At 38.6% G+C, this 72,089-nt stretch overlaps 2 protein-coding genes, 6 non-coding genes and 1 pseudogene across 8 annotated transcripts; 3 read left to right on the forward strand and 6 right to left on the reverse strand.

Annotated features, from left to right (window-relative positions):
- Positions 1-8,585: 8,585 nt before the first annotated feature.
- Positions 8,586-8,886, reverse strand: LOC149012296 (signal recognition particle RNA). The gene has a single exon (XR_016174262.1).
- A 2,473-nt stretch (positions 8,887-11,359) lies between these two features.
- On the reverse strand, positions 11,360-11,662 carry LOC149012297 (signal recognition particle RNA). Its single transcript, XR_016174265.1, has one exon.
- Positions 11,663-23,498: 11,836 nt separating this feature from the next.
- On the reverse strand, positions 23,499-23,800 carry LOC149012298 (signal recognition particle RNA). The gene has a single exon (XR_016174261.1).
- A 3,590-nt stretch (positions 23,801-27,390) lies between these two features.
- Positions 27,391-27,693, reverse strand: LOC149012299 (signal recognition particle RNA). The gene has a single exon (XR_016174268.1).
- Positions 27,694-33,184: 5,491 nt separating this feature from the next.
- Positions 33,185-33,486, reverse strand: LOC149012300 (signal recognition particle RNA). The gene has a single exon (XR_016174259.1).
- A 3,329-nt stretch (positions 33,487-36,815) lies between these two features.
- Positions 36,816-41,069, forward strand: LOC149012301 (uncharacterized). Its single transcript, XM_089157568.1, has 4 exons — positions 36,816-37,692; positions 37,889-38,271; positions 38,390-38,936; positions 39,394-41,069. The coding sequence occupies exons 1-4, from the start codon at positions 36,816-36,818 to the stop codon at positions 41,067-41,069; spliced, it is 3,483 nt and encodes a 1,160-aa protein (XP_089013694.1).
- Positions 41,070-48,360: 7,291 nt separating this feature from the next.
- LOC149012302 (17.1 kDa class II heat shock protein-like) lies at positions 48,361-49,201 on the forward strand. Its single transcript, XM_089160287.1, has 2 exons — positions 48,361-48,642; positions 48,754-49,201. The coding sequence occupies exons 1-2, from the start codon at positions 48,448-48,450 to the stop codon at positions 49,021-49,023; spliced, it is 465 nt and encodes a 154-aa protein (XP_089016413.1). The 5' UTR covers positions 48,361-48,447; the 3' UTR covers positions 49,024-49,201.
- Positions 49,202-56,816: 7,615 nt separating this feature from the next.
- LOC149012303 (small nucleolar RNA R71) lies at positions 56,817-56,923 on the forward strand. The gene has a single exon (XR_016174215.1). It is a non-coding gene; the product is annotated as a small nucleolar RNA R71 (small nucleolar RNA).
- A 12,043-nt stretch (positions 56,924-68,966) lies between these two features.
- LOC149012304 (transcription factor MYC2 pseudogene) lies at positions 68,967-72,021 on the reverse strand (annotated as a pseudogene).
- Between the last annotated feature and the right edge of the window lie 68 nt (positions 72,022-72,089).

Genomic DNA, 72,089 nt, shown 5'->3' on the forward strand with positions numbered 1-72,089 from the left:
GGTATACTGTGATTGGAGAACAGTCTTCTTGAAATCAGTGGATGCTACTGGTCATATGAAAGACCACAGATATATCATGGGTCTTCTGCAGGATGTGATCGAGGAGGTTGGTAGGAAAAATGTGGTGCAGATTGTCACTGACAATGGCTCCAACTATAAGAAGGCCGGTGAAGTGTTGATGGTTTCACCTGATTATAACCTTTTGTGGACACCTTGTGCTGCACATTCAATTGACCTAATGCTGAAGAACATTGGAAAAATCAGCATTGTCCACAACACTGTTGAGAGTGCAAGATAGGTAACCAACTTCATCTACAATCATAATGTTGCTTTGGCAATGATGAGGAGATCATGTGGAGGTGAGTTAGTGCGACCTGGTCAGACACGATTTGCGACGAATTTCGTCGCCTTGAGCAGCATGCAAGATAAGAAGTTGGGCCTCAGGTCCATGTTTGCATCGCACGAGTGGTTTGATTTGGCTGGATCCAAGTAAGATAACTATCTACTATTTCATCTTATAAATTATTATATTTATATTATGAGTTTATGATTATCTTGTATGATATCTATTGTCTATTGACTTAATGAGTTTGTGATAATTCAGCACGACCAATGGGCGCGCCACACAATACACAATATCATCTGATGATTTCTAGAGATGTGTTACTATGGCGTTGCAGACCATAGATCCTATAGTAAAGGTCTTGCGTATGGTGGACTCTTCCTTGAGGAGACCCACTATGCCCCACTTGTATGCATCCCTTGAGCATATGAAGGATGCTATAAAGGCAGCAAATCCTAGAGGACATCGAGCTTTCTTAGATATTGTCGATGCACGTTGGACAGCTCATCTGATGCATCCTCTGCATAGGGCCGGTAAGTAAATATTTTGGGTTGTTGATTTGTAATTGTAGACTTGTGGGCTTGTAGCATTGTAGGTATTGGTAGTTGGTACTAATTTTAAGCTTTTTTAATTATACAGCATATTTTCTAAACCCTAAGTATCAATATAGTCAACATTTAGGGTTGGACACAAACCTATTGGATGCCCTGCTACAGGTGATAACGAAGTTGGAGCCAGATGAGATGCTCCAATCATTTTGCCATAATGAGGTGAGACATTGGGAATTTCAAATGATTAGTGAGTTGTATTTATTGTTTAAATAATTTAGATAACCAATCAATACTAATGATTGTATTATTGCAGATCAAATTGTTTAGGGATGCATTTGGGTCTTTTAGTGGAGCTGCTGATGTACGGGGCAGAGAAACCAGTGATTCAGGTTAGATACTTATATAGTTAGATCCTTAGATGCATAACTGTTTTGAGTCTTTTGACTTTTGAGTTTCTAACTTAATGTTTTTGTGATAATGCAACTGAATGGTGGTATCTCTATGGTAACAGTACATCAAACTTGCGAAGGTTGGCAATCAGAATCTTGTCTCAGACTTGCTCTGCCTCTAGATGTGAGAGGAATTGGAGTACATTCAACATGATCCACTCCAAGAGGAGGAACTGGTTGGGAAGCCAACGTCTAAATGACCTCGTATTTATTCACTATAATATGAGGTTGAAGCTGCACTATGCCAGGGAGCAGGCTCTGAATGATATGCATTATATCAATCTCGATGATATATTTGATGTGGCCGAAGATGAGCAAGATCCCCTCACTCAGTGGATGTTGGACAGGGGTGAGCCGGTATTGGACCAACCTGGAGGGAGGCCTGACCCAGAACTAGCTCAAGCTGCAAGGGTTAATGTGGATAAGTATATGGCCACTCAAGAGGGTCAGGCACATGCAGAGGCAGCTGCAACTGCTGATGAGGATTGGATGATGGCACTAGGCACGGAGGAGCGGCAGGACGACGATCCCGATGACACACTCCCGCCTAGTCAGACTGGTCGAGATGATGATGATGATGATGGTGGTGGTGGTGGTAGTGGTAGTGGTAGTGGTGGTGGAGGCATTGGAGAGCATCTACATGTTCCATTACCAGAGACACAGCAGCCCCCACCCAGATACACTGGGGAGAGTCATTTCGATCATGCCACCCAGGATTATGATCATGGTGGTGATTATCAGCGTGGTCGTCAATATCCTGATACGAGGCCGAGCCACCATCAGAGGGGGGCTGGCCATGACGGCCAGCAACAGCACGGAGGTGGTGATGATTATGGTAATCCTTGGGATGCGGCGATTGCGTCAATGGGGTCCATGAGCTTGGATGAGTCCGTAGGCTCCACAACAAGTTATTGGCCTACGGGTAATTATGGTGTCCCTCTCCCTCCTTCACATGGACAGTATGATATGGGAATTAGTAACCCCTCTAGTTCTTCGTATCATGGGAGCTATGGTGTCCCTCTCCCTCCTTCACAATCAGAGTCATTCGTACCAACAAGGGCATCTGATGGCATGCGGAACGTTCCTTGGCCCTATTCTCACTTCCCTCAAATTGGAGTTCTCATGGCGGCGGAAGATGACCGCTATAGAACTGCAGTTAATGATTACTTAGACAATTTTCAATATCGTATAAGATGGGATGAGTATGTGAATTTGTTGGGGGGGGGCATCATTGGATACAGTCTGAGTCACAGGAGTTCGATCCACCTAGGCACAGTACTTGGTATTGAGAGTTCCAGATTATATATGGTTGGATGACTCTATGTATTTCAGTATTTGTACAATGAATTGTAGACTTTATATGATTTGGTTTTTATGAGTTTTTAGGTTTTTAGTTTCGGGGCTTTTGTCCATGTACAGTAGGACATGGGTAAATTAAGAACATTAGTTTAGGTAATGTTTTAGGTCAAAATAACACTCCCAATATGTTTATTGGCCTCAAATTAGGCTACACATCAAATTTCAGGTCAAAATGACCTAAAATACCCATCGAAATAGGGGTTCGATTTTTCATCGAACCCCTACCAAAAGTCGGTCGACTTTCGGCGATATGTCGCCCATGTCGCCGTGTCGCCAAGGTCCGACACGGCGACATGGGTTGACATATTGAACCTTGCTTCTATCAAAGTAAACTAAAATAAAAATTTCTTATTAAAAAGAAAAAACTGAAATAAAACTAAGCCTACAACTTTTAAGACATTGATAATGGGCTACTTAAGGAAAGAACATTACAAGCAAGATATAGTTTCTTGATTTATATAAATAGTCCAGCTTGTGTGAACAAGTTCAATAACAAATGAGATTAATTAGAAATTTCATTTGAAAAATTATCTCAATATATGTTGCTTCTAATGTTTAATTCTTGAAGTTCCCCATTATCAGTATCTTGAGAGTGGTAAGTATAAATCGATTTTGGCTTCTTTTTTTTTTTTTAATTTTTAATTTTATTTTTCAAGAAGTTGATTTTATTATTAAGAAGATGATGATAGTTTGGCGGCACAAGTAGTAAATATGAACTAGATAATATGAACCGATTGAAGTTGAAAAAAAAAAAAAAAAAAAAAAAAACTAGCTGGATTAGGAAAATATAGGGTTAACTTGGATAGTTAAACATATCAAGGGAGAAGGAGAGGTGAGAGTTTAGTTTATTGGGGGAAATAGATGTGAAAGTTTTTGTAAGGGAATTTTAGTCAATAGAGTTGAAGTAGAGAGGAATGGCATAAATTTGCTCTAAATTTTAAAATCCTTATTCTCTTTTTTCATTTTTTACCAGGAAATTGTTAGTCCTATATTAAGGGGTGGGGACTATTACATCCTACCTGGAGCATCAAACCTGTGACTTCAACTTCTTCATTAAGAGGTACCGGTCATTATCGACTTAGCAATCCTGCAAATAAAATCCTTCTTTTTCTTATGACTCTGCCAAGTCAAAAACACTTCAACTCTAAATTAAAAATAGAAGGTTGTGGCACTAAAAACTGGTACGTGGAGTCAACTTCCAATGAATGGTTTGGATCCGTGCCGCATGTCCAAATTCCTCATACACGCCCTCCTAGAATTCACATGATTCATTCTCTTCTCTAACATGGGCCCAGTGATGAGTAAACAAAGGTGATTGTTTAATTGGGATCATCTCTTGGGTACTATGGGTTGAAGATACAGTGGTTTGTTATCCTTCCACCGTCAAGAGCGGGAGGTTCTCACTTCTCTGTGAAACCAGCCTAACGCATTACCCTCCATCCCACATGTCCAACTCCTCATACAAGTATCTAGGGAAACCCTTCTGGAGTTTCACATGATTCATCCTCTTCTATAACATGGGCCCATTCATGAAAAAGGTGATTGTTCAATTGGGATCATCTCTTGGGGTACTACAGATTGAAGGTGCATTAGCTTGTTATCCTTCCACTGTCAAGAGCGGGAGGTTCTCGCCACTTTGTGAAACCAGCCTGACCCATTATCCTCCATCCTACATGTCCAAACTCCTCATACACGTATCTAGGGAAACCCTTCTGGAATTTCACATGATTCATCCTCTTCTATAACATGGGCCCATTGATGAGTTTAAAAAGGTGATCGTTCAATTGGGATCATCTCTTGGGGTACTACGGATTGAAGGTGCATTGGCTTGTTATCCTTCCTCCGTCAAGAGTGGGAGGTTCTCGCTGCTCTATGAAACCAGCCTGATGCATTGTCCTCCATCCCCCATGTCCAAATTCCTAATACACATATCTAGCAAAACCTTCCTTGGATTTCACATGATTCAGCCTCTTCTATAACATGGGTTCATTGATGAGTATAAAAAGGTGATCGTTTAGTTGGGATCATCTCTTGGGGTACTGCGTGTTGAAGGTACATTCATGTTATCCTTCCACTGTCAAGAGCAGGAGGCTCTCACTGCTTTATGAAACCAACCTGAGCAACCCCTTGAGCAAAGCACATGTTGTACAGGGTTAGGTTTGAGTTGGGGTCAACCCCTTGAGCAAAGCACCCACGTCCTGAAAAGTACTAGTGGGCGGTTACTTAAGGTGGTTGATTGACCAATCAACCGCCCCAAGCAACCGCTAGGTCTACTTGCAGGATTTTTACCCTAATCTGCCCCCAGTCCCATATATATAGCAAACCCTGACATTTTTACGCATTATTCTATTCGGGATTGTTGCTGTGGATAGTTAGGAGGTAGAGAACACGTGCTGGAAGGTGAGAGAAGCGTAGTTTGTGAAGAAGATCCAATCCTTTGTCAGATTTGCAAGTCAAGCGGAGGTAAGTGATCCCACACTCTCTATATTCTTTTCTCATCCCTTTGAATGGTGTGGATCTACTTCCCCTTAGCTTGGTGGTTAGTTAATTGTGTTTATTCTATTCCCCATCAGTGATTTTGATTAGATCCCATTCCATAATGGATCCTTGCATTCGAATTAAGGATAGATTTAAATGAAGGGGATGATTTGAATATTGAATCATTAGAATTTTAGGGTCTTGTTTCGTGGTTGTGTTGTAGGCTCCTTAAGGACAAAATTCAAATTTAAATCTTTCCGAAATCGGATTAAAATTAAAAGATCAAAAGTCGAAATTTCGGACTTAGAAGTAGTTTGGAACAGGGGCAGTTGCTTGACCGAGCCAACCGCCCCGAGCGACAGGCTGGGTCATAGTAGCTCTGTGAAGTTAGTCTTTGCTCTGATTTGACTCACGTCTTCTATATATTTTTGCAACTTTATATTTAGGTGATCTCTAAGGTTCTTTGGAATTGTTGTGGGTGAGGTCTACTTGCATTTTAGTAAGATTTTACATATTTATAGGTAATGACACATTCTTATATATATATATATATATATATATATATATATATATATATATATATATATATATATATATATATATATATATATATATATATGCGATGATATGCTTTATGATGAATTGTTTAATTCTTACATGTATCATTGCTCTCATAACTTGTTGTAGTTGTATATTTCATTAATTAGTAGTTAAATGTATGCTGCAGATGATGTTTATGTGTACTTTATTACTTTGTGATATATAATGAACGGTTATGCTATAATGGTTGAAGTGATGTAATTATGATGGAAGGGTATCCATTTGGGTATACATGGCTTGGGATATCAGAGGGTTGTGGTATGGGACACATGCTTACTGATGCCCAGCACTATTATGATTGTTGGATGACATATCTAGAGAGTCTAGATTGCTTGGCTTGATACCCATACATGCTGCTACCATTTTTGGTAGGGGAATTGTAGCCGAATGACCCGTGATAATAGTAACGTGACTTTATTTCATCCTACAACGGTAACCAGTCCATGTGGAGATTCAGTAGTCCATTGTTGATCATACATTGGTAGGGTTGCATATGTTAGGATTTAGGCTTATGGATATCCAAGGAGTGGCCGGGAGTTGTGAGGGGTCATGAGAGCATCCGCCCCAACAATATGTGGATGACCATAGGGTTAGAGAATGGAGTCCAATAGCGGTAGCCAGTCTGTGAGGGTTCTCATTCCTAGGTAGGGAAAGATACTGAACCGAGTTGGTTGGTGCCATAGGGAAAGTATCTGGACTACATGTAGTATGTAACCGTATGACCTTGCATTGGATTAGAACCCCGATATGCGCCAATACTTATGCCAATGGTCGTGGTAAGAGAGTGTTGACTTAAACCCCAGCCATGGTTGATTTACGAGGACTGAACCCCTTTACCCGGGATCCTAAAAGAGGTAACTAGTCTGTGAAGGATTAGAGTGACTAGACCTACCAGATGAGGGTTGGTGTTATATTTTAAAGCATGTCAACCATGTAGAGACTTGCATAGTTAGATTCTAGATGCATTCATATATTTGCATAACATTCATTACATATATGCTAACTTTGATATGTTGTCGATATTTATGTGAGAAGTGCTTTCCATACTAAGTTCGTCAGAACTCATTCCTTTTTTTTGTATGTTACATTATATTATACAAATGGGTTTATCGAATCAGGAGAGGTTCTGTATGACTGGAGCAACTCCTGTGAAGAGAATGCAGTACCATCAGTGGGAGACAGAGATGTATGTCATGAAACCTCTTGCGGATGGACGGAGTCCGCTTATAGCACCCATTGACGACAGAAGGAGACAGATCGCTCAGCATTTTGAGAAGTCTTTGGAGCAAAGCTGGAGAGCTCCCTATATTGTTAAAACTGAAGCAAAGGCTATAGCCCAGGAGCGAGTTACTAGAATAAAACTAATTTAGTTTATTTATTGCTTCCGCTGAACTTGATAAATTTTGGAACTTGATTTATTTCATTCTTCTTTTTGATTCATTCCTTTGGACTATTTTGGACTCCTGTAATCCTTTTAAATTAATTATTCGAACTTGTTCTTGCTTATGATTATTATTACTTGCATTTATTATTGACGATAAAACCATGGATCCTGTGATGGATCCCACCCACGGGTTGTCGTGCGGAACCGATACCGGAGGTGGGGTGTGACAACAAAAGCCTCCAAGGATGTCCTTGTTGCACAATGGGGAGAGGTCCATATTACTTAAAGATAAGTTGCCCACAATCAGAGGAGACAGGTGGATGAGACATGATAGGGTTATCTAGGCTCTTAAGAAAATTTGGTGATCCCTAGTTTGAAGGGTCAAAAACAGTAGATGAAGGGGAAGAAGAGAATGGATGAGGGAGGGGGAAGGTAGGAACGAGTAGGGTGGGCCAGATGTCTAGGGAGAAATATGGGCTTGGGTAGGAGGGATTAGAAAGGGCTTAGGTGAAGTGGGAAAAGGGAGTGAGGACTTAGTCCCACTTAAGAGGGAATCATACCTATGATAGTCGGGGTTTGGTTTAGGTTGAGACAAAGTTTGGCATTGGGTTAGAGGCTGGGAGTGGGCTAAGGTGATACGGAAGGAGGGGGATTAAGAGAGGGTGGGTAGTTAGTGATAAGGCCTAAGAAAGTGGTTGTGAGGTTAAGGGATGGGCTCAAACGGGGTGAAGGTGGGGGCCCCATTAGGGAGAGAAGGTTGGATAATTCTTGAGTTAGAGGGGGGCGTTGGTGGCAGGGACCTATTGAGGAGATCGAGTGGTGAAGTAAGTGGTTTGGAGGGATAGAGGTAGGATCTGAATGAAGAAGGAGGTAGGGGATAGAGGAGGTTAGTAAATTATTTATCGCAAGAGAGGTACGCAAGCTAGGGAGGGTTGAGCATATAGGATTGGGACATAGGATGGAAGGCAGGGAAGGATTACAAGAGCTAGTCGTATGTGTTAACTTAGGCAAGAGGGTTTCCATATTAGGCATGGAGGAAGGGACGGGTGGATGAGACATCATGGGGTTATCTAGGCTCTTCAGAAAATTTGGTGATCCCTAGTTTGAATGGTCAAAGACAGTGATTGGCGTTGATGCAGTGGCAACAACATTATCGAGGAAAAATGTGACAACAAAGAGCGTTCAAGCCTAATATTGGGAATATCAGTTGTAAAGGAGGGGTTTGATATCTTACCAATGACAATTGCAATGTTTGATGGTGCAAGCGTCGATTTGAAGCTTTTAGAAGATGTATGGAATTAGCCATGGTTATAGGGCTAGTGAGGGTGTGGAATTAATCATTGCAACATCTGTAGCTAAAAAGTAGGTATCAGGTCAAATGGGCCTTTTTCTACATGTCATGAATTAAGAAGAGATGCAAAAAAGGTGATTGTTTGATTGAGACCATCTATTGGGCACATGGGCTGAGGGAACCTAGATTTGTTATCCTTCCACCATCAAGAGCGAGAGGTTCTCGCTGCTCCGTTAAGCCAGCCTGGCGCATTAGCCTCCACTCTAGGAACCTTGAAGCCTAGGCCTCCACCCAAACTACAAAGTTCAACTCCTAACTTGGAGCAGGCAAACCGGTTGTTACACCTATCAACCCAACCCAACAAGAGTTGAACCAACATTCAATCACCTTAATGTCCCACTTGGTTAAGAGCTCACGCTACTGAGCTCGGCAATTGATTATTGTAGAGCTTAGATTTGTAAAGAGGCAAACATTTTGTGAGTTTTTCGATGTGGGACTAAAAAGCAAAGCATGTGAATTAGAAATCACCTTCTAAATGTTGACCTTGGAAATTGAAACATGAATATTTTACTTTTTTTATAATGACTCACTCGGGACATGAATATTTTATTCTTAACTCGATTGGACTTGAAAGTTATTTCTAAACAATAGCCATTTTTCTGTTAACGATTCTCTAGATTTTTTTTTATACTTTTACTTTAGACTTCCCCATGAACTTATCTAAAAGGTTTCTGATCTTCCTTTTCTTATCCAGTTTTATCTTCTTCCTGGTCTTTTGAGTATTTTATTCTTTTCTCTATTGGATTTAGTAGTTACTATTATTCCAATTCATGATTGTTAAATTTTTTTTTTCCTTTTTGACTTCGCCATGAACTCTTAGGAAGGTTTTTTTTTTTTTTTTTTTTTTTTTTTTTTTTTCAATAAAAATATTTTTTTGTGTTTTAGATGTAATGTAGCTTATAATTTTTTCTCACATACCTCTCCACAACACATTTAAGAGGAATTCACTTATGAGTTTTTTTTGTTCACTTTGGAGAGAGAGAGAGAGAGAGAGAGAGAGAGAGAGAGAGAGAGAGAGAGCTGAATAGAATGGGAAACTGAGATTTTCTTTTTTCTTTTTTCTCTTTTTCTTTTTTATTTGTTTTTTTCTTCCTCTCTAAACCGGTCACGAGAGAGAGGGAGAGAGGGAGGTGAGGCAGCAAAACAGGGGTGGGGGTGGAGATGGAGAAGGCAAACAGAGAGGCGGCCAAGTATTTACAGCTTCTAAAATGCTGAAATCAACTTCCATTAAAGTAAAATAAAATAAATTTTCTGATAAAAAGAAAAAACTGAAATAAAAATCTAAGCCTACAACTATTAAGACGTTGATAACGGGCTACTTAAGGAAAGAACATTATAAGCAAGATATAGTTTCTTGATTTATAAAAAGTGTCCAGCTTGCATGAACAAGTTCAATAACAACATCAGATTAATTAGAAATTTCAAGCGAAAAATTATCTCAATATATGCTGCCTCTAATGTTTAATTCTTGAAGTTCCCCATTATCAATATCTTGAGAGTAGTAAGTATAAATTGATTTCAGCTCTTTTTTTTTTTTTTTTTTTTTTCTTTTCTTCCTTTTTCTTGTTCCTCTTTTTAAGAAGTTGAAAGTAAAAAAAACAGTTGGATTAGGAAAATATAGGGTTAACTTGGATAGTTAAACATATCAAGGGAGAAGGAGAGGTGAGAGTTTAGTTTATTGGGGGGACCAGATGTGAAAGTTTGAGTAAGGGAATTTTAGTCAATAGAGTTGAAGTAGAGAGGAAAGGCATAAGTTTGCTCTTAATTTTAAAATCCTTCTTCTCCCTTTCTTTTCTTTATTTTGTTTGGAAATTATTAGTTCTATATTAAGGGGTGCGGACTATTACATATACTACTAGGAGCATCAAACCTGTGACTTCAACCTCTTCATTAAAAGGTGCCGGTCATTATCGACCTAGCAATCCTTCAAATAAAATCCTTCTTTTTCTTATGACTTTGCCAAGTCAAAAACACTTCAACTCTCAATTAAAAATAGAAGGTTGTGGCACTAAAAACTGGTACATGGAGCCAACATCCAATGAATGGTTTGGATCCGTGCCACATGTCCAAATTCGTCATACACGCCCTCTTGGAATTTCACATGATTCATTCTCTTCTCTAACATTGGCCCATTGATGAGTATAAAAAGGTGATCGTTTAATTGGGATCATCTCTTGGGAACTATGGGTTGAAGATACAGTGGTTTGTTATCCTTCCACCGTCAAGAGCGGGAGGTTCTCACTACTCTATGAAACCAGCCTAATGCATTACCCTCCATCCCACATGTCCAAACTCCTCATACAAGTATCTAGGGAAACCCTTCTAGAATTTCATATGATTCATCCTCTTCTATAACATGGGCCCATTAATGAGTTTAAAAAGGTGATTGTTCAATTGGGTCATCTTTTGGGGTACTACGGATTGAAGGTGCATTAGCTTGTTATCATTCCACATCAAGAGCAGGAGGTTCTCACTACTCTGTGAAACCAGCCTGACCCATTACCCTCCATCCTACATGTCCAAAACCCTCATACATGTATCGAGGGAAACCCTTCTGGAATTTCAAATGATTCATCCTCTTCTATAACATGGGCCCATTCATGACTTTAAAAAGGTGATCGTTCAATTGAGATCATCTCCTGGGGTACTACGGATTGAAGGTGCATTGGCTTGTTATCCTTCCTCCATCAAGAGTGGGAGGTTCTCACTGCTCTGTGAAACTAGCCTGACGCATTGCCCTCCATCCCACATGACCAAACTCCTAATACACGTATCTGGCAAAACCTTCCTTGGATTTCACATGATTCATCCTCTTCTATAACATGGGTTCATGGATGAGTATAAAAAGGTGATCGTTTAATTGGGATCATCTCTTGGGGTACTGTGGGTTGAAGGTATATTGTCCTGTTATCCTTCCACCGTCAAGAGCTGGAGGTTCTCGCTGCTTTATGAAACCAACTTGACACCTTACCCTCCACTTTAGGAACCACAAAACTTATGCTTTCACTCCAGCCACATAGCTCAACTCCCGATTTGGACCAAACAAACCAATTTTAGCACCTTCAAACTCGACTTAACAAGGGTTGAGCCAACGTTCAATCACTTTGAAGCCCCGCTTTGTTACAAGCTCATGTTACAAAGCTTTGCAATTGATGGTTGTAAAGCATAGATCTATGAAGAGGCAAACATTTTGAAAGTTTTTCGATGTAGGACTAAAGATAAAGGCATAGGAATTAGAAATTACTTTTTAAACATTGACTGAAGAGTAAAGCATGGAAGATGATTATTTTATCTTTAAAATTAATTACCTTCTAAATCATGACTCTCAGACATAAATATTTTATTCTCTCTTGATGAATAAATTAATTCATTGACCAAAAAAGGGAAAAAGAGGGGGGGGGGGGGGGGAGAAGGGAAGCCCGCTAAAACAAAGAAAATACATGCTCAACCAAAGGCAATAAGTTTCTCTTGCAACCATCATAGAGAGTGTATACTTTGAACTAAAGGAAAATTGTAAAACTTGGTAAAATAATCTTAGTTTTCCTCTCCCTTCTTTTTCTTTTTCTTTGTTAGAGATTTAAAATCATCAAGAAAATCTCCATAGCTTAAAAACGCCACTTGGTAATACAATTAATTCTCCTGTAACCATCTTGGGCCAAGACATACGAAATGGTAGGGGTTTCAATCACAGATGTAACAACCCCGTAATTCTAACCTGGGATCCATATTGCAGGTCCGATAATGTGAAACCCAGCCCTAACCTTAACCCGGATACTCTTTGATTGTAGGTCTAAAGACCCGAAGTAGAAGTGAAAGTCAACTATGGGCCATATTGGTAGAAGATATAGTGTTCGACTCCGAACCTATGGAGATTGAAGATGATGCCCCATACTTGAAGACAGTGTTAGATATAGAGAAGAGACTGCACCTTGATGAAGAGAAGATTAGTTGATGACCTTAGAGCTTGGTGGGATATGATTTAAAGCCATTTTTTCCATGCTAGGTATGTTATAGAATATGTGTTTAAAGTTTCGTTTGATTCCAAGTAGTGGAAGACCCTCAAATCCATGTCTTTGGCTTTGCTGTCAGCCTGGGTCAAGTGTTTGGGTCGACTGGGCCATGCTACCCAGCCAATCGACCCAGAGATGCTGAACTCGAACAGAATCTTCTGTTCTGAGTATCTTGCTATATATACCCCATGACTTCGTGATTTTAGTATCCCTAGCCTCCATAACACTTAGAGAACGAAGGGAAACCATCTCCAAGCCTCCAAGAGTGAAGAAGAAGACCTAATCTTGCAATCTTGCAAACTCTCTCTCTTGTTCTTCAATTAAAGGTTAGTAATCTATCTTTTATGTTAATGATTTATTCTTTCCATGATCACTCTCATCTCTGAACTGAGATTATGATGAAGATGCTGCAACCTTGTAGTCATATCTTTACAATCTCTTTTCATTCTCTTGTACTATGATCATCTCATTCATTCTTGACATGATTATTATGATTTCTTCTTAAACTATGATAATATTCCTATTTTGATTCATTCTAGCATTATAGATGCTTCTCTATGATTATTCATACCTTTGATCTACTGTGTTCTTGTACTAGAATGAGATCTAATCATCTCTAGTTCATCTCTTTAATTCATAGCATGTTTCCAATGAAAACTATGATTTTTACCAAAATAGAAACTATGATTCTAATTTAGTAAGTAATGTTTTAATGGTGGTTTGATGTCTAAATTATGCTTTTTAGTCTTAGATTACTGTGTTAGACAATCCCTCCAAGTTTCATCGCATTCCGGTTTGTGTAGCATAGGTTTCGGATCAAGATTCTCTTTTTATTTTCGGATTTGCTCTTGGGCAGATTGCCTGGGTCGACTGGAGCATTCAACCTAGCCAATCAACCCGCAAGAACAGAATCTGTTTTCTTCGTCCGATTCGATTCGATTCATGCTTATTCTTTTAGGACTACTTCCTAATGATTGTGTGATGCTATTCTAGGGTTTATTTGCTAACTTTGGATTCATCCTCTTGTTCGTCTAGAATACCTTCGAATCTATTTAAGGTAAGGAAAGTTGTTACCATATTAACATAGATTTGCATAGATTTAGTTTCTAAATTGGGAACTACTTAGATTTGCTACTGTTATGTTAGTTTCTATTATGATATGAATGCTGCAAGTAAATTACGATTTTATTTCCTTATGTACTTGATTATGTATGAATACTTACTCATGTATGTTTCTTATTTATTTAAGCTTGTCTTATTATACTCTTTCATATGATGAGATATTTGTCGTGGATGATATGACTGAATTATGATGTTGATTGCTTAGGTATGATTCGGGATTGGGGAATGTCCTTTTGACATTTCTGTCCTTGGACCTCATTGGGAGTGGTATGAGATATTTCCAATGTTGCCCTTTGACACTTTCCTGAATTATTGGTTTTCATACCTAGGACTTGTCTAGCAGTGTTTGGCTAGGTTATACCCTTGTTATATCAGACCCGATTCGAAAGGGTATTGAGACCGAACGACCCGTGGTAGCAATGGGGATTCATGGGTGCTCAAGACCGGTGAGTTATATCCGTGAGGGGACATGAATCACATTGTGGGGACAATTTATGGGTAGAGTTGCATATGGATAGACTTGGGCTCATGGGCATTCAAGACCGGTAACCAACCCGTGAGAAGACATGAGAGCTTCCCGTTTACTGTGTGGATGACCTATAGGGTTGATGAGTCTGTAGTCCGAGTTGGTTGTAGCCATAGGATACGCTGACTCTAGTGTGAAGGATACCGAAAAGGATCGCCAGGGGCGAGGAATGGACGTATCTGGATCTGAGTTGATATGACTAAGTAGAAGACTTGCATTGGGCTAGGCTTTACCTTGACATGCGCCAATACTTAGACCAAACGGTGATGTGAGAGAGAGGTGACTTAACCCCTAACCATGGATTGTCCAAGATGGATGAAGGACCCTTTGCCAACCGGCATTGTGTGATGAGACCTACCCAAAGAAGTATGGTGCTATGACTTAAAGCATGTCTGCCTATAGAGACCAGCATACATAGAGTTAGACTCATACATGCATTGTTGTCTCATATCATATCACTTATTGCTTTGTTGTGATACTATGTTATTTATGCTATTATGGAATAACTTGCCTTGCTGAGTTTCTTTTGAAACTCACTCCTTTTTGTACAATATCTTTTGTTAGACTATTCTACAGGTTTTGATGGCTATGAAGCGCAATATGAGGAAGCGCAAGATGAAGAAGCGTACCATACGCAAAGTGTTGGCGATTACGAAGATTACTGTGAGGATCCCTCGAGTGGTCTCTCTTGTTACCAGGATTAGCCCTACTGTGGAGTGGGAGCGTCTGAGCATAATCGATGAAGTTTATGTTTATGAGGACATCCTTTATAAAGTAGAAAAGACTCTAGTTTAGTTAGATTATATCTTTCTTTCTTGTCTTTAGAATCAGTTGTAATCACATTTGATTTTCGAACTACATTCCGCTGTACTCATGGAGTGAGATTCCTCCTCACTCTACTTTTGATTTATATATCTATTGGTATCTTTTCCACACTCTGATGATTATCTCGTTACTTATCTATGATTCATTTGAATAATATTGTTAACATTGATTTAATCTTGTTCTTGATTATATTGTTGTGAATGTGGGAGGATGATTTCACTAACTACTGGATCTTGTGGACTGTGGATCACACACTCTGGTATGCCAGATAGGGTACTGACTGGGTGGATGTGACAAATTGGTATCAGAGCCCACAGTTCCAAGTGAAATCCTAACGACAGAAACAATGATAGAACATTCCCGAGTCATAAATCCAAAAGTGACTCAAGTATTCTTAGAAGTGAATAATAGAACACTTGAATTAGAAACTTAAAAGTGAAGAATAATATACTCTGAATAATACACAATAATTTTGATTGAACAAACATCACTTAACACAACAAACGGAAATGCATAATGTACAATAAGATGGTGAAACAAAAGCGAACTTCATTAATTCTAGGAAAGTTCTACAACAAGTTACATTTGAGAAACATAAAAGGAAATCCTAGTACAATCTATCTAAGACTACTGTCTCTACTCTCTCAGTACTCTAACATCCTCTACAACCTGAGTCAACTGTGACTCCATCCTCTCCTGTCTCGCCTCAATCCTCCCTAACATGGAAGTCATAGAGCGCATCTGTGCACATAGCTCCGCAGTCTCTGGAACTGTTAGTAAAGGGCCTCTGGTCTCAAAGTGTGATGATGTGGAAATATCCTGATGACCTTGATCTGTCTCACGCATCTCAAAGTCATCTCTGCCCTGGTCATCTGTATTTGGACCCGCATCATGATCACCATCATCTGGCTCATCATCATCCTCATCAGTCTCGGGACCATCCTCATCATCTGACCTCTCGGTCTGAGTAATCTGCATCTGCCGAATAGTCCTGGTCCCGATGGCATAGCCAAGCAATCGTCTCTGCATCGGTGTATCCTCCAGTCTCACGCCGAAATGCCGGAACATAAGTGTGAGTAGACGACCGAAACAAAGGTTCCGTACGCCCGGTGACGTCACGACCTCTAACATGACGTTCTGGATGATGAAGGAAAGATCAATCTCGAAACCCTGATATATGCGGTAAATCAGTAGAGCATCCATCACTGATACTCTCTCGTGATGCCCCACCTTTGGGATGATGTTGCGACCCACAATGCGACCAATGATTCTAGCCGAATCTGTCATCTGTGCACTAGTCCGTGGTGTATAGCATCTGTCATCTCTCCAAAGTGTGATGCAAACCTCAAGCAGCTCATGTGGTAATAGGAAAGCATCTATCTCTGCCCCAGTCGGTATCCATACACACTCATGAGGATAGTGTGGTACTCTGAAGATCTCTGCCAGTGTGCTAGTAGAAAATCGAATCCGTGTCTCTCGAACTCGACTCTCTAGGATCAACTCGAATGGACCTCGTCTCCGACCCTCCTCGACTGATGTAAGGTTGCTGTAGAACAACCTCACTAAATCCGGGTAGACTGGAAGATCCTCAGTGAAAAGATGCGTCCACTCCATCGAATCGAATCTCTGACGGATCTGAAATGTGGTAAGTTGTCATAGCCTGAGTAATCTGCCATACTCAATGCGGCACCGTTCAAAGAAGGCCTCATATAAGTACTCCGCTCGGGGTGTACTGAATAAGTCTCTGCGGTTGACTACATCTCTCGGCTCCAAAAGTGGAACCTGACCTCTAGCTCTACCTCTGCCTCTCCTCCCACCCATCTGTCATCCGCGAGGAGGCATGATGTCTGAATAGTTGTAAAGAAGACAAGAAGAGATTTGACATTAGTAGAATTTCAAAAATTCAGCATGAAGGGTATTTTTGTAATTTTTTAAAAATTTTCAATTTTGGCAAAATTTCAGTTTGAGCATACTAGCATGTACACGGTACTTAGAATAGTGTGTTAGCATGTTTTATTGGAGAAAAACATATCAACTTGATGGATTAAAGGACAAAATTCAGCAAGCATAGAAAGGGGGAAAAATTCTCAAATTAGGTCAAAATGCGATTTTTGAAGTTTGGAATTGGCTTAATCGATTTAGATACGCATGTTCTTCATATCATTGCAAGTATGTAGGAATTGATTTGAAGGCGAAACTCTTTGTGGTTTGAAAATGAGAGAAGATTTTCAAAAGAAGGTTTTTGGTTGAGAAATCGTTAGCAAGAAACCATGAAATCGATAGCAAGCGTTGTAAAGACATGGCATTGTAGTAAGATCACCTAGAACACATTCCTATATGTTCCTAGACATGTTTCCTAGCAATCCTAACGAGTAAATCATGATATTTGGAAGATTACATTTCAGTTTTGAAGTTGTAAAGCAAGGAAAAGAGGAATTTTACCTTAGATGATGTTGCAAGAATGTTGGAGACTTGTTCTTGAAGTTAAATGGACTAGAATGACTCTTGAAGACCTTAGAGAACCTTGCCCTAGAGCTCTCCCACGAAGCCTTGTGTTTTGAAGTAAGTATGAAATGAAAAAATGTGATTTTTAAGGTGTTTTTCGCGCACTGTTTGCGTGGGTCGAGTGGAAGACTCGACCCAGCCACTCGACCCAAGGAGAAAAATTCGAAGTTTTGGGATAATTTTGGGATTTTGATATATAATTCTTGGGTGACTTTTTGATGATTAAAATGATGATTTTTAGTCTTATTTGGATATGCTAAGACTAAGGTTAAGTGGTTATTGATGGTATATTGGAAATTTTCGGTGTTTTTGACTTACTTTAATTTTTGCAGAATGGTTGTGCTAAGGAATCGCAATATTGGTTCTAATAGTACTGAAAATGAGGAAAAAGTGTTTCATGAAGATACTACTAATGGTAGCATTGGTCAACGTACTAATGTGAATGGTGATAATACGACCGGTATACCTAATGCTCTGGAAGTGAATAGTTTTCGTGATATTGCCAACATCATGGGCAACATCATGCAGCAGCAGTCGAATCAGTTCAACCAGATGATGACGGGTTTCATGACTCTTCATACTGAGACTCGTACTGGTGTGAATGGAACTCCTCTTACCGCAGTCCCTAATGCGGAAAGGTTAGCTGGAACTCCTCATACTCGTCTGATGGAAAGTTTTCTGAAGATGCAAGTGCCTTCTTTCACTGGTGTTACTAAGGACACTTTGTTTCCTAACAAGTGGCTGAGGGAATTAAAGAAAGCATTCCGTCACTTGCAGTGTTCTGAAGCACAGAAGATCTTGTTTGCCAAACAGAAGCTTCAGCAAGAAGCAGATGCTAGGTGGACCTCCACTAGTCCTATTTTGGAAACCTTGCATGTTGGTGGATTAACCTGGGAAATTTTCAAGTATGCATTTTGTAAGAACTATTTCTTTGAAGCAGTGATTGACGCTAAGGAAGCTGAGTTCATGGCCCTTACTCAAGAACCTTTGTCTGTGTTGGAATATCAACAGAAGTTTGAGGAATTATTTTACTTTGCCCCTGATTCTGTAAGACCTGATTGTGCCAAGGCAAAGAAGTTTTTCAAGGGATTGCATCCTGCAATCAAGGCTTATCTGACTGTGATTTCGATTGAGAACTACGCTTAGGTAGTTCAAGTTTCGAAGAAGATTGAAGAAACTGAGAAGGAAAGTGCACGTGTGCAAAGGACGTGGCAGCCAAGGAACAATGGTTTGGTTGACCGTTCGGAAAGAAGATTCATTAGGCCTACACCGTATCCTACTCCTAGTTTTCAGCCTAGAAGTGTGAGCCAAAATTCTAGTTTTGCACTAGCTGGACAGCAGCGTCAATTCAGTGGGAACATGCCAATTGCGAATGTTCCAAGTGCTAAGCCAGTGAGTGTGAACCCTCGACCTATGGGTCTGAAGCCTCCAGTAGTAGTACCTCCAGTTGGACCGCCGGTTTGTTTCTTTTGTAAGCAGCCCGGTCATTTTGCTCGTACTTGTCCCAAGAAGCCTAATCAGCCCTATGCTCCTGTAGCGAAGAGTGTATCTGCCCTTGTTCCTGGAAAAGTGTTTAGTATATCTGGTACTGAACACGATGCAAGTCATGAAGTTGTGACAGGTACTTTGTTAATCGCTTATATTCATGCATTTGTATTGTTTGATACGGGTGCATCTCATTCGTTCATTTCGTCTGCATTCATTAGGAAGACTGACTTGTTACCTAAGAGTTTGTCTAGTTGTGTAATGATTAGTACTCCTACTAGATCAGTTGTGAAACTAGATAAAGTGATAGAAGATTGTCCCATTATGATTTGCGAGAAGAAATTGAAAGTTGATTTAGTGATTCTTGACATGAAAGATTTTGATGTTATTCTTGCAATTGATTGGTTGACAGCCCATAAGGCTGTAATTGTTTGTTCTTCGAGGAAAATTCAATTTCAGATTAGTAGTAATTCAGCCTTTGAGTTTCAAGGTGATAAAGGAAGAGTTAGTAAGAAGACTTTGTCTGCTTTGATGCAAGTTTGTGCATTAGTGGAAAGTGCTATAGCTGAAAGTGAAGTTAAGGAAGTGAAGAAGTTGAAGTTGTTTGTGATTTCAAGGATGTCTTTCTGGATGATTTATCAGGATTACCTCCGGATAGAGAGTTGGAATTTCCGATTGAATTAATTCCAGGAGCCGCTCCGGTATCTAAAGCTCCATATAGAATGGCGCCTACCGAGTTGAAAGAACTACAAGACCAGCTGAATGAACTCTCAGATAAAGGTTATATACAGCCTAGTGTATCGCCTTGGGGAGCCCTAGTTTTGTTTGTTAAGAAGAAGGATGGTAGTATGCGTATGTGCATTGATTACCGTGAGTTGAACAAATTGACCATTAAGAATAGGTATCCGCTGCCTCGGATTGATGATCTTTTTGACCAATTAAGAGGTGCAGCAGTGTTCTCGAAGATTGATTTGAGATCCGGATATCATCAGTTGAAGGTGAAAGCTAGTGACCTTTGTAAGACAGCTTATAGGACAAGATATGGTCATTTTGAGTTTAAAGTTATGCCTTTCGGTTTGACTAATGCTCCTGTTGTGTTTATGGACTTGATGAATCAAGTATTTCATGATGTGTTAGATAAGTTCGTTATTGTCTTTATCGATGACATTTTGATTTACTCAAAGAGCGAAGAAGAGCATCGGAAGCATCTTGGTTTTACTTTGCAAAGACTAAGAGAGAAGAAGTTGTATGTTAAGTTTAGTAAGTGTGATTTCTGGCATCCAAGAGTGGTATTTCTTGGTCAAGTTGTTTCAGCCAAAGGTATTTGTGTCGATCCCGACAAGGTTAAGACTGTTGCCGAGTGGGAAAGACCGAAGACGATGTCAGAAATAAGAAGTTTCTTAAGTTTGGCTGGTTATTATAGGAGATTTATCGAGAACTTTTCTAAGTTGGCTACTCCTATGAAATCGGATTAAAATTAGGAGATCAAAAGTCGAAAGTTCAGACTTAGAAGTAGTCTGGAACAGGGGCGGTCGCTTGACCCAGCCAACCACCCCAAGCAACACGCTGAGTCTTAGTAGCTCTGTGAAGTTGGTCTTTGCTTTGATTTGACTCATGTCTTCTATATATTTTTGCAACTCTATATTTAGGTGATCTCTGAGGTTCTCTAGAATTGTTGTGGGTGAGGTATACTTGCATTTTAGTAAGCTTTTACATATTTATAGGTAAAGACACATTCTTATATATATATGTGATGATATGTTTTATGATGAATTGTTTAATTGTTACATGTATCATTGCTCTTATAACTTGTTGTAGTTGTATATTTCATTAATTAGTAGTTGAATGTATGCTGCGGATGATGTTATGTGTAGTTTATTACTTTGTGATATAGAATGAATGGTTATGCTATAATGGTTGATGAAGTGATGTAATTATGATGGAAGGGTATCGATTGCTTGGGATATCAGAGGGTTGTGGTATGAGACACATGCTTACTGATGCCTAGCACTACTATGATTGTTGGATGACATATCTAGGGAGTCTAGATTGCATGGCTAGGTACCCATACATGCTACTACTATTTCGGTAAGGGAATTGAAGCCGAATGACCTGTGATAATAGTAACATGACTTTGTTTCATCCTACAGTGGTAACCAGTCCATGCGGAGATTCAGTAGTCCACTATTGATCATGCATTGGTAGGGTTGCATATGTTAGGGTTTGGGTTTATAGATATCCAGGGAGTGGCCGGAAGTCGTGAGGGGTCATGAGAGCATACACCCCAATAATATGTGGATGACCATAGGGTTAGGGAATGGAGTCTAACAGCGGTAGCCAATTCGTGAGAGTCCTCATTCCTAAGTAGGGAAAAATACTGAACCGAGTTTGTTGGTGCCATAGGGGAAGTATCTGGACTGCATGTAGTATGTTACCGTATGACTTTGCATTGGATTAGAACCCCAATATGCGCCAGTACTTATGCCAATGGTCGTGGTAAGAGAGTGTTGACCTAAACCCCCATCCATGGTTGATTTACGAGGACTAAACCCCTTTACTCGGGATCCTAAAAGAGGTTACCAGTCTATGAAGGATCAAAGTGACTAGACCTACCCAGAGGAGGGCTGGTGTTATATCTTAAAGCATGTCAACCATGTAGAGACTTGCATAGTTAGATTCTAGATGCATTCATATATTTGCATAATATTCATTACATATATGGCAAATAACAATCATTACATATATGCTTACTTTGATCTATTGTCGATATGTATATGAGAAGGAGAGGTTCCGTATGACTAGTGCAACTCCTGTGGAGAGAATGTAGTACCGTCAGTGGGAGTGGGAGATGTATGTCATGAAACTTCCTACGGATGGATGGAGTGCGCTTATAGCACCCATTGACGACAGAAAGAGACAGATCGCTCAGCATTTTGAGAAGTCTTTGGAGCAAAGCTGGAGAACTCCCTATATTGTTAAAACTGAAGCAAAGCCTATAGCCTAGGTGTGAGTTATTGGAATAAAACTACTTTAGTTTATTTATTGCTTCTGCTGAACTCGATAAATTTTGGAACTTGTTTTCTTTCATTCTTCTTTTGGAGTATTTGGACTCCTGTAATCCTTTTTAATTAATTATTTGAACTTTTTCTTGCTTATGATTATTATTACTTGCATTTATTATTGATGATAAAATCGTGGATCCTATGACAGATCGCACCCACGGGTTATCGGGCGAAACCGATACCGGTAGGTGGGGTGTGACAACAGAAGCCTCCAAGGATGTCCTTGTCGTAGAATGGGGAGAGATCCATATTACTTAAAGATAAGTTTCCCACAATCAGAGGAGACAGGTGGACGGCATATGATGGGGTTATCTAGGCTCTTAAGAAAAATTGGTGATCTCTAGTTTGAAGGGTCAAAAATAGTAGATGAAGGGGAAGAAGAGAATGGCTGAGGGAGGGGGAAGGTAGGAACGAGTAGAGTAGGCTAGGTGTTTGGGGAGAAATATGGGCTTGGGTTGGAGGGATTAGAAAGGGCTTAGGAGAAGTGGGGAAAGCGAGTGAGGATTTTGGCCCACTTAAGAGGGAATGATACCTATGATAGTCGGGATTTTGTTTAGGTTGAGACAATGTTTGGCATTGGGTTAGAGGCTGGGAGTGGTCTAAGGTGATAGGCAAGGAAGGGGATTAAGAGAGGGTGGGTAGTTAGTGATAAGGCCTAAGAAAGTGGTTGTGAGGTTTAAGGGGTGGGCTCAAACGGGGTGAAGGTGGGGGCCCCATTAGGGAGAGAAGGTTGGATAATTCTTGAGTTAGAGGGGGGGGGGTGTTGGTGGCGGGGACCAATTGAGGAGATCGACTGGTGAAGTAAGTGGTTTGAGGGATAGAGGTAGGATCTGAGTGAAGCAAGGAGGTAGGGGGTAGAGGAGGTTAGTAAAATGTTTATCGCAAAAGAGGTATGCAAGCTAGGGAGGGTTGAGCATATAGGACTGGGACCTAGGATGGAAGGTAGGGAAGGATTACAAGAGCTAGTCATATGTGTTAACTTAGGCAAGAGGGTTTCCATATTAGGCATGGACGAGGAACAAGGGATAGCTTTAATGAAAGTAGGGTTTTCCCCACTCAGTAAGGCTAGAGCACAACAATAGCATTTGCAACGACAACACAATTGATTCTACAGGAGGGTTAGAAATTCCAAGGAGGCATCAATACAATGATTGGCGTTGTGTAGTGGCAACATTATCGAGGAAAAACGTGACAACAAAGAGCCTTCAAGCCTAATATTGGGAATATTAGTGACAAAAGAGGGGTTTGATATCTTACCAATGACAATTACGATGTTTGATGGTGCAAGTGTCGATTTGAAGCTTTTAGAAGATGTATGGAATTAGCCATGGTTATAGGGCTAGTGAGGGTGTGGAATTAATCATTGCAACATCTATAGATAAAAAGTAGGTATCAGGTATGGCAGGGCGGCCTTTTTCTACATGTCTTGAATTAAGAAGAGATGCAAAAAAGGTGATTGTTTGATTAGGACCATCTCTTGGGGCACATGGGCTGAGGGTACCTCGATTTGTTATCCTTCCACCATCAATAGCGAGAGGTTCTCGCTGCTCTGTTAAGCCAGCCTGGCGCATTACCCTCCACTCCAGGAACCATGAAGCCTAGGCCTTCACCCAAACTACAAAGTTCAACTCCTAACTTGGAGCGGGCAAACCGGTTGTTGCACCTATCAACCAAACCCAACAAGAGTTGAACCAACATTCAATTACCTTAAGGCCCCACTTGGTTACAAGCTCACGCTACTGAGCTCGGCAATTGATTATTGTAGAGCTTAGATTTGTAAAGAGGCAAACATTTTGTGAGTTTTTCGATGTGGGACTAAAAAGCAATGCATGTGAATTAGAAATTACCTTCTAAATGATGACCTTGGAAATTGGAACATGAATATTTTACTTTTTTATAATGACTCACTCGGGACATGAATATTTTATTCTTAACTCGATTGGACTTGAAAGTTATTTCTAAACAATAGCCATTTTTTCTGTTAACGATTCTCTAGATTTTTTTTTTATACTTTTACTTTAGACTTCCCCATGAACTTATCTAAAAGGTTTCTGATCTTCCTTTTCTTATCCAGTTTTATCTTCTTTCTTGTCTTTTGAGTATTTTATTCTTTTCTCTATTGGATTTAGTAGTTACTATTATTCCAATTCATGTTTTCCTTTTTGACTTCGCCATGAACTCTTAGGAAGGGTTTTTTTTTTTTTTTTCAATAAAAGTATTTTTTTGTGTTTTAGATGTAATGTAGCTTATAATTTTTTTCTCCCATACCTCTCCACAACACATTTAGGAGGAATTCACTTATGAATTTTTTTTAGTTCACTTTATCAATGCTCATACCGGAGTGGAGCTATCCTAGGCCAAGGTGGCCATGGCCCGCCTCTCCCCTAATTTTTGAAATTTGCCTATAGATAGACCCTTTTGTTCCTCTTACTATATGTGAAATACCAATATTTTGTTCTTGGAAGTAATTGCATTTTGATTAAGTTATTAATATTAGATTAGGAGAAAATGTGATATTAAGATAAATTTTGGAGCAAGTTTTTATTTCTCCCTTATACTTAAGTCTATTAACTAAAATTTCCCTACTCTTAACTTTCACATCTAATTCCCCCGGAAAACCAAACTTGCACCTCTCCTTTTCCTTGCTATTTTTAAATTCCCAACTTCCCTTATTTTTTCTAACCTACTCAATTTTTCTCTTTCAACTTAAATCGATTCATATTATCTGGTTCAAGTTTATTACTTGAACCACTAAAGTATCTTTTTTTTTTTTTTTTTTGTGTATGAAACTAAAAGCTTCATTCATGAACTGGAAAGAAAATACAGACACAACAAAGAAAAGAAAGAAATACAAAAGATAAATGCATGAAAACACAAGGTTCGATCCGAACCAGGGAATGGAAAGTGACCAAATATCATACATGCAATAGACATGGTCATCCAGGCTAAGGAATTGGTCGAGCCCAATCCCTTAGAAAACTGATTGTAACAACCACAACAACAATTAAGCACAAGGAACACGACATACATATCCCCCATCACAAACACCCAAAGAGGCGACAAGTTTGTGGCATAGGCACACCACAAGGGCGGAAATACATGCCACAAGGCCGAAAGATAACACACCTCAAGGGTGGAGAGATTACACGCCTCAAGGGCGGAAACAATAGCCACGGCTAAGACACACCGGCGGCGACCAGCAACACGAAACTCTCGCAGTAGAAAAGCTTCCAAATCCACGGGAGATACTTCTAGCTCTGGCGTAAAACCTTCAGACCTGCGGAATGCACTACCGGATTTCACATCTACTTGAACTTTTTTTTTGGTCCTTCTCTAAACCATTCACGGGAAAGAGGGAGGTGAGGGAGTAGACCAGGGGTGGGGGTGGTGGACAAGGCAAACAGAGAGGCGGAAAGAGAGCAGGGTGTCCCCGTTGGGAAAACAAAACAGCCGTTGGGGAAAGGTCGGGGGGCCGTAGTGGGCGGTTTCTTTTTTTTTTTCTTTCTTTTTCTTTTTTTTTTTTTTTTTTTTTTTTTTTTTTTTCTTCTTCTCTAAACTGGTCACGGGAGAGAGGGAGGTGAGGCAGCAAAACAAGGGTGGGAGTGGAGATGGAGAAGGCAAACAGAGAGGCGCCCAAGTATCCTTCAGCTTCTAAAATGCTGAAATCAACTCCCATCAAACTAAAATAAAATAAAATTTTCTTATAAAAAGAAAAAATTGAAATAAAAAACTAAGCCTACAACTTTTAAGACATTGATAATGGGCTACTTAAGGAAAGAACATTACAAGCAAGATTTAATTTCTTGATTTATATAAATAGTTGCATGTACAAGTTCAATAACAACATGAGTTAAATAGAAATTTCATACGAAAAATTATCTCAATATATGCTGCTTCTAATGTTTAATTCTTGAAGTTCCCCATTATCAATATCTTGAGAGTAGTAAGTTAATTAGAATTTTTTTCTTTTTTCTTTTTTCTTTTTCCTGTTCCTCTTTTTAAAAAGTTGATTTTAGTATTAAGAACATGATGATAGTTTGGCAGCAAAAGTAGTAAATTTGAACTAGATAATATAAACCGATTGAAGTTGAAATTAGAAAAACCAGTTGGATTAGGAAAATATAGGGTTAACTTGGATAGTTAAACATATCAAGGGAGAAGGAGAGTTGAGAGTTTAGTTTATTGGGGGAACCAGATGTGAAAGTTTGAGTAAGGGAATTTTAGTCAATAGAGTTGAAGTAGAGAGGAATGGCATAAATTTGCTCTAAATTTTAAAATCCTTCTTCTCTCCTTTTTTTTGTGGGAAATTGTTAGTTCTATATTAAGGGGTGCGGACTATTACATATACTACTAGGAGCATTAAACCTATGACTTCAACCTCTTCATTAAGAGGTGCTGGTCATTATCAACCTAGCAATCCTTTGAATAAAATCCTTCTTTTTCTTCTGACTCTGCCAAGTCAAAAACACTTCAACTCTCAATTAAAAATAGAAGGTTGTGGCACTAAAAACTGGTACATGGAGCCAACATCCAATGAATGGTTTGCATCCTTGCCACATGTCCAAATTCCTCATACACGCCCTCCTGGAAATTTCACATGATTCATTCTCTTCTCTAACATGGGCCCATTGATGAGTATAAAAAGGTGATCGTTTAATTGGGATAATCTCTTGGTACTATGGGTTGAAGATACAATGGTTTGTAATCCTTCCACCGTCAAGAGCGGGAGGTTCTCACTACTCTGTGAAGCTAGCTTAATGCATTACCCTCCATCCCACATGTCCAAACTCCTCATACAAGTATCTAGGGAAACCCTTCTGGAATTTCATATGATTCATCCTCTTCTATAACATGGGCCCATTAATGAGTTTAAAAAGCTGATTGTTCAATTGGGATCATCTTTTGGGGTACTACGGATTGAAGGTGCATTAGCTTGTTATCCTTCCACGTCAAGAGCGGGAGGTTCTCACTACTCTATGAAACCAGCCTGACCCATTACCCTCCATCCTACATGTCCAAAATCCTCATACACGTATCGAGGGAAACCCTTCTAGAATTTAAAATGATTCATCCTCTTCTATAACATGGGCACATTCATGACTTTAAAAAGGTGATCGTTCAATTGAGATCATCTCCTGGGGTACTACGGATTGAAGGTGCATTGGCTTGTTATCCTTCCTCCATCAAGAGTGGGAGGTTCTCACTGCTCTGTGAAAATAGCCTAACGCATTGCCATCCATCCCACATGACCAAACTCCTAATACAAGTATCTAGCAAAACCTTCCTTGGATTTCACATGATTCATCCTCTTCTATAACGTGGGTTCATTGATGAGTTAAAAAAGGTGATCGTTTAGTAGGGATCATCTCTTGGGGTACTGCGGGTTGAAGGTACATTGTCTTGTTATCCTTCCACCGTCAAGAGCAAGAGGTTCTCGCTGCTTTATGAAACCAACTTGACGCCTTACCGTCCACTTTAGGAACCACAAAATTTATGCTTTCGCTCAAGCCACATAGCTCAACTCCTTATTTGGACCAAACAAACCAATTTTAGCACCTTCAAACTCGACTTAACAAGGGTTGAGAAAACGTTCAATCACTTTGAAGCCCCGCTTGGTTACAAGCTCATGTTACAAAGCTCCGCAATTGATGGTTGTAAAGCTTAGATCTATGAAGAGGCAAACATTTTGAAAGTTTTTCGATGTAGGACTAAAGATAAAGGCATAGGAATTAGAAATTTCTTTTTAAACATTGACTGAAGAGTAAAGCATGGAAGATGATTATTTTATCTATAAAATTAATTACCTTCTAAATCATGACTCTCAGACATAAATATTTTATTCTCTCTTGATGAATAAATGAATTCATTGACCAAAAAAGGGAAAAAGAGGGGGGGCGGAGAAGGGAAGCCCGCTAAAACAAAGAAAATACATGCTCAACAAAAGGCAATAAGTTTCTCTTGCAACCATCATAGAGAGTGTATACTTTGAACTAAAGGAAAATTGTAAAACTTGGTAAAATAATCTTAGTTTTTCTCTCCCTTCTTTTTCTTTTTCTTTGTTAGAGATTTAAAATCATCAAGAAAATCTCCATAGCTTAAAAATGCCACTTGGTAATACAATTCATTCTCCAGTAACCATCGTGGGCCAAGACATACGAAATGGTAGGGGTTTCAATCACAGATGTAACAACCCCGTAATTCTAACTTGGGATCCGTATTGGAGGTCCGATAACCCAAAGTCCAGCCATAATAACTTGTGGAGTATTCGGATTGAAGTCCATTATCCATACTAGGGTCCATGGATATGGATTCTGCTGATGAAGAAGTTGCCTTACTGGGAAATTGGATCACCAGTCAGATTTAGGGTGTGTTTGAAGATGTCCGTAACCAAAGTAAAAACTCCCCACATGTTGTATACGGTTAGGTTTGAGTTAAGGATCAACCCCTTGAGCAAAGAACCCACATCCTGAAAAGTACTAGGGGGTGGTTGCTAAAGGTGGTTGATAGACCTATCAACCGCCCTAAGCAACCGTCAGATCTACTTGCGGGATTGTTACCCTAATTTCCCCCCAGTCCCATATATATACCAAACCCCGACATTTTTATACATTATTCTATTCGGGATTTCTACTGTGGACAGCTAGGAGGCAGAGAACACGTGCTGGAAGGTGAGAGAAGCGTAGTTTGTGATGAAGATCCAATCCTTTGTCAGATTTGCAAGTCAAGCGGAGGTAAGTGATCCCACACTCTTTATATTCTTTCCTCATCCCTTTGAATGGTGTGGATCTACTTCCCCTTGGCTTGGTGGTTAGTTAATTGTGTTGATTCTATTCCCCATCAATGATTTTGGTTGGATCCTATTCGAAAATGGATACTTGCATTTGAATTAAGGGTAGATTTAATTGAAGGAGATGATTTGAATATTGAATCATTAGAGTTTTAGGGTCTTGTTTCATGCTTGTGTTGTAGGCTCCTTAAGGACGAAATTTAATTTAAATCTTCCCAAAATCAGATTAAAATTAGGATATCAAAAGTCAAAATTTCGGACTTAGAAGTAGTCTGGAACAGGGGCGGTCACTTGACCCAGCCAACCGCCCCAAGCGACATGCTGAGTCATAGTAGCTCTGTGAAGTTGGTCTTTGCTTTGATTTGACTCATGTCTTTTATATATTTTTGCAACTCTATATTTAGGTGATCTCTGAGGTTCTCTGGATTGTTGTGGGTGAGATATACTTGCATTTTAGTAAGCTTTTATATATTTACAGGTAAGGACACATTCTTATATATATATATATATATATATATATATATATATATATATATATATATATATATATATATGTGTGTGTGTGTGTGTGTGTGTGTGTGTGTTGTGTGTGTGTGTGTGTGTGTGTGTGTGTGTGTGTGTGTGTGTGTGTGTGTGTGTGTGTGTGAGGATATGTTTTATGATGAACTGTTTAATTGTTACATGTATCATTTATAACTTGTTGTAGTTGTATATTTCATTAATTAGTAGTTGAATGTATGTTGCAGATGATGTTTATGTGTAGTTTATTACTTTGTGATATAATATGAATGGTTATGCTATAATGGTTGATGAAGTGATGTAATTATGATGGAAGGGTATCCATTGCTTGGGATATCAGAGGGTTGTGGTAATGGAGACATGCTTACTGATGCCCATCACTACTATGATTGTTGGATGACATGTCTAGGGAGTCTAGATTGTATGGCTGGGTACCCATACATGCTACTACTATTTCGGTAGGGGAATTGAAGCCAAATGACCTGTGATAATAGTAACGTGACTATGTTTCATCCTACAGCCGTAACAAGTCCATGCGGAGATTCAGTAGTCCATTATTGATCATGCATTGGTAGGGTTGCATATGTTAGGGTTTGCGCTTATGGATATCCAATGAGCGGCCGAAAGTCGTGAGGGGTCATGAGACCATCCGCCCCAACAATATGTGGATGACCATAGGGTTAGAGAATGGAGTCCAACAGCAGTAGCTAGTCCGTGATGGTTCTCATTCCTAAGTAGGGGAAAATACTGAACCGAGTTGGTTGGTGTCATAGGGGAAGTATCTGGACTACATGTAGTATGTTACCGTGTGACCTTGCATTGGATTAGAAACCCCGACATACGCCAGTACTTATGCCAATGGTCGTGGTAAGAGAGTGTTGATCTAAACCCCAGCTATGGTTGATTTACGAGGACTGAACCCCTTTACTCGGGATCATAAAAGTGGTAACCAGTCTGTGAAGGATCAGAGTGACTAGACCTACCCAGAGGAGGGTTGGTGTCATATCTTAAAAAGCATGTCAACCATGTAGAGACTTGCATAGTTAGATTCTGGATGCATTCATATATTTGCATAACATTCATTACATATATACTTACTTTGATCTGTTGTCGATATGTATGTGAGAAGTGTTTTCCTTACTGAGTTCGTCAGAACTCATTCCTTTTTTTTTTGTATGTTACGTTATATTATATTATACAGATGGGTTTACCGAATCAGGAGAGGTTCCGTATGACTAGAGCAACTCCTTTGAAGAGAATGTGGTACCATCAGTGGGAGACGGAGATTTATGTCATGAAACTTCCTACGGATGGATGGAGTGCGCTTATAGCACCCATTGACGAAAGAAGGAGACAGATCGCTCAGCATTTTGAGAAGTCTTTGTAGCAAAGCTGGAGAACTCCCTATATTGTTAAAAACTAAAGCAAAGGCTATACCCCAGGAGCGAGTTACTGGAATAAAACTACTTTAGTTTATTTATTGCTTCCGCTGAACTTTATAAATTTTGGAACTTGATTTTTTTCATTCTTCTTTTTGATTCATTCCTTTAGAGTATTTGGACTCCTATAATCCTTTTTAATTAATTATTCGAACTTGTTCGTGCTTGTGATTATTATTACTTGCATTTATTATTGAAGATAAAACCGTGGATCCTGTGACGGATTGCACCCACGGGTTATTGGGAAGAACTGATACCGGTAGGTGGGGTGTGACAACAGAAGCCTCCAAGGATGTCCTTGTCGCACAATGGGAGAGGTCCATATTACTTAAAGATAGTTTTCCCACAATCGGATAGAGGAGACATGTGGATGAGACATGATGGGGTTATCTAGGCTTTTAAGAAAAATTAGTGATCCCTAGTTTGAGGGGTCAAAAACAATAGATGAAGGGGAAGAAGAGAATGGCTGAGGGAGGGGGAAGGTAGGAACGAGTGGGGTGGGCTAGATGTTTGGTGAGAAATATGGGCTTGGGTTGGAGGGATTAGAAAGGGCTTAGGTGAAGTGGGAAAAGGGAGTGAGGATTTAGGCCCACTTAAGAGGGAATCATACCTATGATAGTCGGGGTTTGGTTTAGGTTGAGACAAAGTTTGGCATTGGGTTAGAGGCTGGGAGTGGGCTAAGGTGATAGGGAAGGAGGGGGATTAAGAGAGGGTGGGTTGTTAGTGATAAGGCCTAAGAAAGTGGTTGTGAGGTTTAAGGGATGGGCTCAAACGGGGTGAAGGTGGGGGCCCCATTAGGGAGAGAAGGTTGGATAATTCTTGAGTTAGTGGGGGGGGGGGGTGTTGGTGGCGGGGACCAATTGAGGAGATCGACTGGTGATGTAAGTGGTTTGGAGGGATGGAGGTAGGATATAGATGAAGCAAGGAGGTAGGGGGTAGAGGAGGTTAGTAAATTGTTTATCGCAAAAGAGGTACGCAAGCTAGGGAGGGTTGAGCATATAGGACTAGGACCTAGGATGGAAGGCAGGGAAGGATTACAAGAGCTAGTTGTATGTGTTAACTTAGGCAAGAGGGTTTCCATATTAGGCATGGATGAGGAACAAGGGATAGCTTTAATGAAAGAGGGGTTTTCCCCACTCAGTAAGGCTAGAGCACAACAATTGCATTGGAGACGACAACACTATTGATTCTACAGGAGGGGTTTGAAATTCCAGTGAGGCATCAAGACAATGATTGGCATTGATGCAGATGGCAACAACATTATCGAGGAAAAACGTGACAACAAAGAGCCTTCAAGCCGAATATTGGGAATAACAGTTGCAAAGGTGGGGTTTGGTATCTTACCAATGACAATTGCGATGTTTGATGGTGCAAGTGTCGATTTGAAGCTTTTAGAAGATGTATGGGGAAAAAATCATCTGTTGTGCACATCTCTTTGCTATGCACAACAGTGCAGCTTCACAAAAGGACATGTTTAATATACCAAATTAATGACATGTGTAATTTAAATGGATCCCATCTTTTACCCGTTAGGCCATTAGAAAACCCGATTCAACTCCAACACTCTTCCTCTCTCATGGTCTCACCTCCTCCTCCCATTCTTTCATTTCTGTCAAGGGAAATCAAAGCAGAGAAAACCACGGCTCCATTGTTTGTTGCTCATTCTTCCCGTCAAAGGATCTTGTTCATCTAGGGAATAAGAAAACGATCGTGTCATCAGAAGCTGAAAAAAGTATTTCGAGCATGGAAGCGTGTGAATTTTCTTTTAGGTCTTCTTGTTGATGAATAGCCATACAAATCCCTGCCTTTTTTGATATTAAGAATCGCCTAACAAATCAATACCTCTGAGAATGACAATGTTTTACAGTCCATATCAAAACTCTAAGGTTTTTAACCCTTGATCGATAATGTCTTTGATCTTTCACCGAATCTTCTAGTTATAATAGAGGAGGTTTTGTATTTGGGTTCTTCTGATCTAAACTGCTACAACCATGACCGATAAATAATCAGCTATGCAAGAATTAGATGAATATTCGTCACTCAAAGAGTTGAATTTGGAAACTGATACTGGAGGAAGCACAACTGCACAATCTCTATTTTTGGGTTTACTTTTTAAGCCCCAACCCACCTCCAATGATAATTGCTACTGGACCCCAAGCAATTCTGGTATGATGTCATTTGCTAAAGACTCCAAGCAACAAGCATTTATCGGGTTTTCTAACGGGTAGAGGATGGGTTCCATGTAAACTTGCATTTTGAATAGGGTTTCAATCTGAATCATTAATTTGGTATATTACATGTGTCCTTTTGTGAAGCTGCACTGCTGTGCACAGCAGACGATTTTTTTCCGGCCTATTTCTACATGTCATGAATTAAGAAGATATGCAAAAAAGGTGATTGTTTAATCGGGACCATATCTTGGGGCACCTGGGCTGATGGTACGTCAATTTGTTATCCTTCCACCATCAAGAGCGAGAGGTTCTCGCTGCTCTGTAAAGCCAGCCTAGCGCATTACCCTCCACTTTAGGAACCATGAAGCCTAGGCCTTCACCCAAACTACAAAGTTCAACTCCTAACTTGGAGCGGGCAAACCGGTTGTTGCACCTATCAACCCAACCCAACAAGAGTTGAACCAATGTTCAATCATCTTAATGCCCCACTTGGTTACAGGCTCACGCTACTGAGCTCGGCAATTGATGATTGTAGAGCTTAGATTTGTAAAGAGGCAAACATTTTGTGAGTTTTTCGATGTGGGACTAAAAAGCAAAGCATGTGAATTAGAAATTACCTTCTAAATGTTGACCTTGGAAATTGGAACATGAATATTTTACTTTTTTATAATGACTCACTCGAGACATGAATATTTTATTCTTAACTCGGTTGGACTTGAAAGTTATTTCTAAACAATAGCCATTTTTTCTGTTCACGATTCTCTAGATTTTTTTATGCTTTTACTTTACACTTCCCCATGAACTTATCTAAAAGGTTTTTGATCTTCTTTTTCTTATCAAATTTTATCTTCTTTCTTGTGTTTTGAGTATTTCATTCTTTTCTCTATTGGATTTAGTAGTTACTATTATTCCAATTCATGATTGTTAAAATTCTTTGTTAGGTTTTTTATTAAAATCTATATTATTTATATATTAAGTTTCAAAGTTTTTGTATTTATTTTATTTAGTTATTTTGTTGTGTGTGGGACCCATGAGGTAAGGGTGGTAATGAGGCACCATGAGTAAAGGAGGCCCTTCATGACCTTGGTTATGAAGCTCCTCATGACATTGGTCATGCGTCTTAAAGGTCTTGATCATGGTGATGAGGTGGGCTTACTTGAATGGTGGAATTACTCAAATTCTAACTCTTGACCTTCATTTCTCATTTCAACTTCATGACCATTCATGGCCATTACCATGAGTGGGGGTTAAGGTCTTTGAATGGGTTAAATCCTATTCATTCCAAAGAAGTGAATATGAGAGTTACTTCCCCAAGTAGTGGGGAGGTTAGGTCAAGGGGGTTTATTCACATTAGTGGAGGAGGGACAAGCCATTGATTCTCCATTAGTGGAGAATTGATTCTCCCCTTGTGAGGAGGTGTGGTTTGGGCCTATATAAACCCAACCCTTCCTTGCATATTGTGTGCAATTGAGACACTCCTCACTCACATTGTTTGTTTTACGAAGTTCATTTCTTTCTTGAGTTGTCTAAGTGTTGTGCTCTAGCTTTTGGCTCCTTGAAGGGACTAGAAGAACTACCTCATCTTCTAGTTGGAGGTTGCTTTATCTTGGAGGTGGTGGTGTGAAGAACCCTTGGTAGTAGGGTGCATCAATTACCTTAAAGACAGCACTCAAGGTGTGACTCAACCTCATTGATCGGTGGTTCGTTCGGTTGCAACTTTGATAGGTCATTTAATTGCATTAATATTATATCAAATCCTTTATATTTTAATGAGACTAATTGGTTGTTTTATTTGGATATGGACAGATTATAGCATTTGGATATCAAATCTATAAAAAGAATGGTTAGAACCATATTGGCACATTTTTAAATCAAACCAAAGAATCACACCCAAATTAAGATGGAAGATTTGATTATGTCCAAAGCTAGAGGTTTGATCTTGCCCAAATCAGAAGGGTTTTCGTAAAAAGTCTTAATTCAACAAGCAAATATTTCGTTCTCTCTTGCGATTAGACATCTAAGGAAGAAGCTGAATTGGAAAGTGACTAAACTGGAAACCATTGCATTGGCAAAGATGAAGAAAGGAAACAACTAAATTGGGAAGAATTGCATTGCCAAAGTGAACGATGGAAATAACAGAATTGGAAAGAATGCAGAATTGGCAAGAATCCTCTATAAGAAGGAATGCATTTTTAGAGATTGAAGAATACACACAAGCTACAACAAGAGGAAGCCACAGTTCTGAGGAAGAACGGCACAATGTTTTCTATTTTCATTTCTTTGTTTTTCTTTTCCATGTCTAGCTAATTCCAATCTTTCGATCAAGATTAATGGAAGTTTGATTTTCACCAATTGTGAGACTTTGGATTATTAGTTTTCTTTAATTCTCAGGTATTTATGCGTTTTCAATGTTTATTATGTTATTGCATTAATCCTTAGACAAGAGGCCTATTGTTTTATGATTAATACAATACCTAGTCAATTAGAATAATCATTTATTATTCTTATATAAGTGATAAATAGCATCCTCTAATGGGTAATCAATGCCCCTGGAGAGTTTGCTATGAGAATGTATATCCTAGTTTAAATAAACAAGGCTTTTCCGGGTTTATTGACTAGGGATTGGGTCTTTCAATTTTTTATGCGATTAATAGACATAACTCAAAGGACAGATCCGAAGGTTATTTTTATTAATTAGGGAATAACTCAAAGGATGGATCCGAAGGTTATTGATAAAGTAGGGAAAGATTGGTTGTTAGAGGACTGATCCTCAATGACCATAACCAATCTATCCGAAATTAAAGTTTTTATTTTTTAAGTCAATGATCAATTGAGAGAATCAATACTGAAGTTAAATCTTGATTGAAAGTTTTATTATTCTGATTTTCTTGTTAACTACTGCATTCATTTATTTTTATTTAATTTGTTGATTCAAAATCCCCCAATTTTTATCAAGGGATAAATCTTCACCAATCTCTGTGGATTCAACCCTACTCACTACTAATACAAATTCAGTTGAGAGAATGATTATCTTTGGTGGATTCGACACCCATCAAATTTTGGCGCCGTTGCCGGGGATTGGTTTTTTTAGATTTATTAATTTTGCTTTATTTTATTTTTTTATTTTTTTTCCTTAATCTCTTGGTTTTTTGTTTTATACCTCAATCCACTCTTACAGGTGAACTTCAATTTGATCCTGAGATTGAGAAAACAGCCCGTAGATTGAGGAAGGAAACCAAACAACATTTTCAGGGAGTATCATCTTCTTCATCTTCTAGTATTGATTTAATTGGATTATTTGGGTTTGAAGAAGAAATCATGGATGCTAATAATATTAATGAGAGGACCTTAAAAGATTTAGCCATGCCAGATTTGAACCAACAACCATTATGTATTGAATATCCAAGTGTTGAGGTTGCTTTTGAATTAAAATCTGGTTTGATTCATTTACTCCCCACTTTCCATGGTCTTGCAGGTGAAGATCCTCATAAACATCTTAAGGAGTTCCATGTGGTGTGCTCCACAATGAGGCCACATGGTGCAACTGATGAACAAATCAAGTTACGAACTTTTCCATTTTCTTTATCAGAAAAAGCTAAATATTGGTTATATTACTTACCTTCTAGTTCAATAACCACCTGGATTGAGATGAAAAGGCAGTTTCTTGAAAAGTTTTTTCCTGCCTCGCGGGCTGCTACTATAAGGAAAGATATATGTGGGATCCGACAATATCATGGAGAAACTCTTCATGAGTATTGGGAAAGATTTAAGCAATTGTGTGCTAGTTGTCCCCAACATCAAATTTCTGACCAACTTCTAATTTAGTATTTTTATGAAGGGTTATCTAACATGGATAGGAATATGATTGATGATGCTAGTGGAGGTGCGTTGGTACATAAAATCCCTACTGAGGCAAGAAATTTAATTTCTAATATAGCTGCCAACACACAACAATTTGGGACTAGACGGGATGATCCACCAAGAAAAGTTAATGAGGTAAGTGTCTCTTCCATTGACCAACGTTTGGATAATCTAACTTCTCTTGTGGAAAAATTGGTTGTAGGAAATATCCAACAAGTGAAGGCTTGTGGCATTTGCTTCAAAACAAATCATGCCACAGATACATGCCCAACACTTCAAGATGAGACTCATGAACATGCCAATATTGTTGGAGGATTCCCAGGTCCACCAGAAAGAAGATGTGATCCATACTCAAACACATACAATTCAGGATGGAAGGATCACCCAAATCTGAGTTATGGGCCTAGAGCTAATAATTTCCAACAACAATATCAGCCTAAGCAATCCGATCAACAATATCAACAAGCTTCTAAGCAAGGTAAGTCTCTTAAACAATTAGTTGAATCTCTTGCTCTTAGTTCTCATCAATTCCAACAGGATACAAGAGTAAGTATTCAAAACTTGGAGGGTCAAATCAGTCAACTCGCATCTTCATTAAGTAAGCTTGAGAATCAAGGAAAATTGCCCTCACAAACAATTATCAATCCAAAGCAAAATGTGAGTGCCATGACATTGAGAAGTGGCAAGGAGTTAGAAGGACCTATTGCTCGTCATTCAAATTTAAGAGAGGAGAAAGAAAAAGAAGTAATACCTCCTGTACAACATGTAAGCCCAAAGGTAACACCCCCTCCTTTTCCAACAAGACTTTCTCAATCAAAAAAACTTGAAGAGGAAAAAGAAATTCTTGAGACATTTCGCAAAGTTGGTAAATATTCCTTTAATTGATGCTATCAAACAAATTCCTCGCTATGCGAAATTTCTTAAGGAATTATGTACTAATAAGAGAAAGTTGCAAGGCAATGAGAAAATAAGTGTGGGGGAGAATGTCTCAGCTGTGTTATAAAATAAATTACCTTCAAAGTGCAAAGATCCAAGTATGTTTGTCATTCATTGTAAAATAGGTAATGTGAAAGTTGAGAAGGCTATGTGTGATTTGGGTGCTTCTATTAATGTTATGCCTTTATCAATTTATAAATCTTTGAATGTTGGACCTTTGAAGAATACTGGCGTAATAATTCAATTGGCTGATAGATCAAATGTTTATCCTGAAGGAGTGTTAAAAGATGTTTTAGTTCAAATAAATGGATTAGTTTTTCCTGCAGATTTTTATGTACTTGATATGGAAGAAGACTATTCTCCTAATTCAAGTTTGATTTTATTGGGGAGACCTTTCTTGAAAACTGCTAGAACTAAAATCGATGTGCATAATGGAACATTAATAATGGAGTTTGATGGCGAGATCATTAAATTTAATATCTATGCTTCCATGAGATATCCTAATGATGTATATGCTATTTATGCTTTTGATGCCATTGACACTCTAGCTCAAAAAATATTTAATTTGTGATGAAAACAAGTTAAAAATTGCACTTAGTAATGGTTTGACTCTTGAAAAAGTGCAGCTTGCAAAAGAAAAGTTTGCAATAGAGGATGAATTGCAAAAAACTATTTTTGAATTAGAGTCATTTAGACCTAAGAGGGTTGATGTTCCTTTTGCTAATATTCCTATTTCTAACACAAAACTTTTACCCTCTATTGTGCAGGTCCCCAAGTTGGAACTCAAAACATTGCCAGATCATTTAAAATATGCATTCTTGGGTGATAATAAAAATCTCCCCGTAATTATTTCAAGTAAGCTAAATGCATTAGAAGAAGAGAGATTGCTTAGAGTGCTTCAAGAATATAAGGAGGCTATGGGATGGACCATAGCGGACATAAAAGGTTTAAGTCCCTCAACATATATGCACAAAATCCTGCTTGAAGAAAATTGTAAACCTTCTAGGCAACCTCAACGCCGTTTGAACCCACCTATGATGGAGGTAGTGAAAAAAGAAATTCTAAAACTCCTTGATGAAGGTATGATCTATCCAATCTCAGATAGCAAATGGGTAAGTCCAGTTCAGGTAGTTCCAAAGAAAACTGGCATCACTGTGATTCAAAATGAGAATGGTGAGTTGGTGCCCACCCGAATCCGAACGGGTTGGAGAGTTTGTATGGATTATCGTAAATTGAATGCATCAACTAGGAAGGATCATTTTCCTCTCTCATTTATTGATCAAATGCTTGAACGTTTAGTGGGAAAATATCATTATTGTTGTTTGGATGGGTTTTCATCAAGTTCTGGTTGCACCAGAGGATCAAGAGAAAACCACATTTACATGTCCTTTTGGTACTTTTGCTTACTGACGGATGCCATTTGGATTTTGCAATGCGTCTGCTACATTCCAGAAATGTATGGTTAGTATTTTTTCTGAGTATGTTAAGAACATCATAGAAGTGTTTATGGATGATTTTACAGTCTATGGTGATTCTTTTGACATATGTCTAACTAACCTAACAAAAGTGCTGCAGAGATGTATAGAAGCTAATCTTGTTTTGAATTATGAAAAATGTCACTTTATGGTAGATCAAGGACTTATTTTTGGACATATCGTTTCTGCAAAAGGTATAGAGGTTGATAAGTCAAAAATTGATATTATAAAATCATTGCCTTATCCTGTCACTGTACGGGAGATTCGTTCTTTTTTGGGGCATGCAAGATTTTATCGTCGCTTTATCAAGAACTTCTCCAAAATCACACAACCTTTGTGCAGACTATTGCAAAAGGATGTAGCATTTGACTTTGATAAAGCGTGCAAGGAAGCTTTTGACATTTTAAAAGACAAGTTGACTTCAGCCCCCATCATCAGATCACTAGATTGGAACCACCCTTTTGAAATCATGTGTGACACAAGTAACTATGCAATAGGAGCTATTCTTGGACAAAAATTTGGAAGAGAGTCTCACGTCATTTATTATGCTTCAAGAACTCTTGACAGTGCACAATGCAATTATTCAACAACGGAAAAAGAACTTTTAGCTATTGTATTTGCTTTAGAAAAATTCCGTTCTTATTTATTGGGTACTAAAATTGTTATTTACTCTGATCTTGCAGCTCTGAAATATTTGTTTTCAAAGAAAGAAGCAAAACCAAGGCTGATCTATTGGATACTCTTGTTACAAGAATTTGACTTGGAAATACGTGACAAGAAAGGTGCAGAAAATTTAGTTGCCGACCACTTGAATAGATTGATTTCAAGTGAAGACTCATCTCCACTACAAGACAATTTCCCAGATGAGCATCTCTTTTTCCTTAATGAGGTTCCCTGGTATGGAGATATAGTTAACTATTTAGTTACTAAAACTCTACCTAAGGATTTATCTAGAGCTCAAAAAGATAAAATAAAAAGTGATGCCAAATATTATGTGTGGGACGATCCTTACCTTTGGAAGCATTGTTCGGATTTAATTATTCACAGATGTGTCAATCAACAAGAAATATCATCCATCTTACAATTCTATCATTCATATGCTTGTGGTGGACATTTTGGTCCAAAAAGAATGGCTCGAAAAGTTCTAGAATGTGGGTTATATTGGCCAACTTTGTTTCATGATGCATATAGGTTTTGTAAATTATGTGAGCGTTGTCAAAAAACTTGGAACTTAGGACATAGAGATCAATTACCCCTTATCCCTATACTTATTTGTGAAATTTTTGATATCTGGGGTATAGATTTCATGGGTCATTTTCCTAATTCTTTTGGTAATTTTTATATAATTCTTGTTGTGGATTATGTCTCTAAATGGGTGGAGGCTAAAGCTACCCGAACTAATGATTCTAAAGTGGTTGTGGATTTTGTCAAGTCACAGATTTTTGTCAGATTTGGCACACCCAAGGCAATGATTAGTGATAGAGGCACCCATTTCTGCAATAAAGTGATTGAAGCATTGTTCCGCAAGTATAATGTCACTCATCATGTTTTCACTGCATACCATCCACAAACAAGTGGGCAAGCTGAGGTGTCAAACCGAGAAGTCAAGTCCATTCTTGAGAAAATGGTAAATCCAAATCGAAAAGATTGGAGTTTAAGACTTAATGATGCATTGTGGGCCTATTGGACAACCTACAAAACACCTATAGGTATGTCTCCTTACCGTTTAGTGTTTGGGAAAGCTTGTTATCTTCCTATCGAGATGGAGCATAGGACATTTTGGGTTGTAAAACAATGCAATATGGAAATGGACAAAGTTGGAGAACAATGAAAGCTTCAGTTACAAGAGTTGGAAGAAATTTGCAACGAAGCCTATGAGAGTTCAAGGATTTACAAAGATAAAACAAAGGCTTTCCATGATCAGCAATTGCGAGGTAGGAATTTTACAATTGGTCAAAAAGTTTTGCTCTACCAATCTAGATTGAAATTGTTTCCAGGAAAACTGCGTTCTAGATGGTTAGGACCTTTTGTCGTTACTATTGTCTTCTCTCATGGTGCAGTTGAAATCCAAAGTTTTGAGACTAATAAAATTTTCAAAGTTAATGGTCATCGGTTAAAACCTTTTTATAAAGGTTTTCAAGTGCATAATGTTGAAATTGAGCTTGGTATTCCAGAACACAAGGAATGAAAAGGCACCAGGTCTAGCCAAAGACGTTAAATGAAGGCGCTAATGGGAGGCAACCCAATTTTCTTTACTTTAATTATTTTCTTCTTTTTGATTGATTTCATTAATTACTTGTTATTTTTTTATTGTTAGAAATCTTAATTTATTTTTCTCTTATTTTCTGACAACCAGTTTTTTTTTACTCTCCGCCTTCCGCTTGATTGCTCAGCTTCAGTCCACTGTTCTATATATGAGGGGAGTATTCCTAAATTCTCTTATTTCTATGACAATGGGGACATTGTTAAATTTAAGTGTGGGGGAGGGGATCACATATTTATACTTTTTGTAGGTGAAATTTTCTGAAATTTTTTTTAATGATGTTTCATTTTCTATGAGTTCAATGGAATGCATGACCAATATTTACAAGTTGAATTCAATTTTGATGAATCATGATCAATTAAATTCTTTGAAATCACATGCTAATGAAAGATTGTTTTAATTTCTGATTTAGAGGAAAATATGCTAAAGATTCATATACATAAAAATTTTTGTGAGATTTTGAGCCTAAGAGCATATATCATTAGTTTTACTCTGATTTTCTTGATTGAGTGATAATCTTTTATGGTTGGTTGGATACTTCTAGAACTTGTTTAGTTTTGCATGTTGAAATCACATAATTGGATTAAATGCATACAAATGACAAGAGCACCTAGGATTTACCACTTTTTAACTTTCTTTTGATAGCCTATCCTTGATTATTACCTCTAGGAGCCCACTTTGAGCCTTGACCTTTTCTTTTGATAATATACCACTGTATAAATCTCATTAACCTTTTTTGTTCTTTTCATTCTATTGAACCTAAATCGAAGGATGGTTGAGTTACTGATATGCAATATCAATTAATAGTGAGAAGAAAAGGCAAGTACTGTCAAACTTAATGCATCTTTTACTTAAAGTGCATCACCAAAATAAATAAATAAAAAAAAAAATTTGGTGTGGCTGCATTTAGAGAAGAAAAAAAATGAAAAGAATCAGTTGCTCCGAAAAAAAAAAAAAAAAAAAAAGGAAGAAGAAGAATTAGTTGTTTGGAAAATAATATCATTGAGCGAAATACTTTATTTTTCTAGTGCATACTATTTTGCCTTTTTGTTTTATGGCTCCTATAAGTTTTTGAGAACCTGAAGAAAAAAAAAATGATTATGACATATTATTGTGATTCAACTCATTCCTTTGGTTTTACCCCAGTTTCCTTGTTTTTCCATACCCTACCTAAAGCCTCATTACAACTAACTTTCAGCTGAATTTGAAGCTTGTTTTGCTAAATCAACGAGTTCATGACGTAGATGCCTATATCGTTCGAACTTTTCAAATTAGCATCTTCTTCAACTTGTTTTCCCTTGTTGTCCATCACTACCATATTTCTTGCTACTCGTGTCCATCTTTTCAAAATAAATGTTGTGGATATAAATTTAACATCTGATACATCCAAAAAGAATGACAACAAAGAATGCCAAGTGTCTCATATTTGTAGCAACTACACCTAATCATAAACTCATATTTGTTGCAAAATACTTTGTACTCACATTTTGAATTCATAACTTCAACAACAAATTCATCCAGAGTATTATTTTCATTTCGATTCTTGATGAACTAAACACTTACCCAGTTATGCTGTTCTTGAAATAAGTCAAAACACCCAAGTTTTCTTCTTCCCTTTTTTTTTTTTTTTTTTTTTTTTCAAACATTATTTTCTTTCTTTCTTTCTCCCTCTTTTTTTTTTTTTTTTTTTTTTTTTTTTCTTTTTTTTTTTTTTTTTTTTTTTCCCCCTTTTTTTTTTTTTTTCCTTTTCCCCCCCCCCCCCCCCTTTCCCCCCTCCCTTTTTCGATGATGTGGCATCTATATCAATTACTACTCCTTTCGTACCCTCAAAAATTATTCCTCTTTAAACCCCAATAGGATGTTTTTTTCTATCCCAAAAAAGAGATTAAATGAACTAATATTAAATATCATTATTCAAGAAAACCCTAGCCTATGTATATTATCAAATTTTTATCAATTAGATCTTGCTAATTTGTTTGTAAACCTCCATCATGGTGATTATGAAAAATTTAAGTGGAATGTGAAAGTTTCAACAATAATAGTGGGCCCACCAAATCCAACTATTATATATGATTTAGGATATATTGACATACAATAGTTTTTATAAATGAGGGTAGATGCCATATTTTTTTATTTCTTAATTTTAAGGGCAAAATAGACATTTCATATTTGATGTTACAACCCCTTCTTTGAAGTGAGGGGGCAATAGTACTTTCACAAAGGGGGGTTTGATTAGTTAAACCGTATGGGCGTCCCTAAACAATGTCTTTGGAAATTTGTTTCTTGATTGGCAACCACTTTTTTTTTTTTTTCTCTTGCTTGGCAGCCACAACTCTTTCAAAGTGTGTGAAAAATTGTACAATGTCAAATGTGGATTTTAAATACTTTTTCAATTCAGCATTCTAGCTCTCGCTAAGTTGTGTTCTTCTCATACCTAAAGTAAATGTATTTTTCATGTGGCACGTAACCCATTTGTATTTTAATCCATAAATTCGTTGCAACCATGAATTATGAGTCACTCCATATTTGCTCAATAATTTTTGCCATTCATCCTCAAATTGTATTTCCTCCTCATATTTATATATGCACATTCTAAAGTCCTGAAGCAAATGTGAACCATTCTTCATTAAATTACCCAAATGCTTGATGCCATTTTGCATTATATGCCATATGCATAGCCCTTGCCATGTCTCAAGCCACATCTCATTTAATGCTTTTGCCATAGCAAATATGGTAATAGGCTTTTTTCTCCATGTGCTTTTGCGAAGGCTTCAAATAACCACATAAATGATTGAGCCGTCTCATCATATAAGAGTGTTGCCCCAAATATAACAGTTCATCTCTATGATGATTGAACCTAAAAAATACCCCAAATGGCCTACATTCCTTGTTTGTGACCACATCACCAAATAATGTATAATCAATGATCATTCTTGGATCGGCCAAAAAAATATTAGTTATTTGCTCATCGCTATCCAATTGTATTAAATATGTAAAAGAATGATTAGTCTTACGCTGCCTTCCAAAATACATCAACAAGCTCCTTGCTTCACCATAATGTTGTCTTTTAGTTTGGAGGTAGTTTTGATGATCCACAAGAGTGTAACCAAGGTTCTCCTTCCCACCTGTTTGCCTACCCATATTCTCATACATTGACTTAGCCTTAATCCCCGAATTATTAGCCAAATCAATTTCATGCATATGTAGGTCTGAAACTTTCCTCTGTGAATGCATCATGTGAGATGTACTTGGAAGATGAAATTCATGATTATGTTCTTCAACAAAATCACAACACTCATATTTTCCATTCTCTATCAAATATATGGACATTCGTACCGAGCAATTTGTTCTTGTCTCAGCTCACGGCTTACTTGTATGAATATTCCTCTTATCTTTCAATCGAACACCAGATTTACAACATAAAAATCTTCGTGATGTTATGGTTGGTTTGTCTTTCCTGCTCTTATTTGCATAATCCCTCCTAACACTAAATCCAAGACTTCATCCATATTTATTGTAAAAATCGTAAGCCTCTAATTTTGTAGCAAACAACATACCAATTTGAGGCTTATACTCCACATCTCCATCAAACTCATTTTCAAGGCCAATTGTCAGGTTCTCCATAAAATGGTAGGATTCTGCAAATAATGCACATAAAAAAATAAAAATAAAATAAAATAAAACAAGTTATAAACATTTTTATGTACCCAAAAGAAACAAGGTGGAAACATTAGAACCAAATGACTTTCGAATGTTTCAGGGAACTGGTTGACATGATAGGGGACCATATAGAACTTTATAGAAGAAATCAGTTGGCTATTGGTGTTGATGTCATGGTAACACTGTCTTCTGAAGAAAGAGATGAAATGTTGAAACATCATCCTATGGCTTCTAAGGAGCTCTACCCAACGCTGGTATCCGCTGAGTGTGAGTACAAGGGTGTGAGTGCCTTTAGTTATTATCCGTTGATGTTCTGCTTTAGTTTTGTCTGCTCATACTTATATCTTTTAGTTTGTTTTTAGGTTCTTCAGCATCTTATGAGAGATGTCATTAGTTTGATACTCACTTCCAAAGTTAGAGCTACAAAATCACTTATAGAATTGGAAAAAAAAAAAAACCCAAAAATTGAGTATCAGATCAATAGGAGCAATAATGAAATAATTAAACCAAAACCAACATCTCAGTGCTCAGAATTCGTGAGGTTCTTCTCCTTGTGGGCCTGCTTGTCTAAAAAAACATTAAATAAAATGCAATGACATCTTCCACTGATTTCGAACAAAAATATGGACAACAAGACTAGAAATACCGAAACGGGAGGCTGATGATCGCAAGTTAAAAATAAATAAATAAATAAAATAAGAAGACAGCAAGAACAAGAACAAAAAAAATAAGAGAACCTCCAAAATCTAGGTGGCCAAAAGAAGATCCAAAGAAGGTGTTGCAGCCACTTCTGGTGGCAAAATTTTCTCAGTGAAGAAGAACATTTCTACAGTGGATTCCACATATAAAAATCCAAAAGGGAAGACCTTACCTGCAGGAGAAAATACATCCAACAATGAGAGAGAAAGAAGATTGAGGGAAGAAGATGGAGTCGCGGGAACGATGGGAGAATCTTGGAAACAAATCTTGGGCAACCATATTTAGAACCGGGTCTAATAAAAGGTTATTTTCTTTTTGTGTTTAAAACGTATCAAAAGATGGGTCACTTTCACTTAAAATCTTACCTTCTAATCTGAGTTGTTTATTAAGAATAAACCACATATCAATCTGTAGTGCTGCACTACGGTGCACAGGAGAGGATTTTTTTTTCAAAAAAAACAAACATGGCAAACTATTTCTAAACCAACACCCCAAATTAAGCAAATTGGGGCAAGGGATACTTGTCTAGCAAAAAGATAGTTATCTATTGCAACTGCCTCATAAGAAGTTCTCAAAAAAAAATGCTTTATTTTGAAAGGGTGTGGATATGCCAAAGTTTATTCCAACAATTAGAAGAAGATGATGATGAGGATACAATATTACCTTAATTATTCAGCCATAGCAAGACATTGATAATAAGCTGATCTGACAGTAAACTTACCATTCTTTGTCTTGCCCCAAACTCAAGAATGATGAGTCTCTGCTAAGAGAAGGGGATATCCAATTTTGCTTCCACCTCAATAGGAGTGAAAAGAGACCTAAGTAGGGGAAGCTCCCAACACATGTCCTCCCAACGAATCAAATCTCTTGAGTCCAAGAAGAACCTTGATTGGTTGGGGGGAGGGGGAGGGGGGCTACTAATGCCTCTAAAAGGAAGAATAGATAACCATAGATCCTTATATATATTGGTATATACCCCCTTCCCAACTTGCCTAATTAGATCTTGCCTAAGAATGTCCTTACCAGCTAAAATACTTTGCCAGCCCCATGGGCTATAAGAAGGTGCCTTGCAACCAAGAAAAGGCGTATCTTTTATGTACTTTGCATGCATTATTTGGGCTCATAAGGAATTAGGGTTTGTAAAGAGTCTCCAACTCTATTTAGCTAATAGAGCTTTGTTAAAACAATGGACATCCTTGAAATCAAAACAACCCTCTCTTTTCCCTTTGTACAAAGTTCCCCCTTAACCCAAAACAAACTTTTTCCATGGTCATCCTTCTAGCAAAATTGACAGATATGCAAGTTTAACACATTCAACAGAGTCTGAGTCCTCTACCCATTCTTCTCCCATCACGCCTCTCTACTACAAATTTAGTAGGGAGTTAATTTCTAGTCTCTAACAAGGTGGACCAATGATAGACTCCTTTCTAAATGTGTGATAGAAGAATTGAAACGAGCAGAGTATTCCAACTCTATTAAACATTACCCATCTTATAAAACTGAATTGGTTGCCAACTAATACCTTTTTGTACGCAAGGACTTCCAACAAATTATCAAGATCAACAACTTACATGGGCACACGAGCTCAATTTTTCTATTCTTGAAGGTAAAGAATAATTTTGATACTTCATCACCATACATTTTAGGGAATGTCAATGTTAGAGATCTTAAACATACGGTAGGAGTTTTCATAATAGAATTTTCATCTCCACTAGGTAGAGGACCCCAATTCTTGAGTCCGTTTTGGAACCACCTTTCTCTTAATTTGGGGCTCGACTTCACTATCCGGCGAACGGTCAAGATAGAGATCTCGCTAAGATTTCAATCTCGATTGTGTCCGTTTCTCAAAAGTATAGAGATCGAAATCTCGGTCAAGATCTTGACCGTTCGCGACAGGTATTGCGCGTTAATTACGCAACCCCCTAGCAATTTGAATCCGGATCCTCACCCCATCAGGGTAGCACAGAGTGCTCCCGACGGGTTCCCAACCACACAAAATAGTGGGGGCCACGGATGAAATTTTAAACATTTTTTTGTTATTTCAAAAAGTGTTTTTTACTGGGCCCACTATTTTGTGTAGTCGGACACCGTCGAGGGTTCTCCGACCCCCCTCCGTTCTCTCTTGTGCCTGTGGCTTTAGTAATCCCGGTCCCCTGGTTAAATAAAATTCAAATTTATGAGTGGGTTTAAATAAAATTCAAATTTAGCTTAAATTGACTTTAGCAATTGTCCCGGGGCTGTACCCGCTCGTGCAATTTCCCCTGTACCAGTGAATGACGTGGGTTTGCATATGCAATTTACCGTGAAGGGAAAAAACAAAATTTTAAAAAGTAAGCATCCGCCACGTTGAAGAGCAACGGTTTCTCCACAGCTCGGGATGTTTCTAGATACCACTGGAGATATAAATTGAGCTTTTCTTCTCAAAGCTTCTGCTCAATTCATCCCTTCTACCCACCACATGCATCTATAAATTCCCATCCAATCTCCACCAAACCTCCAATTGGAGAATTGAACAGAAAATCTTTACGTTGGAGAACACGCGACTGTGATCTCGTCTCGTCAATAAGGTGTTCGTGAAAAGATCAAAATGGAGACAATGAGCAAAGACATGCAGAGGGTGCTCGACTTCCCAGATCAAATGGAGAAGATGTTGCAGCAACCAGCACGGCGGTATGTCAAGAATGCCAAGGCCCTTTTCCGCACACCTGCTGATATCTATGAGCACCCAACCGCCTATTTCTTCGTACTCGACATGCCTGGCCTTGAAGTCAACAACATTAAGGTATGTGTTCTGTAACCTCTACAAATTGGTCGGGAATAATGGGAATTTGCAATTGCTATTGCAGGGGATTGATGGGTTTTTTGTGTTTGATTTTGATCATTTGATGAGCAGGTGAAGGTTGAGAATGGGCTTTTACATGTGGCGGGGAAGAAGAAGAAGGCTACTGCTGCAAAGGTACCTGGGGTAGAGGGAGAACAGTTGATTCCCCTTCGAATTGAGAGGAGGAGAGCAAGGTATCTGAGGAAATTTACTCTGCCTCAGGATGCAAACCAGGAGGATGTGAAAGCCGCTTACAGGGATGGAGTGCTAACTGTGACTGTTACAAAGAAGCCAAGGGAAGATACAGATAAACCCAAGACTGTTTCGATCCCCGTTTCTTAGATGAAATGGGCTCTTTTTGTGTTCGTTTCGTCATTACATCTATATAATCTATAGAGAGATAATGTGTGTGTATGTAGTTTGGTTGATCAGTGTGTCAAAGAGTTTGAATTCGTAGTCTTGCATTCTGAATACAAACTTGTTACCTTCCTGTTTTCTGAAATCTTCTCTGTTGGGTCTAATGGTGGTGATTCAATTTCTGAAAATTGATTATTGGTGAAAAATAAACGGGTTAACTCTTTTTGGTTCTGTGCCGCTGAGGAAATTTTTTTTTTTTTTTTTTTTTTTTTCAATCATGTTCTTCCCCCTCCCCCCCCCCCCTCCCCCCCCCTTTCCGGGGGGGGGATTGTGCTCCAAAAAAATCCCCCAAAACCGGGATAAAACACCCCCCCTACCCACCACACCATGAAAGGCATGGGATACTGTTTCTCCATTATATTAATATGAATGTGATTCCTTCATTAATTGATGTCTACTCTGTTTTAAATCCTTCTCTTGAACCATCACTTTCCATTTTAGATCTTAATCTCCACTTCTAGCAATGCAGAATTGTCATTCTGTCCTAATCTCGCTGCCGCTTCGCTAATTTTATGTAATTTGGTTCTAAATCTGTTCTGAAACTTTGAATGCAAAATGGCTTCTTGATGATGTTAGAGCTATCTTGTCTCGAGGATATACTTCTGGGTTTCTCACATTGACAAGACTTGAATTAGCAGACTCAGACATCGATGGTAACTACGTATTATCAAAGATAATCTTGCAATCATTGAAGCCCCGTTGAAGTTTGTCAGCATCTTCACTGGATCACTATATGAAAGATTAATTCTGTGAATTAATGAGAAAATTGGGCATTTATATTGTTTTTGAGTGACAATACACCCATCAAGGACCCATCAAGGAAAAACCATAGGTGCACATCATTCTGATTTATTAATCAACAGATTATGGTAACCAATCAGCGGCTACTAAGGGTCATTTCTGGTTTTATTTATTTTCTTTAGACTCCTGTTCATGAGGATTTGGTGAAGGATCAGACTTTCCCAACTTCCAAAGGACACCATTGTCCTATTGGGAAAATTCACATACTTCCCTAGTTTCTTCTAAGATTCAAGAGAAGAATCTTCAAGAAAAGGAAACGAAACAGACTATAATAAGCGAAGGAACTCAGATCCTTCAATGGTTTATCGTCATCATCACAAGAATGAAAGCTAAAGAGAGGATCAAAGTAAGGGAATTTTACTTGGATTACCATCCATATAATATCATCAAATGCTTAGTGAAAAAAAAGAAAAAAAAATATAATATCAAACTTTCAATGTGTGATACAGAAGTAGAACTCGCGGAGGACATGTTGAATTGGGTTTAGAACTCGCGGCCCCATTTACAGAAGTAGTGGGAGCATCATTAACATCCAGCCCATTCAAAATGAAAATGAAAAATCAGTTAGAAATTTGAAATAGGGCCTCAAAAGGAAACATCTCTTGTAACGAGGAAATATATGGGAATATGGATGTGGTTGATAGCATACGCAGAGGATTGAACTGCAATAGTTCAGTATGAAAAAGTAATTAGGCCAGTGCATGCAGATTCAACCAAATGCCTTTTTTGGTGCTCTGTAACCCTGTTTCGTTGTGTTGACGAGTATATGGGCTTAAGACGAAAACAAGCATCACATTGTACTTAATTTAGTTCTAGAAAAACCAAATGCTAGAAGAACGTTAAACCTCCAGAAGATATGTTGAGAAGATAAATTCCCTAACAGATGAATAGATGATGCCAATTCATAATGAAAAGGAGAGCAGCAGAACATGAGGGTTGAGCTGCCTAAAAGAGTTAGGTTTCACGCAAATGTTCTTCTCATTCTATCTTAGATGAGAGAGAACATATATATATATATATATATATATATATATATATATATATATATATATATATATATATAAAAAATATGTGTGAGACAATTACAAGAAAGTACAAAATATAAAAGAAAGGGGTATAGTAGTCATTCTATCTAACACCCTCCCGCAAAGTCAAGGGGCCTGAAAGGAGCTTGAGTTTGGAACGAAGGTGCTGAAAACGAGACACGGATAAACCCTTCGTAAGTATGTCAGCAAGCTGCTCATGTGTAGATAAGTAGCGAACATGAAGACCCCCATTGGCAACTTTGTCACGAACAAAGTGAAAGTCCACCTCAATGTGTTTAGTACGAGCGTGAAACATGGGATTAGCAGAGAGATAGGTAGCACCAATATTATCACACCAAAGAGTGGGTGTGGTAGAGGATGCAAGACCAAGCTCTGTAAGAAGAGATTGCACCCATGTTAACTCAGTAGTTGCCAAAGCAAGTGCCCGATATTCGCTCTCTGTACTTGAGCGAGCAACAGTGGTTTGTTTGCGAGACTGCCAAGATATGAGATTGTCACCCAAGAATATCAAGAACCCTCCCGTAGACTTACGATCATCAGGGCACCTCGCCCAATCAGCATCAGTGTAAGCCTGTAGACCACGAGTGGAAGAGGGAGTGAGATGTAACCCATATAGTAGAGTCCCCTTGAGATATCGTAACTGTTTGTGAAATTTTAAAAGTAACCGCAAGCGCACTGTATCGTGTAGCTAATGGGTCGATCTCAAGAAGATATGCCACTTATAATTCAACTTCTTAATAGTAATGTGAGAGTGGAATGATTCAATTTTTGTTAACTAATTAACTAAACTAAACGATCCTAATCTATACGTCTAATGCAATCGAATTGAAACGAACAATAAATTAAACACAATCAATGCATAAATAAAAGACAGGAAAATGAAGATGCAACACCACCCGTCACCAGAAGCAGAGGCACGACTGTAGGCTTGCTCCGGTTATGTGGTCCGAGATTATGAATGAATAGGCAGAAAGTAAATAACATAAAGTAAATAACAAAAGCAATAAACAAAGCAATAAAAGGAAAAGGAAATAACTAAAATGCAAATGCAACACCACCCGTCACCAGAAGCAGAGGCACGACGGTAGGCTTGCTTCGGTTATGTGGTCCGAGATTATGAATGAATAGGCAGAACAATAAATAATGCTGAAAATAAATCCTAAATTAAGAATATGGAGGGGTAGATAGAAGCGGGAATGGAGGGAGGAGAGAAGATTAATAAAGAAGGTTACTTACTTGCGATTTGAACAAACGATTCGAATCTCAACCAACCCTAACAACCAGATCTAGATCTAGAATGATCTAAATCTGCAATTGCTAGACCCAGAGAAAAACGAATCTAAAAAAAATTGAAACTTGAACTTGAACTTGAAGCTTGAACTTGAATTGCATTCATAACAAAATTAAACCTAAACATTTAATGTAGAAATTTAAATCTCACTAATGCAAGCAAATAAAACTAAAGAAAACTTAAATAAACTGAAGAGAGAAGAAAGAATGCTTCTACTAAGCTCTAGAACATGTTCTCCTTTTATAGAGTTTACATGAGATATGAAGCACAAATTGAATTTGAATAAAACTCGGGTTTCTATCTGACTCAGCCAATTAGGGTTTTGACGTAGTAATCGCGCCGACTTAGAGAGATCAGATGCATAATTCCACCGTTGGATTTGAGGTTTAAGTAGTCGTGAAACTCTCCTCCAAAAATCAGCACGATCGGACATTGGATGACCGTTCGATGAAGGGTTTGATCGAAACTGGACAGAGGCATTCAAAAACGGGATTTTTCCTCTTTTTCTTTCTGAATATAATTCTTTTTCCTCTTTTTCTTTCTTTAATTAAATCCAAGATAGGAAATAAGATATTGAGGTATGCAAGGACTCTTTTCCATTTGGACTCTCTCAATAATATCTCTCGTAGATTTGATTTAAAATCTCAGCCGTAGAGATCAGATTTGCCTTCTTTATCTCTTCAATATTTCGGAGTTGGCCCATAATCACACATCTCTAGCCCATCATGCTCCAGATCAGGCCCATTTTCGCATTTGAGAATTTGAATGAACTTCTTGACGTGTAAAATAGCATGATTCAAGCCCAAAACTCCAAATATTTGCTTAAATCTTGAAAAGTCCTAAAATCTGCAAAAACAACATAAAACCCAAGGTAACTCCACTCTAAGTGTATAAAATGCATGCTTTATGCCCTAAGATTTCACACATAAATGTGCTCATCAGATTCCCCCACACTTAGACTAAGCTTGTCCTCAAGCAAAAATTAAAGAAAATTCAAATGCAAGTAAGAAACTAGTGCAACAAAATAAATCCTAACTCACTTTCGTAGGAATCACGGTTACACTTAGCATGTGCAACAAGCCTTTAAACCACTAGGTTACCCCTAGAGGACGAGTTTTGTCTCGTGGATGTTTGCAGTGAATGTACATCCAAAATTCCAATTTTTAGCTCAAAATAAAACATTGCAAATTCCAACCCTAACAATTGGTAAGTACTCATACAAGATCAATAGCTATGACAATTTTTCTCACCATTGATTTAAGATCCCCCACACTTGAACTTTTATTACCCCATATTGATTCTTGAGACTTAGCATATATCTCAATCAAGGACTCACCTTATATCTTTCAAGTACACCTCTCCTTTAAACAAAACCACTCATAAAGTAAGGGGACCAATGACTAAGGTTTTGAAGTATTTTTTACCAAACAATTTTACCAAGGCATTGATGACACTTGTATTTATTTCTCTTTTTTTTTCTTTTGAGTAGTGAACTCTACATTACTCCACTACGGTTGGCTTGAATGACATGGTGGAGCAGACACCAAAAACTCAAGTTACTTTGTAGCTTTGCTTTGCATATGCCCACATAGACAGTGATGCGAGAGTTCTTTTCAATAATCTCCTTCCTAAGAGTTTCGATCAAGTCACCTCGATTCCTGAGTCGGAGTGCCCTGTCTAGTTCCAAGGAATTCAACTTTTACTTTCTACTCTCTTTTTTTTTTTTTTCTTCTTCTTTTTTTTTCTCTTTTGTCATGCCCTACACAAAATTGATCTCAACTTCTAGCCAAAGAAACAAGGACCCACAAAACTCATAGATGGTTCGACGCCTTAAGTTAAGGGCCTTTTATTTTTCTAAGGAAAGTCTCATCTCAACATATATACAAGTTACCTTCCTCTCAACAGGGATTTTATGTGTTCATGATGGGTACCAAAATCACTCTCATTTCACACATCATAGCAATTGAAAGAATATGTATAATAATCAAAAGTCAAAGTTAAAATCTACAACGCAGCTATACCCCCCCCCCCCCCCCACACTTAAGTAATGCAATGTCCTCAATGCATGTATGCTAAACAAAGAAGACAAATGAGGGGTATACCTTTCAGTCAATATGTGCTTATCATGGGAAGCTTTAGTCTTATCTTCAATATCAATGTATGATGGGGAAGGCACTCCAAATAAGAAAAACCGTGAATCGAAAAATCATCTCTAAAGATCTCAAGAAAAACATTCACAATGTTAAAAAAAATTCTCATCATACGTTGAGGTTCTCTAGAAGGTTTTGCATCTTTCATAAGATGAATATGATATTGTTCAATGGAAGAGCTTAGACCTTTGATATGAGTGACAAACCAACCCAATGCTTCTCTATTATCATTCAACAGTGTGATCAACTCTTTTCGCTTTGTCGGAAGTTAAATCGAGACAACAATAACAGGAAGATGATTATCTTGTCTCAGGAAAGCATACTTTAAATTAGAAGGCAACTCTTTCAATTCTAGCTTGGGGGGTTCAATTATTGAGGGCTTGGGAATGGAGATGGAGATGGATAGAGGATTAATAGGCTCCAAAGGTGTGTGAAAATTTAAAACTTCGGAAAAGAAAGTTTCACTATCATCATCCAACATATCCATACATTCTTGAAATTTAGAATCAAAATCAATCTCAAAGTTGGTAATCACATCATTAGGAAAATCAAAAGATTCCTCAAGCATATTGATCTCTTCTTCTATTTGTGGTTGTTTCCCTATCCTGAACATATTAAACTCTACAGTTTGATTTCCAAAAGATAATCGTAAGAGGCCATTTCGACAATTGATTAATGCATTACTAGTAGCCAAAAATGGTCTTCCTAAAATTATTGGGATTTCATCCTTGATTGAAAAAGGTTTAGTATCTAGCACAATGAAATCAACTGGAAAAATAAATTCTCCCACTTTCAGTAAAACATCTTCAACCATCCCTTTAGGAATCTTAACTGACCTATCTGCCAACTGAAGAGTAGTTCTAGTTGCTTTCAATTCTCCCAATCCTAGTTGTTTATAAACATGGTAAGGCAACAGATTTACACTTGCACCAAGATCAAGTAAAGCATGTTCAATGTGTGTATTGCCTATGACACAAGCTATGGTGGGGCTCCCTGGATCCTTATACTTGGCTGCTACAGGTTGAGTAATTATGGAACTAATGTTACTTGCCAAGAACGCCTTTTTGGGAATGCTAGTGATTCTTTTATGAGTGCATAAATCTTTCAACACTTTTGCATAGGCGGGGATCTGAGATATGACATCCAAAAGAGGGATATTCACTTCTACCTTTTTGAAGACATCAAAAATTTTCTCCATAGTTGCAGTCTTCTTCTTATTCACTAGACGACTAGGATAAGGAGCCTTAGGAACATAAGAACTCTCATTTGAAATTTGGTCTTTTCTCATAGTTTCTGATAGTGGTTCTCCAAACTTAGGTACTGCTAAAACAACTGGCTCATCCTCAACTTCTATGGGTTTTTCAGACAAACCCTCATTAGGAGATACTTGAACATTCTCCTCATCACAGTGGTCACTAATCTCGCTCTTTTCATTAATATGTGACTCACCTGTTAAATACCCTTTCCCACTTCTCAATGCAGACACAAAATTAATTGAAGCTAAAGAAGAATGGGAGGATTCAACTTGGTTGACTTGATTTGGTGGTCTTTGATGAATCTGAATCCTAGGATTTAACTCAGGTTGGCTAGGCATTTTACCTTTTTCTCGCTCAGACAAAGCACTTGCAAGAGTGGAAATTTGTTTTTCCATATTATGCATAGAAGTCATGAAGGTACTGGAAAGTACTTCCATATTCTTCTCTAAGGAAGAGAGACGAGAAAACTCTGGATTGTTACCTCTGTTGAAACCTGGTGATGATTGATTTTGTGCAATGTGAGGCATATAAGGCACAATAGGTGGATTGACAGGCCTAGTTAAATTGGCATTCTGGAAATTTGGGGCTTGAGGGAATTGGACATTTGGATAATGAGAAAATTGGGCATTTTGCTTTTGAGGGGCACCAAATTGATTTTGTGTGGAATAATTGCTTAATCCATTTTGGTTTTTCCCTTGAGACCATGAAAAGTTATGATGATTCTTCCACCCAGGATTGTACGTGTTACTGTACGGGTTTGGAAACATCGCACTGACATTTTCATGTTGGCCTCCAGAATAGCTAGGACATTCCTCAATTACATGTGTAGGAGATTGACACCATGCACACATAGCAATAGAATTGTCAATAAAATGTGCTTGACTTGGTGATGGTGGTGCAGCCTTAACTACCAAAGTTTCTAACTTTTTTAAAAGATTATCTATTTGTGCTTCCTTATGAACTTGGCTATCAACAAAATATCCCCTACTAGTCATTTCAGACTCTTGGGTTGACTCCCATTCTCTAGTTCTATCTGCTAGGTCTAAAAGAAAATTCCAAACTTTGGAATCATCAGTGAATGATGTAAATCCTGTGGGGGCACATTGATTCCAAAAGTTGCTTTGTTTGGTAATCGATACCCTCATAAATTATTTGGCATAAATGCCATAATTCTATACCATGGTGAGGGCATTCTTGGAGAAGGCTTTGAAACCTCTCCATTACCTTAGCAAAGGACTCATTGGGTTTCTGACGAAATTGAAGAATATCATTTCTTATTTTGTTCATCTTAGAGAAAGGAAAGAATTTCTTCAAGAATAGAACAGTAAATTGTTCCCATGTGATAATGCTATCCCTAGGTAAGCTATAAAGCCACTTTTTGGCTTGGTCCTTTAATGCAAAGGTAATAAACCGTAGTCTTACGGCATCATCTGTAAGTTGTTGTACCTTCATAAGGACACAAACCTCCTCAAACTCCCTAAGGAACAAATATGCATCTTGACCAAGTAGCCCATGAAATTGGGGTAACATAGATAGATAATGAGATTTGAGCTCAAAATTATTACCCCTCACTTCAGGTAAACGTATACAGGAAGGTTGTGCAGATCGAGTTGGATAAAATCTATCCCTAAGACTCTTAGGTGGAGGTGGTGGAGGTAGACCTTCCATGGTCAAGTTAGACACTCGGACAATTCTATTTGTAGAATCACGAGTCCAGACACACATGCACTAACCACTTAATGCAATTAATGGCTCTTATGAAAGAATGAGATTTTTTTTAAATAAAAAAAATAAATAAAGTACTAAAGAATAAAAAAAAGAAAATAACAAAAACGAAGGGAAAGTAATGAATTTCCGACCACAAAGATTGAAACAATGATTCCAAAGCTGTAAGGTTGCCGTATAGCTGAGCGCTTATAGGTTTGACAGCAAAGGAATCCGTATAGTCTTCAGAGCTGCCTACAATCGAATCCTGGGGATTCTGCAGTAGAGTGGGGACTACTATACGTTTTTGTTTCTACTCAAGTTAAGAGTAATATCTTTGAATTTTTTTTTTTTAATTTTTAAATCACTTCGATTTACCTAAGAATGAGAAAAACAAAGTGGACTAATACCTCCCCGGCAACGGCGCCAAAAACATGTTTGTGAAATTTTAAAAGTAACCGCAAGCGCACGGTATCGTGTAGCTAACGGGTCGATCTCAAGGAGATATGCCACTTATAATTCAACTTCTTAATAGTAATGCGAGAGTGGAATGATTCAATTTTTGTTAACTAATTAATTAAACTAAACGATCCTAATCTATACGTCTAATGCAATCGAATTGAAACGAACAATAAATTAAACACAATCAATGCATAAATAAAAGAGACAGGAAAATGCGAGATGCAACACCACCCGTCACCAGAAGCAGAGGCACGACTGTAGGCTTGCTCCGGTTATGTGGTCCGAGATTATGAATGAATAGGCAGAAAGTAAATAACAGAAAGTAAATAACAAAGCAATAAACAAAGCAATAAAAGGAAAAGGAAATAACTAAAATGCGGATGCAACACCACCCGTCACCAGAAGCAGAGGCACGACTGTAGGCTTGCTCCGGTTATGTGGTCCGAGATTATGAATGAATAGGCAGAACAATAAATAATGCTGAAAGTAAATCCTAAATTAAGAATATGGAGGGGTAGATAGAAGCGGGAATGGAGGGAGGAGAGAAGATTAATAAAGAAGGTTACTTACTTGCGATTTGAACAAACGATTCGAATCTCAACCAACCCTAACAACCAGATCTAGATCTAGAATGATCTAAATCTGCAATTGCTAGACCCAGAGAAAAACGAATCTAAAAAAAATTGAAACTTGAACTTGAAGCTTGAACTTGAATTGCATTCATAAAAAAATTAAACCTAAACATTTAATGTAGAAATTTAAATCTCACTAATGCAAGCAAATAAAACTAAAGAAAACTTAAATAAACTGAAGAGAGAAGAAAAGAATGCTTCTACTAAGCTCTAGAACATGTTCTCCTTTTATAGAGTTTACATGAGATATGAAGCACGGCTGAATTTAAATAAAACTCAGGGTTTCTATTTGACTCAGCCAATTAGGGTTTTGACGTAGTAATTGCGCCGACTTAGAGAGATCAGATGCATAATTCCACCGTTGGATTTGAGGTTTAAGTAGTCGTGAAACTCTCCTCCAAAAATCAGCACGATCGGACATCGGATGACCGTTCGATGAAGGGTTTGATCGAAACTGGACAGAGGCATTCAAAAACGGGATTTTTCCTCTTTTTCTTTCTGAATATAATTCTTTTTCCTCTTTTTCTTTCTTTAATTAAATCCAAGATAGGAAATAAGATATTGAGGTATGCAAGGACTCTTTTCCATTTGGACTCTCTCAATAATATCTCTGTAGATTTGATTTAAAATCTCAGCCGTAGATCAGATTTGCCTTCTTTATCTCTTCAATATTTCGGAGTTGGCCCATAATCACACATCTCTAGCCCATCATGCTCCAGATTAGGCCCATTTTCGCATTTGAGAATTTGAATGAACTTTTTGACGTGTAAAATAGCATGATTCAAACCCAAAACTCCAAATATTTGCTTAAATCTTGAAAAGTCCTAAAATCTGCAAAAACAACATAAAACCCAAGGTAACTCCACTCTAAGTGTATAAAATGCATGCTTTATGCCCTAAGATTTCACACATAAATGTGCTCATCAGTAACAACCTCTTAAGAGCTGCCCAATGTAAGTCAGTCGGAGAAGCCAAAAACTGGCACAACTTGTTGACCGAAAATGTGATGTCGAGACGAGTGAGGGTCACATATTGTAAAGCACCAACAAGACTTCGATAAAGAGTGGGATCAGGGAGTGATTGACCACCTTCCTTGGATAAAGCTGAAGACGAAGGAAATGGAGTTGCTATAGGTTTAGCTCCTGTCATACCAACCCGATCAAGCAAGGAACAAATATATCTTTGTTGAGAGAGAAGTAACCCCGTAGGAAGTGTAATGAGTTCTATTCCCAAGAAAAACCGTGCCGACCCAAGATCTTTTAGAGCAAATTCAGATGCCAAAGTTTGCATAAGAGTCAAAATAGCCTTATGAGAAGGGCCGGTAATGAGAATGTCATCAACATAAACAAGGATGAAGAGGGGACCATCATCATGATGACGAAAGAATAATGAAGAATTAGTCTTAGACCCCGTGAACCCAAGGCTAAGCGAAAAGGTACTCAAGCGGTGAAACCATGCCCTTGATGCTTGTTTGAGTCCATATAAGGAACGTTGAAGCTTGCAAACATGACCCGGAAAATTACAATCAATATAACCAGGTGGCTGATGCATATAAACATATTCAATGATAGAACCATGTAAGAAAGCATTATTGACATCAAGCTGGCGAATGGGCCAATTGGAAGAGACAACTAAGGCAAGGAGAATGCGAATAGTGGTTGGTTTTACCACAAGACTAAACGTTTCATCATAATCCAATCCATATTCTTGAGTGTAGCCCTTAGCAACAAAACGAGCCTTATGACGCTCAATGGTACCATCAGAACGACGCTTAATTCTAAAAAGCCACTTGCAACCAATGATATTACCCTTTGGGGGAGGAGGAGTTAATACCCAAGTTTTATTAATAACAAGGGCATCAAACTCAGCGTCCATGGCTTGGCGCCAAACCAGATGCCTCGAAGCCTAAGAATAACATGTCGGTTCAAGATCAGCTTGACATGTGCTAAGGAGAGCCATGGGAAGAGGATGTTTTGTGGCAAGAAGACTATAAACTTTCTTGGGAACCCGGGTTCCAGTCTGTGAACGGGTCAGCATATGATGAGTGCGTGAGGGAAGAGGTCCATGTGACTGTGTATTAGAAGTGTCCAACTCCACAATAGAGTTATGAGGCCCAGGTGTAGATGAATCATGTAGAACATGCCCATTGTGTGGCAAAGGCCCAGTAGGCAAATTACAAGATACATTAGGGGAAGCTATCACCAAAGGCCCAGTAGTGGAAGGCCCAACAGACATATGGGAACCATTATCCACATCTAATGAAAGATTAACAGATTTATCAAAATGTCCAAGTCCATTAGTTACATGTCCAGAATTATCATAATGTCCAAGTTCATTAGGTACAGGCCCAAAATTATCAAAATGTCCAAGTTCATTAGTTACAAGCCCAGCAAACCTAACAACAGAACTTTCTTGTGCTTGTGACCTACAGCCTTGAATTTGAGATCCATGAGACCGTGACATCAAAGGAAGTGAAGATGAAGTAGAATTAGCATCTTGAAATACAACCAGAGGCGCCGCTGGACATAAAGAAGACTCTTTACCCATCTAACTTGAAGAAGAGGATGATACTGACCTGTGTGCTTTCAAAGGAAATGCCATTTCATCAAACATAACATGACGTGATATGATTATCTTTTGTGTGACCGGGTTATAACACCGATAACCATGGTGATTTGCACTATATCCAACAAAAATGCAAGGGGCAGACCTATACTCAATTTTGTGTTTATTGTAGGGTCTTAACAGTGGAAAACACCTACAGCCAAAAACCTTCAGGAAAAGATAATCTGGTGAACGGTTATGCACCCTAAAATAGGGAGAGTCATACCCAAGAACGGCTGTGGGAATACGATTCATCAAGTAAACAGCAGTAGAAAATGCCTCAGACAAAAAATGTAAGGATAATCCAGAGTGTGCAAGTAATGACAAACCAACATCTACAATTTGGCGATGTCTACATTCAACTCGTCCATTTTGTTGAGATGTATAAGGACATGATAGCCTATTCCCAATACCACAGTTTCTGAGAAATTTGGAAAAACTTTGAAATTCCCCACCCCAATCAGATTGGAAATATTTAATTGTGGAATTAAACTGGTTCTCAACAAACACTTTAAAAATTTGAAAAATAGAGAATGCCTCAGATTTATTAGAAATTGTATACAACCATGTATAGCGGGTGAAGTCATCTACAAAGGAGATATAATAGCGATGACCCTCATGAGAAGGAACAAAAGAAGGACCCCAAAGATCAGAGTACACAATTTGTAGAGGAGCTGTAGTATGATTATTACAAGTATGAAATGGTAAACAATGGGATTTACCTAACTGACAAGGTGTACAAAGAGAACTATCCTTGCCACCAATAGTAGGAAGAGAAAAACGATTGATGATACGGCTGACCATAGGAGGAGCAGGATGCCCAAGCCGAAGATGCCAAATTGCAGGTGAAGCAGAAACAACTGACAAAGCCATGGGAGAGGATGAGGATGATGGGAATTTGTAAATTCCATTATCAAGAGGACCGGTCAGCAGGATACGCCCTGAGGAGAGATCCTTCACATGAAAACAAGATGCATGAAATTCAAGAAAAACAGCATTATCTGCAGTGAACTTACTAACAGATAGAAGATTAGTAGAGGCAGTGGGCACATGTAAGACATGATTAAGAGAAAAGGAGTTGTGAGAACAAGAGTAGTATTTCCACAATGTTTAATTTCCAAACCTGAACCATCACCTATTTTGACAGTCTCAGAGCCATTGTATTCTGAAGCACTACGCAAGGAACTCAGATCATAAGTAATATGATGAGACGCCCCTGAATCTGGAACCCTGGAAGAAGAAGAATGTGCAAAATTTGCATGTGGGGAGGAGGCAGCAAAGGACTGAAGCTGATAGCAAAACCTAGCAGAGTGCCCTGAGCGATTGCATAACTGACAAATAGAAGACCGAGGAAAATTTTGATTACCTCCACAAAAACCACCTCTAACATTACCATGAAACCGATTACCAGAAAAACTTTGAGATCTGTGAGCACTAAAATTCTGAAATCGAGTACCACCTCTGTATCCCCTGTATCCAAAAGCAGAATCAGAACGTGGCTTAGAACCAGAGTCCTGAAAATTCTTGGAACCCAAAGCTGAAGAAGAGGCTAGTTGAGTAGTTACATTAGTGAGTTCTTGAAGAGCCGTAATCATACGAAGTTCCTCACACAACAGAAGGCCACGAAGATCAGACATGGAAACTGAATTTTCTCTAGTTGTCACAAAGGAAACAAAAGCACTATATTCAGAACCAAGACCTCCAAGAACATAGAGAACAAGGTCAGAATCAGAGATCGGCTGACTCGCAAGAGAGAGAGCATCTGAGAGTTTCTTTACCCGCAACAAATAATCAGAAATGGAATCTGCACCTTTCTTGACTGAATGCAACTGCATACGAAGTTGCATTATCCGAGCCTGAGAAGGAGAAGCGTATGTGGATTCAAGAGTCTTCCAAACCTTGTAAGATATAGAATAACCAACTACCTGAGAATGAACTTCTTCAGTGAGAGATGTCAAAAGCCAGCTCAACAAGATCTGGTCCTGTTGCTGCCAAGCAAAATATGCAGAATTTTGCGATGAATTAGCCGCCGAAGTCGAACCAGAAGTTTCAAGAAATGGCACTGGGCAAGGGAACGAACCATCGAGATATTTCATAAGATCAAAACTCTTAAGTAAAGGCATGAATTGAGATCTCCAAACGAGATAGTTTGTTGCAGAGAGTTTAATCGACAAGAAGTGATGCACATTTGAGAAGTTCAACTGTGGAGAGACATCAAAAGACGGGGAATCTGAAGGAACAGAATCAGACGCCATAGCCGCAGACTAGCAAAGACAATACAACCGCAAGAAGAAGAAGCACAAGAAACACGATCACAACAAACCAAAACTGAAGCTGATTTGTCACAACACGATCTCACTAAAAACAGATCTGCAGAAACAATCAACACGAAGCATATCGGACAACGCTTTCAAGAATCACCAAAGAATCATAAAGATCCATCATCAAACCACCTTGAATAACAAATCAAACAGCAGAAACTGCAAATAGAGCACCAAAAACTGCAAACGAACACCAAAAGCTACAAATTGCACAACCGAAACAGCAGCACCAAACAGTAGCTCACACAAACCAGCAGAAATAGGTGAAGAACTGTAGAAACAGGGGAAGAACAGCAGAAACAGAAGAAGAACAGCAGATTACTGTGAAATCCATAAGCAAAACGCACGAATCAGTTGAGAAAAAAAAAAAAAAAAAAGGAGCAGAAAACACAGATCGAACCCGCTCTGATACCATAAAAGAGTTAGGTTTCACGCAAATGTTCTTCTCATTCTATCTTAGATGAGAGAGAACATATATATATATATATATATATTGTGTGATACATATATACATATATAGTACATATATATATATATATAGGGGTATATATAGACATATCTATCTATATATATATATATATATATATATATATATATATATATATATATATATATATATATATATATATATATATATATATATATATATATATATTGTGTGAGACAATTACAAGAAAGTACAAAATATAAAAGAAAGGGGAATAATAGTCATTCTATCTAACACGGCCTGGACCAAATCATCATGAGCAGTTAGAGATTCACCACTAGCATGAAGAGTGTAAGTAATAAGGCAAACCCCAAGATGACAAAGGCATGAACTGTGCTTGCCAGAGCAAATAGTTTGTTGAAGGTAGATTGAGAGATAAGGAGGCCTGGAGTGGGTGACATTCAAGCAGGAGACCAATGACGAAAGGGAAGATCAACACTAGCTAGAGTTCTTGGATGGCATCTTTGGACTGTCTCGTCATAGAGAACCACCTGATGCCATGCATATAAGGTTCGGTTACAATATATATAGGTAGATACAACTACAAGAATACAAGAGTCTAAGCCTACGATGGTGTACTCTCTACAACTGCCTCTACATAGGACGTTGTTAGCATTATGTCAATGGCACATCCACTAGAGTATACAAGCTGAGATAACTATTGTATTTGTGAGTTCTAATATTGTTTTTGTTTTTATGGAGTCATGGTTCATAAAATTAACTAGTTTGGTTAGCACGAATCTTTGGAATGAAATCTGTAGATTCATCCTAAAAAACATCTATGGAGTCATGGTTCAAATGTTCAGGACTTTTATAGTATAGGTGAAATCTCTGGATTTAACCTCATACCCATAAATCTACAGATTCACGTATTTAGTGTAAAAAGGTGAATCCCTAGATTTCATGAATCCGGGGATTCACACAACCAAACAGGTATAAATCTCCCATTTATTAATCCAAAGATTTCACATCTCTGGATTAATGTAACCAAACATGCCCTTAAATAATCTAATTAAACTCATGATGAGGTTATTAAAGGGACGAATTTGAATTCTATAATTTTATAGTATGAACATAGCAAGTTGGGACTTGTGAAAGGATTAGGATTGTCCTTGTCTAGGTTGCATCTCGCACATAATTTAACCAAACCACATAAATTTCGTGTCTAATGTCTGGATTTAGCTTTTGTGGCATACATTGGATCATTTTGAATTGCAAGGTGGTGGGACGGTCTAAACCTAGCTATGTGGTGTTTTTGTAGAGAATTTACCTAAATATGATTGGTAATTATAATTAAAGAAGCATTGTCAGAGCGGAAGGAGGTTATAAAATGCACTAATTCACTCACTTTCAATGCCAACCTAGGATTAACACTTCTTTTTCGAAATTTGGAATTGAAGTTTGTCTGGTCCAAGTTATGCATACCTTGGTTACATCCTCGGAGGTAGTTTTATAACAAGATAAATATAGGACAGGTCTTCACCTATGTCCTCAAGAAAATTTGACATCTTGACCTCATATGTACCATGAAGCGTGGATACTTGCCAAATGAGTCGTATATATACCGAGGAATCATGTTTACATAAATGAGGTTATAGAGACCTATAAACTTAATGCAAAGGTGACAAATTTCTTGTAGGGATGATATACTCATAGCAACCAAGCCAAGCCAAGCCATCCTGGGGACAAAATAATGACTGCCCACCACCACCTACTAATGAATGGTAGAACCGAACCCCACCCCCGGAACCAAAAAAAAAAGGGAGGAGATCTTTGAGATGTGCACAAGCTGGTCCGAACACCTCAGTTCCCAAAGGAAAAAACAAACTTCTTTTAGTCCAACCCATTTTACCTATATAACTAATTTTCCACAATGCTGATAATCAAAGACAAAATAAAAAATGGTTATCACACCTTTAGATATCCCTTTCACACAATCCTAAATCCAGAGTCAAATGAAGTTCGAGACACCCCAAATTAGAACAGGTTCAGCGGCTCTCAAGGATCTTATCTTCTTCTTTGCAAGATTAGAAGTCAAAACAACAATCAAGAATCGTTTCTCAAAAAAAAAAACAGCTTGGGAAGCTAGCAACTTCTTTTATTCCAATAAGAAAAGGAGAGTTTGCATCAATCTCTACCCAAGCCCAAGAACCCCGCAAATTTCCAGCTCCTTTGCTTTTTCTTCTCCTCTACCCACTGAATGCGTCTCATCTATTTCTATCTCTATCTTTATCTCTATCCCTGCAATTCCATCTGGGTTTCCTCGCTTTTTTCCACTAGATAAGAGATCTTCTTGTCTAGTTTCCTCATGATCCCATAATCATCTATCTCATCAGGGAATAATGAGTTTCTCATGCATAATCTGTCAAGCCTCTCGGAGATCAGAAACTAAGCATGTACGCGTACGTCAAAGACCACGTTTATTGTTGTGTTGCATTTCAATAGATAGGAGTTGGTCTGGAAACCTTACTCCACCTCCACCACCTCGATATGAAAAGTTCATAAACGGACCTCCTGCAGCAACAGCAGCAGCAACAGAAGCAACAGCAGTGAACAAGAGTCACCGTAGGATTCATAGCACGACAGAGAATTTGGAAAGAAAGGGTCCTAGGCTCGTCCGTAGTAGTGGCATGAGAAGGGATTGGAGCTTTGAAAACATCGATCTCAGAAGAGAAGATTTAGTAAATGGATGTGCAACAAGCGCCATTTGATACTTTTGGCAAGAAATCCTCCCCTTCCTCTCTCTCTCTCTCTCTGTCTTTCTTGTCGATTTAATATTTTTTTTGTGGGAGTCTAGATCCTTTCCACCCAAATGGGTCATTCAGCCATCCTTCTACTCTCACAATGGGTTGACACAAACCTGTCTTTATATATCCATGTGTGAAGATGAAGAGATAAGAAGACGCACAATTGGATAGAGAGGATCTGCATTACTTTTGTGGAACCCATGAAAATTTGCATTTGAATCTCTTGACCAGTGTATTTTTCTTTTCTTTTGGGTGGGATTGGGTCTATTTATTTTTTAGTTCTTTTTTTTCTTTCATCTCTCTCTTTTTCTTTTTTTTTGGTTTGCCAACCCTGGTTTCCAAGGCTTTGCCCTGACTAATCAAGTGTTCGACCCGAGTCGCACACCTGGCTGTGGTGGGTGAGTCTTCCAGCGGGAATTTTTTACATCCACAAGATTTCATCTCTTTCTTTTTAATATACAAGTATTGTAATTTTCTGGTTATTATTTTGAAAAAGAAAATTTGTTGGCAACTGATGGTTAGGTTTGCTTTTGTTATCATCAATGAACATTTATTTGAAACCTAAGTAAGACAAATTATTTCGTAATAAGTTCATATTTCACAGGAATGGTAGGAATATTATCTTTCAATCCCTTCCTCAACAAGATTCGACTAGCCTTACTGTCGCAGGGTTACTCAATCAGTTGTAAGACTAACACCTTTTAGTGAAAAAGTCGTAGGTTTGATTCTGATAATATATTTTGTAATACCCCCATCTTCAATATACATGAAAATCGCTTGTTCTCCAAAATAAAAATTGACATGCCTTCGGCTCAAAACTTGCAACCTTTTAAGTAGTTGATCAGCAATGGTGACCGCAACAATGGTGGCTACTATGAATTACCTAAGCTCCTCCCTTACTCTTTACTGTTCCAATTTGTCCACCCTATCTTAGGCAAGACCTCACCTTTTGTAGGGTGTTTAGGAAAGGATACACGGTCGTTTCAACTCCTCTTTTAACGACTGGAGGGAGTTGGAGATCGAAGACTTGGACTCGTACGTAAAACCTAAGGTATGTTGTTACGAACATTCTTAAACAAAAGACAAACATGGTCCCAAAGGTTTCCTGACAAGTAGAGTCTAGGGAAGCAAATTTCCTATATATCCAACCTACCCTAGCATTAATTTTATACTGAGAAGCTATTTCAATACCTTAATTGATCTCAGGCTACAACTGTGATAAACTGACTCTTACACTTATTCCCCTCGCAACCACCAAAAAGCCCAAGAGATCATCTGAAAATGAAAAGACTACTACCATAATCCAAACAGGGAAGGGAAAGCAAGAGCCCATTGAGATAAACAAGAGGCAGAGCAGTCCAGACTCCAAATAGGAAATTTAGATCACAAACTATGTCAGACATTTTTTGTATCAATTCTCATTCTCTATTTTGCCTATTTAAAAGAAATGAATATAAGAAGATCCCTTTCTGAGGCGACTGTCGACGCATCACTTCCCTTCCATGTTTTTTCATTCAATGCATGGAGAAGTTGATGAATCAGAAGTATAAAGGGTAGGTAGTTTTTATTGCCGAAAGTGTGAAGGCTGAAATCTGGATAAGGCCCATGATGTCCCAGCCCAGCCTGGCCCATGAAGATTCATGTTGAATCTCCTATTGTGACAAGTGAGACTTGGGAGAGAGAGATTTTGTGCTTTAGGACCATTAAAGGTTGGGTCAGTTTCATTATATTTTTTTTGCCAAGTGGAAGTTGACATGGCAGTGAGTGATACATGAAATGGGTCTGAGTTGGGCAACCATTAATCCAATTGAGAAAATTTCCTCTTCATTTGGACCAAACTGGACCGGAGGAGACAACTGAAAAAGATCAGGTGCTGCCAGCATGGCCTACACTCACGGGAAGCAAAGGTCAGTTGCGAAGCATCAATTCCCAGCCCACTTCCCCTCTCTCCCACTCATTCAATTGGTGGAGTTCCTGTTTCCAAACAGGACTACAAAGAGAAAACACTTCCAAAAATAAACAAATGAAAGAAAAGGAAATTTTGGGTTCTCAGAACCATTAATAGCATGTTTGGCTAATCTTAGATTGACAATATTTCTTGGGTTAAATAGCGCCTTTCACTCCATATATCTGTGATTGGATCCCAAGAATTCCTTAATCCTAACCTGCCAAACAAGGTAAAGAAGGAAACGTCTTTAGGCCTGCAAGTGGGAAAAGAACAAAGTGAGAGTACAGCTTGCGTGGCTCATACATTGTATATGCACCACAGCTGTGCTCAATAAAAAATTAAGAAAGAAATGAGAATCGTCATCTTTTTTCCACTTTTATACAGATTTTTTTTTCAAATTCTGCCACCATATTAGAAGGTCCACAGCAGAGAACCTTTCCCAGCTAGTGATCTGCAATGGAAACTACAATTATGAAATGTAGGATTTGATCATGAATCACCATCCCTTTCCAAGTTTCTCCCCTTTTACAGTTTTTACATCATCAAAACCACATGCATGAATTTATCAAAATCAGACGCTAACCAGATCAGGCAAACCTGCTTCAAAAACATCTATTTTTTTTGGGAGGTGTGGGGGGGTTCAGAATTCAACTAAATTGAAACACTGAATTACTAAGTACTCTGCATCTGCAAACAGTCTAACTTGGGATTTATATTCACTAAATAAAAAGGATGAAATTACAACACAGGAATCCTAGTTTAGGCAACCAAACGAGTCACCTTTGAATCCCACTTAGGTTACAAGATCACTATCTCTATATTGACCAGCTAGAGAATATGAACTCAGATCCTATATACACTCATGAAGAAGAAGTATTGAAGATGAACACGAAAACGCCGGCCCATGACAGCATTAATCAACTTGAGAGTACTATTTTCCATTGATGAACTCGAACCCTGTTCTTCTTCAGGATTCAGCTCCAGCTTTTGATTGCTGCAACTCAAGACAGAACTGGGAGCTGATATATAACAATATACATCAATTTTCTCACCTGGATCTTAAAACTTTCCCGTGACCGACGTTGTACATTAAGAACTGGGCTACCAAATTTTTCATCGAGGGTCAGCAACTTTGGCACATAGAGCATTCCTGAGATGTTCTTGACTGAATATCCTGTTTGACATCTTCACTACGGCTTGTTGAATCATCAAATCTTCAACCACAGAGACATTTGCATGTTGAACATCTAGGTCCAGCTCCTTCAAAGCAGACATTAATCTTGCTGCTGGGTGGTTCTTCTTATTGCACTGGATTCGAATCATGGCTTCCAATCCAACAAGTATCTTCACATCAATTTCCATATCTGCTGGCTTGCTTCCTGAGAACTTGAGATCAGTATCAGACATAGGTATGCCTGACCCAGATGACCTGGGTTCTTTACTAGCTAATTCCCTCTTCAGGGTATCAACTTGAGTCTGCAACCCGTCCTTGTCGCATTCAGCTGCTACCAGCTTTCTTTTGAGCTCCTCAATGTAGGAAATGGCATCACCAAGAAGAGAAGCTTTGTCCATCTTGGAGACATTTGGTACCACGGCTCGTAATGCATAGAATCTCTGGTTGAGCTTCTCACGCCTTTGTCTCTCTGCTTCAACATGGTTAAGTGGTTCCTCTCGGCCATTGGCAGGTTTCCTACCTCGCTTCCGAGGTCGCTTCTCAGGCTCAGTGACTCCGACTCTGCTACTCTCAGCTTCTCGAACCGAAGCTTCAAGGTCAGAGTGATCAGAATCTCCGGTTCCACAGCTGGACTTAACAACACCGGAAGAAGGCAAAGCAACACCAGAAGTAAATGAGAGAATACCCTCATCGTTACTTCCTCCTCTTGACGTTGCAGATTTTTTCTTCTTCTTATCATCTGGAGTAAACTGGGTCGAATTGCTCGAGAACAGATTGCCATTAGCACTGCTCGAGCTCCTCTTGCTCTCCCCAAAATTTAAGATCTCCCCGGTTTCAGGCTTGCAGGAAGAAGCACCGTTCATTGCGTTGCTTCCATCGAACGCAAACTCAGAGAAGTTCAATTCTCTGGGGAAGAAGCCCTGAGTTGGTGCCTGCTGATGATGCTGTACGGTTATCGAGCTAGGGGTTTCAGTTAAGCAACTCGAGCTTGGATGTTCAAAGGGAATCGACTTGGAAATCTCGGGAACAATGGTTGGCGCTGTAGCTGTAGCAGTCACAGCAACAGAAGCAGCCGCCGTAGCATTAGCAGTAGCATTAGCTGGAACTGTATTGTCGGAATCCTTGTTTTCGATCACCGACGAAGACGGATCTGAGAGCCAGAGAGAAGATGGATCGTTCTCACCTTGGTCTGTCTGAGTAGTTGTCGGCCAAGAACCCCCCACATGCACATCAATATTGTTGAAATTAAACAAAACCCTAACCTTATTCATCAGATCCGAGCTTTGGAATATCACTTCCGTGGACCCTATTTCAACCACGCCATTTGCAGAAGGAATACAAACCATCGTCTGTAATCCAAAGACCTGCCCTTGGCGAACTCGCTCGCAAGAACAACTTGCAAGGGCTTCTCTTCCGGCGAGCCAAATCGGCGACGAAGTGAAATACGCTTGACCAGGAAGTCCACCACCATCAACAAAAGATTGCGTCATCGATACAAGAAAGAACCACTCCGTATCTGTCACCTCTTCATCCACAGCGTCATCAGTAGAAGCCGGCATACCGGAGATCAATGAATTGAGATCACGAAGCACCTTCTTCCTGTTCTCCTGCTCCGCCGCCCACTCAGGCGTCATTTTTCTCTTCACTTTAACTTCTTCTCCCTTATAATATCCATCACCCCAACCTAGCAGAGAAGCACCCGTCATGTCCACCGAAGATTGCCAGAAAATTGCATAAGTCCAGCTCTCTCGAGCACCCTCGATTAGGGTTTGTAACCTATGCTGAAGCGTATCTTGGCTGAGCAACATCGAAGGCTGAGGTTGTTGCTGCTGTTGAGCTTGAACAAAGTTGTTTCTGGTAGGATCAGCTGTATTAGGAGTTGTTGAAGCCGAAGATGAAGAAGGCCAACCGAAACCTAAATCTGAAGCCAAGAAAGCTTCCATCATCGAAGCGTTATCGTCCGTCCACAGATTCATCGTCGGTAACCGGTAATCAGCTGTTCCCATAAACGATTCAAAGACAAAATGGATGTAGTTTACTCAGCTGAAGGTAGAAAAAGAAAATCAAATCAGGTTGAGGTTGAGGTTGTTGTTACGGCGCCGGAAAAACCAGAAGTGAATCCATTACAGCTGACTCGACTCAACTCTGAGGGTAATTTTCCGGTGAAATATCGCCACCGGAAATGGAAGGGAAGGGAAGGGAAGGGAAGATTAGAGAGAAAAGTTCAAAGCTGTAGGGGTGGAAGTCAGGATTTCTTTTTTGAGGAGGTGGTGAAAGATATCTTGATTATGCGGCGTGGGTGTAACAAATGAATTTGGGTTTCATTTAGATGTGGAGTTCATTTGGATTTCATTTAGGTTGAATTTTT

This window comes from Hakea prostrata, chromosome 6 (assembly GCF_041222555.1).
Source record: "Hakea prostrata isolate BN-2017 chromosome 6, UWA_Hpros_2, whole genome shotgun sequence".
NCBI classification, from domain to species: Eukaryota; Viridiplantae; Streptophyta; class Magnoliopsida; order Proteales; family Proteaceae; genus Hakea; species Hakea prostrata.

Coding starts and splice junctions, on each gene's coding strand:
- LOC149012302 (XM_089160287.1), top strand. CDS start 48,448: ATGGAGACAATGAGCAAAGACATGCAGAGGGTGCTCGACTTCCCAGAT. Junction 48,643..48,753: donor TTGAAGTCAACAACATTAAG/GTATGTGTTCTG, acceptor TTTGATGAGCAG/GTGAAGGTTGAGAATGGGCT.
- LOC149012301 (XM_089157568.1), top strand. CDS start 36,816: ATGGATAGGAATATGATTGATGATGCTAGTGGAGGTGCGTTGGTACAT. Junction 37,693..37,888: donor TGAGACATTTCGCAAAGTTG/GTAAATATTCCT, acceptor ATTGTAAAATAG/GTAATGTGAAAGTTGAGAAG. Junction 38,937..39,393: donor TGTGATTCAAAATGAGAATG/GTGAGTTGGTGC, acceptor ACTTTATGGTAG/ATCAAGGACTTATTTTTGGA.